The following is a 52,941-nucleotide window of genomic DNA, read 5'->3' as shown; positions in this document are numbered from 1 at the left end:
TGCTGGGAATATCAGAGTTCCCAGGGCCACAGAAGGGTAGAGGGAGTTGAGGAGAAAATCTCTTTTTAAACTTCTGGATAAAAATAGCATCTCAAGGAAAACAACCTTTGTTGGGACACAAGGGCGAGACCCTGACTTTGAGAGCCTGCCCTGGTCAGCCCAGATATATGATTCCCTTGGTACCCTGTTAACCTCAGCGTAGCTAAAATTGGAGACAGCATAACTGTGGTGCAGCCTGCCCTCTCTGCAGGTCCAGGTCCTCACCACAGCACTGGAATGAAGAATCAACCAGCAGCTCCTTCCCTTCTCACCAGCTTCCCTAAGACCCCAGGAATTTGAGGACATTTCTTCCCATGGGTGATAAACCCTTCCCTATCTCAAAGTTAGCAACATGAAAATGAGTGAGGAGCAACTGCTGATTAGTTGTCTTATCATTTTGCAGAGTTTAAGCTGTGAATGAAAAGCCACTGGAGAAAACTGGATTGTGTCTGGGGAATTCATGTACCTGATACCCAGACTATGCACCAGGCTTCAGCAGAGCAATTGCTGCACACTGCCTCCCTGTGAGAAATCAAAGGGCTGCCTGAGCATGCAGTATTTATGAGATTGTAACATCCTCTCCTGTCTTGGTAGAGTGAAATACATTTCAGAAATAGAGCTTAGGCTAAATCAACTTCTAATAAAAAATAAATTCACAATTGGTGAATCTTTCCACTAACTCAGCAATTACTCAATCCTTGTAGGGTAGGATGTTTGGTTTATTAAGGGCCAAGCCCTGCTTAATTAAATGTCTCCATTGACCCCCAAGGTATGCACAGGAATAGAGAGAAAAGGGTACACTTTCAGATGAAGCAAATTTTAGGGAAAGAATCAATTGCTGGAATGACAGAGTAAATACATGTAATGAAACTTGATATCCCAGCAAGTGGAAGAAAAAAAAAAGAGGAAGAGAAGAGGAGAGAGAGGAGAGGAGAGGAGAAGAGAAGAGAAGAGAAGAGAAGAGAAGAGAAGAGAAGAGAAGAGAAGAGAAGAGAAGAGAAGAGAAGAGAAGAGAAGAGAAGAGAAGAGAAGAGAAGAGAAAAGAAGAGAAGAGAAGAGAAGAGAAGAGAAGAGAAGAGAAGAGAAGAGAAGAGAAGAGAAGAGAAGAGAAGAGAAGAGAAGAGAAGAGAAGAGAAGAGAAGAGAAGAGAAGAGAAGAGAAGAGAAGAGAAGAGAAGAGAAGAGAAGAGAAGAGAAGAGAAGAGAAGAGAAGAGAAGAGAAGAGAAGAGAAGAGAAGAGAAGGATGATGGGAGAGAGCACAGCAGGCTGAGAGCACAGTAGCTGTGATAGTAGGGTAAGGGAACAAGGAACAAGGACTTTCTTTGCAGTTAAGCTTTTGTTCCCAAAAAGAATTTTTAATGGATCCTATCCTGTTGGCATGCAAAAGTAAATAGACTGTATGAGACCCTTCTGCTCTTGTTGACAGCACCATGTTCCTAAATTTTAAAGCAGTGGTTTTGTTTGAGGAGTAGATTTGATAGGCTGTGTGTGCTAAACCATTTGGGATTCTGCTTACCAGGACCACAAAGGGAACTTTTGCTGACAAGAAAGAGGAAAAAATATCAGAGAAGGAGGACAGAATAATAAAATATATTAAGAGTATGTGGTTATGGAAGAATCTGCTGCAAAACCAGAAAAATGCTGGAAGTTACAGTAGTCAGGGAGCAGCTGGAGAGAGCAACAGACAGCACAAGCAGTAGAACATCTGGGAAATGATGGGAAATGAAGCATGAAGAGGAAGAATTGAAATCAAGTAAAAATCAAAGAAGCCAATGCCACTAAAGCTGTCAGTTTAGAGTAATTAATTTGAATTTTCCCTTCTCTTTGGCTGTTTTTTAAATTATTATTATTATTAATCCTCAGACAAAGTCCAGTCATTCACCTTTACTTATTTCTGTAATCTGCCTTTGCTTTTCTGTTGGTTTTCCTGAATAAGACATGTAGGGGGGATGAGGAAGGAGTGGGGGCTGGGATGAACTGTTCTCACTTGCCTGTAAAATATCTCTTTTAATGTCTTGCAGCCAAAAAAGAAGCTTGGTGTCAGGCAAACCAGACTGAGGAAGAAAATACTAGCGGAAAATATTGTATTGATCAGGTTAATCTTAACAATGTCAGGAGGAATTATAAGTAGCTCAAGATTGTTCTGCAGAATTCTACAGCCTCATGGACCACCTCACAAATTGGTGAGAAATGGAGAAAGGTTGAAGGGTAAGCACAGGGAATACATGAGTGTCACAGAAATTGTTTGCAGGCTTCCACTGATTTGTTGCCTCGCAGTAATCTCACCTTCCCCAATCAGTAGGAATAAAATTATTATTTTAAGCTACAATTATTTTAGCTACAAACTAATATCCCTAGATGTAAACTACAGTCAAATAATGAAACAATTTTACCATAAAATAAACATAATTAGTGCTAAAAATAGTCCTAATTTTTTTGTGGGTAATAAAAATTTGCAAATCGTACTGTAATGAAAAGTCACAAATCTGTGACTTGCAAACAGTAGCTGTATGAGTGGAGTGATTAGCATCTTGCCTGTGCTCCTTATTTGACAGGGCAAAAAATATACACTTAAAAATGCAGTAATTGAATATCAGTTTCATCCTTTTAAACTGATGTATAGAAGATTACCTATCCTACACTGAGAACTGGTTGTTTTTCATTACAGAAGCAATGCATATTTTGTTGGGTGGTTCATTTGGTTTTTTGTTTGGGTTTTTTTTTACTAAAAACCCCACAAGATTATTAATACCAGATTCTGAGACATTTTTAGTATTAAGAGGAAGGCATCTCCCAAAGGCAGGAAATTCAAAATGAGAGTAGAAATTCTGCCCTGGAGCTTTTTTCCATAGGAGTGAGGTTGATGGAGTTATTTTAGCAGCCTTTTGGTTTGAGGATAGCTCTGCCTTGGGAATGAAGAGGTGTTTCAGGGGTCTGGAAGGGCACAGGCTCAGCTGTGGTGCCTCAGCTCAGTTTTGTGGCCAGCACTAGAGGGCACAGCCTCAGCTCTGCTGCACAAGAGCTGCACGTGGGCATTGCGGCCCTACCAAAAAACCCTCAGCTGGGTTGGTTTGGGTTGTTTTCATTCATTACACCCTTTATCTAGAGGTTTCCTTTAGACATTTGTCCCTTTTTATCTTTGCAATGTCTAAATAAAAGTTTCCTGTACTGGTATATAATTAGTCCAATTTTCCCTCTGGATTTGTACACTTCTCTAGAATGAACTTCAGTGGTGCAAGGAGAAAGGGAAATGCTGCCCTTGTCAATGTGAGCACAGACAGCTTAAAGGATGTTTTTACAGAATGGCATTTCCTTGCATATGGCCATAGTAATGTTCATAAAATGTTGGTCACCTTGGCAGAAAAAGGGTTTTGGGGGCAGAAAACATAATCCAAAGGAACCTGAAGGAGAAGGTCCAAACCTTGGAATTTTAATATGCATAAAAATCAGAGTAAGATGACACTATGAATTTTCTCTAGCAGGAATTATGGTCTCGTTTTTGAGGAGTACCAGACCATTTTTTTTCTCATTTTTATTCCTAAGGTTGACTGCATTACCCACTCTTACAAACCCAGCATTATTGCACCAGGGCTAAATGCTACAGCCAAAAGCCAGCCCTACTCTGCCATGCTTAGAGTGGTGCTTTATTTTGGTGGCTGAACTGGAAGCATTGACTGGAGAAGGGCTGTTATTGTGCTGCCTGCTTTTCTTGCCTGCTTTGCAATTGACAAAGCATCATTTATCACGCTTTGCATTCCAATTTTTCTTTGCACGTTTTCCAGCTCATCATAACATAATTATGTTTCTGTTTCCTTCAGCCAGGGGCTGATACTTTCTTTTTCTAAGACAACAGCTGCACTGCACAACCTTGATGAATCCCCATAAGGGTAAAAAGAGTCTGTGGTGCTTGTTTCTGCCTTGGCAACCCAAATGTTCAAGCTCTTTTTTGTGACAAATGCTGCTCTAAAATGCACCCAACCCCGATGCTTTCATAGCATTTCTCAAAAATAGGTTTTATATTGTAAATTAGACTTGAAATATTAAACATTCTGCCTGGTTTGTAATTTTAAAGGCTTCCTTTGTAACATTTCTGTTTATGGTGTTTATAGGTTATAGACTCTGGATGGAATTTAGAAGGCTGTAGTCACTGATGTGAAATTTGTATTTTGAATGAAATTGACTTTATGTGTGACAATAAGCACAATCTGAAGGTCTGTTTTATGTCCCTAAAAAACATCTTAAGGCAGCTTTCACAGTACAGGTGAATCATTTCCATGATTACAGCCTCAGTTGCTCCAGCCACATTGTGGCATAAAGGTAATTACAGAAACCCCATCTCTGAAGGGCATTAACTGCTAGTGATGGGAAAAGACACACAGTATTTTTATTATCAGTTGCTGAGATATTTGATTTAACTCTAATGTAGTACTCTGAACCTGAGATCTTAAAGTACTTCAGAAAGGAAGAATGATTTCTGTATTTTACATGGGAGAAACCAGTGCAGAGAAAAGTAGGGCTCAGTACTGGAGGCAAGCTGAGGGCAGAATCCATTCTTAATGCTCCTGATTTTGCTTACCCAATTATACCATTACTAACTCCCACCTCATCTCAAAGTCTATCCATCAGAGCACTGTGTACAGTGGAAGCAGCAACGTTTTCAGCCACTGAAGATTGCCCAGGTTTGTAAATATATGGGATATTGTGGCCTGGACAAAATCACAGCCTGGACAATTGCATTATTCAGGGCAACATTTTCCCTAAAGTTTTGCTTTCTATCCTATTGTTCTGGTGTTATTACTCCTGACACCATCATTTGAAGATTGTTTGTATTTATACATAAAAATTACAATGAATCTGTACATGGAGACAAGAGTTTAACTGATATGATCAGCTATATCTATGTGCTCCATGATCTAAGGATTCTTTGGGACACTTGAGAGTATTTTAGTTTTGTGATGTTTGAGCTCTGTCCAGCACACTGGACACTGATGCAATTTCCTGGAAAGCAATTAGATGTTAGGTGTTGATGGCTACTCTCCCTGCCCAGCCAGGGCCAATTTCTCTCAATGGTTCTGCTGTTGATAAAAAAACCAGTGGCTGCTTGATGGAAAGACAATGAACACATGGCTCATGAGAGGAGCCTGCCCTATGCTCCTTCCTCCTTACAATCCTGAGGCAAATTCAGGCATATTTCACTCAGATTTATTTTAGCTTTTTTTTTCATCTATCATCAGTTTCTTTATTCAGTCCACTCATGTTCAATATAAGATGTGCATTCTCTTTCTGATTCATGTACAGTAATTACTTCCTCACATCTGCCTAACAGATTTTGTAAGAAAAGTAACCCTTCAAATATTAAGAAGAAAAATTAATGTATGAAATCTTTGAAATCTCCATTACTGGGGTTTGTGATCCACAGCTGACTGGATTCATTTCCCAGCCAGGAAGCTGCTTCAGCAAAACAGCTGCATTAGTTATTTAACTGGAGGCCTGATCCTGCTCCTGCTCACACTGATGCAAAGTGGAAATAGTACCAGAGAAAATAAAAAATATCCCTAGTGTGAAATAACATGCAGAAAAAAGTAAAGCATTGTGCTATGGAACAACAAAAGAACTGCAGCAGATACTCTGCCACCCTGGTATAGGTGTTAGGCAGGATCTTAATGTCTTTCAGAAACCTCACCCCAAATGCACTGCTAGCTCCTGGGAGGGTTCTTTTACTGTGGTGGCACCAGGTGACCAACAGAACTGAGGGCCAGTTCTGCTCAGTGTTGTGCCCCAATACCATGAAATCACAGGTGACCTCTTCTGTACTAAGTATTCATCACTGATTGCATCTGGTTCATAATTGTTCCCTCCCAGATATTTAATCTTTACAGTGTCTGCTACAATTACTTTATACCTTCTAGCCCAGAAAAATGCCCTCACTGGTTTTTCTCCTAGGCTGAATTAATGCATGTGGTAATTGACCCAGGAGTACACAGAAAGGAGAAGTCAAAGGAGAAGCATTGCAGTGAAAAATGGGACAAAGCATCCCAAAGTATCTGCTGTGTAAGATGGCAATGGTTCTTGGACAATCTCAGGACATGAAGGGGTGGTTACCAGAGCTTTGTATGCTTTAGAGATGTGTCTTCAATCCCCAAGGCTATCAACACCTGCCATCTGATCTTATTGTAAAATGTACTGTCAATAACATCAAAAGTTACAGCATCTGAGGCTTCACTCCCCAAACCTCATCCTGTTTCCTCCAACACAAGTTATCCCTTGTATCTTGGCTACAGTCTGACTCTCCTGTAGCACAGGTATCTGTGGTTTTGTTTGTGCTGTGGAGGCAGTGGCATCTGCAGCTGCTGGGGACTCCTAACACCAATTCATATTCCTGCTGCAAACCCATTGGAGGGGACTCCTGAACTCTTGCAGATGGGAACCTTCCAGCCCACAGTACTATGCTCTGACACCAGCACACGTTTATTTTCTCTTGTTGACTTTTTCAGGTACATTACTGAACCTTCTCTGGAGTTACAGTAAGTTTTTAAATGGAAACTGAGGTTTGGAGATGCCACACCTTCAGACACAAGAGGAAGGAGAGCTCCTGGATGGAAATATCTACATGAAGCCTCGTAAGTGCTAGACCTTGGGAGGTTTGAGGAAGAGGACAGCACATGGGAGGCTGCAACATTCAGCTCCTAAGCTGGAGAGTCTCCCTTTCCCTCCTGTGCTATGAAATTTGTACAAGAAGCACTGACCAACACTTGTAGCCTCACCCCATCCCAAGACCTCTGCCAAGTACCCCAGCACTTGCAGGGCTGGGATTACAGCAGCAGCTATGCTGTGGCTCAAAACAAGGATAAATTCCTAGCCTCTAGTTTTGTGGGGCTCAGTCTGAAATGCGACAGGGTTGAGAGCAATGCAGTGATGCCTGCTGGAGCCCAAAGCTCCCTCTGCAGCCAGCCACGTTCCCCAGGCTGCACCCGGCAGTGCAGAGCTCTGCTCTGGCTCATCTGCCTCCTCCTCTGTGCCCAGTTTCAAATCTCTTCAGCAATATGTTCTGTAACAATTAAGGATTTCTGGGGCAACTCCATTAAGATCAGAAAGATATCCTTCTGCTTTGAAATATGTGAGCATGAATGATCCATTCAGCACTGCACCCCTTGGCCAGTCATATCTCTCTGATGAGCAAATAGATTTTTAATTATCAATCTATCCAAGGGGATTTTTTTCACTAGACAATATCCAACTGTATTGTAAGAGCCATTTGGATTGATGCAGAGAATTTGGCAGCAAGATAGGGAACATTTGGGCTTTCAACACTTAGGAACATATGGAAAGAGGTTTGGAAGATTGCCACATGGGATGTAGCTTGGAAGATGCTACATTTCTTCATCCTTTTTTTTTTTTTCCTGAACAGAAATAGAAGAAATTTTAATTTTTTTTAAAGGATCCTAATTCCTGTTTATTTTCTATGCTGCTCTAGGATAAACCACTATGGTCAGCTGCAAGGTTTGAGCAAAATCAGCTGCATGTTTATGGGCAAATGTAGGTGGGCAATTAAAAGGATGGTGATATTGGAGTTCTTTTCAAGTTTTTACCTCCTAATTCATGAGAACCTGCAGAGGAGAACTCACAAAGCTGCAGCCTATGAATCAGATCACGGGGTGAAGGAGGGATCTGGTGCCAGCCTGCCAGGATGTGCACCATTTACTGAGGGCTCTGAGGGTAAGGCCCTGCTGTTGGTTCTTCCTTCACACTCCTGCTGGGACCATCTGTCTCGCAGTCACCCTGACACCCAGAGACAGACAGTCCAGGCTGTCTGTGTGTCTCTGGTACAGAGTTTCACCATGTGGCATCCCAGTCACCTTTGGGACAGCATGGGAATGGGAGAGAGGAACCTTCTCCAGCTCAGCACTCAGGACTGGACGTGTATGAACCAACATCATCTTCATACCACTTCAGGGACAAATGTCTCCAGCCGATGGGAGTATTCTGGGTCTCTTATTGCCTCTGCTTGTCAGAAGAACAATGCTTTTTATCTAATTTTTTTTTCTTGTGGTTCCATTGTGTCCCAGGTTGGGGAGCTGAAGCAAATGCAGAATTTATTGGAATACACAAACTTGTATTTGCACAATTGGCAAGTGGGCCCTGCAGCTTAGTAAACGCTAATTAATTTCTCAGACTGCTAGGAAATCATCATTATCCTGGTTCAGCAATGAGAGACAAAGACCAAAGAGAGTGGCAGGGGCTTATACTGAGTGACAGAGTCAGAGCAGAGAGAATTGCAGTCTTCTTTGGTGTTCTGAACAGTAAACCACTCAAGTTTGGCAAGACTGCATCTGAAGAGCAGAATGGAGGCACCAGGGGATTCTCCCTCACTCCCTGTCTCCAAGAGCTGAGCTCAGGGCAGGCTGCAGCTCCCATCCCACCCGACTGCTCAGATCTCCTTTCCTTGAGAAGTGAGAGCAATGGAGAGCTCTGACTGCAGCAGGGAGCTGGAAAGCAGCCTGACTGTGCATTCACTTCTGGGAACTGGGAATCACTCTCAGACCCCCCTGGTTTGGTTATAGCCTGAGCGTTTATTGTCCACAAATTCATTGCAGCTTTTATCTTGCATTTTCCTGTGAGAGTTTGTTTCAACACTTGCAGCCAAATAATGACTAGACAGGGCAAGTTCCTGTTATTTCTTTGCTAATGGGATGCCAGGAGTCATTAAGATATCTCTAGCTGAGGCAAAGATTAAGATGATATCCAGGATCAGGAAGAGAGCATGGAGGGGTTGGTGACAAGAGCAGAGGAAGGAGAATCTCCCCCAAAGGTATTCCATGACCTGTAGCAACAGCTTTTGAGGACTGACCGTATAAATCAGGAGAGCAAAAAAGATAGGCAAATCCCTAAATCTTGAGGATGGGATTTGTTTTAGAATGAAATCTTTGCCTTTCTGAAAACCTGGAAAAGATTTTGTGAGCTTCATGTATATTTTTAGCCAGATATACAGCAACTGCACATTTCTGAGCCAGCTAAAATTTGATTCAGAATGCTTTAATATTTTGCTCCTTCTCACAGAGCACACCTTGATGGACATTAGTCTTTTCCATAGCCATAATAACCCCAAGTTCTGCTGTTCTGAGGATGCACTTTTGGTGTCAATTTGGAAATCTTTTGATTCTAACACAGTTACATAATTTTATTAGAGAGATTAAGGAGCATTAAAACTATAGGGACCAACCTTTCCTAGAACCCCATCCAGTTCCATGCTTCTTTGCATCTCCATTCCCATCTCTAGTGAGGTAAAAGGAGAAAAAGGACTCTCCTGTCAGCTTGCTCCTGCTGTCTGATTACCTGGCAGCTATCACAGCTCTTCTTTTGCTCTGTTACAGTTTCATTTCCAGAGGAAAAAGCCCTGATGGATATTGAGCCTCAGGATTGTGGCACCACTGCAAATTAAATGAGGTTTCTGTTTATACCAAAGGGACGGCAGTGCCTCCTTAATCAGGCTGTCTGTTCTTTGGAAATCAGCAGATATTTTGCCCAAAAGCACCCAGCAGCGCAGTGTAACTCAGTAATAACTGTTTATTTGGGCTCAGGAGGGAAACCCCAGAAGAAAAACTGTAGTTAGAATCTGTAAAAAAAAAAAATCTAAAATCTGTAGTTAGAAGCACTGGTGAGTAGTTGACTTTGGGGAGTTTCTTTTTCCTTTTGCTTTAAGATTGCCTGAACTTGATGGAGGCTCTTTCATTTAAAAGACAGAGAGACCTACAAATTAAGCAACATCTAGCTCCTAATGTGTGAAACTGCAATTTGCATACATCATGGCAGCTGCTGAGTTGGTCCTTATTACCTCTGCTGGAGTGTTAATTTAACCACAACTTTATCATTAATTTAAATGGAAAAGCAGCGGGTTGCTGGCATGCCACATTATCTGTCAGGCAACCTGGGAATCAGTTGACAGAGCCAGAAAGAGATTTCAGTTCAGAGGGGCTGCAGGGTGCTGCCTCCCACACTTGTGGTCACAGACAAGCTCCAGATTGCCCTTGGCCTGCTCTAAAGGTCAACACCAACCCCAAGGAAAAAAAACCCAAATCAATATCATATCTGGACTGTCATAATAGAATATATAATACAATCAAACTTGAAATCTCCGTATTTCTGGGGGTTTTTGTCCCTTTGTACCCAAACTGGTACTGTTTATACAGATATGATAACCAAAACATCATTGCTGGTTCTGACAACAAATGGTTTGTGGAGCAACCCTTGCAATGTGGTGCAGACCTACCCTGAGGGCTGAAGGCACTCGGGCTCTCTGCCCAGGCAGGAGATGCCAAAGCTGCCCAAGCAGGATGTGCCAAAGGTGCCCAAGCAGGAGATGCCAAAGCTGCCCAGGCTGGAGATGCCAAAGCTGCCCAGGCAGGAGATGCCATAGCTGCCCAGGCAGGACGTGCCAAGGCTGCCCAGGCAGGACGTGCTGGGAGCAGGGAGCAGCTGTGCTGTGAACGGTGCCGGTGCCATCGGCCGGTGCCTGGAGGCTCCTCCACACTCAGCTGATGCCACATGGAGGAACAAAAACACCAGAACCACTCATGTGGGAAGTAAAGCAAACGTGAGGTACCATTTGCCAAACCAGAGGCTGCTTCAACCTCCAGGAAAAGAGGCTGAGGAGCCCCAAGAAACTGCTGAGATGGGAGATGAGAGGAGCAGTGTCCATGCTGGGGAGCCACCCATGGGCATGAGTCACCAAGCATGAGGGTCTCCTCTCCCAAGCCATGATGATATGTTACCATTTAGGGACAAAACTCTGTATTTTTCAGTGGAGAATGAGGTTCTGCTCTGAACCATGGCAAGAGTGACAGAGGAGATGAGTTCAGCTCAGAACCTCAGTTCTGATGTGTCAGTGGCAGAAAAGAAAAACCATGTCCTGATGCCTGCCAGAGTTTAAGTGAGCTGATGTAGGTCTCCTCTGACGCTCAGCTAGAACTGACTGTGACTCATGGTTCTGCTCATGGCAAACCACAGCAAAGCTTCTCCCATGGACACTTTGTGTGGACTCACCCACCACAACAGGTGTCCTGCTTTCAGGTGAAATGTAAACCTTGTGTAGCTGTTCTCAAATTCTGGACTGTCATAAAGACACACTTGGAAACTGGTCAGACTTTCTCCTAAAAAAGGGCTATTTTTTCAATAAGTGAATCACTAAGAGCTGAGATTTAGAAAGGAATGTCTTTGCTCGTGCAGCACCAGCATGTAGTGTATGACTGGCGTTATGCAGACACTGTTCTAAAACATTAAATTCAACACATATTTCCTAAACACAGATAAATTTGCATTAAATGTGCTTTTTCTGTCTCTGATGCCTAGTCCTTCTCATTGTTTTAAAATACACTGTGCTAAAAGATCACACATTTATTGAATTATCACAGATATTCTTCCCTTGGTATTAACAAAGTTCAGGAAAAACTTGCCTTCGCCCACATCTCAGCCATTCATTTTTATAATAGAAATCACCATGACAGCAGATAATGATACCAGAATGAAAAGATTATTACTTAATTATATGAAGAAGGTGAAAACAGGCTTGGCTTACAGTAGAAAAAGCTTTTAATTCCAGCAAAATTATGGGGGGCACACACTCAATTTATGACATCATGAAGTGCTGCTGAGAGCTGCCCAGGGGTTGCCCCACTGCATGATGGCGTGTCCCAGTTAATTCAGTGAAGTGCAAGAGAAATACATTAATTTCATGAGCAATAAAATTTCCTTAAAAGTGTTAGTGTTTTTGTGAAACAGGGCCATTATAGAAATTATCAGAAGAAATGCATCCATAAAGAAACATGATTATTATTTAGGTAGTGGACTGGTTTCACATAAATAAAATTAACTACATAAATGCTCCATTGTTAACCAGCACCATGCTATAAATTGTTCCAAGTTAGAGGAGAGTAGGGCACAGGATATGGTCCATTTTAATCACAGCTGTGGCATTTCATCAGCACACTGTTCTATCTTGGCTTCTGTGAGAGCTGTGGTATCAGACTGGGTATTTTTATTTCTAAGATAAATCTGAACTTTTAATAAGAACAATCTGGGAGTTTAGACAATATATATCTTTGTAATTTGGTCCATCGAATTCTTTGACAAGAATAAACTTTAATCACTGGGATTTTTCTTCCCTAGTTTTGTTCACAAATGCTATGAAATATGCTTTTAAAATAATGTACTTTAATTTTCCCTCTAAAGCCAACAAACTGCTCTTAGCAGCTGAACGTTTCTGCAAACTTCCTCTATGGCTTTTAGAAAAAGTATGTAATAAAATCATCAGAATAAAAATCTAGATAAAGAAACTACATTTCATTTTCAATTTTCTCAGAAGTTATTACAATCAATCAACCAATTAGCATGGTGAAGAAATAAATTAATACTATTTTAAAAAGAACATTCTGAAAACCCCTTAATGTCTTTCTCAACTAAAAGTATTGGCTCAACATTAATCAATTTTATAACCCTAAATTCTGCTTAATCTTTTTTCCATCTTTGCTTAAACATATGGAAATAAAAATAGGGTATTATGGCTCTCCCTGCTCCTTTTTAATTTCCAGAGTATGAGATGTACATCAGTGCAGCCCCATCATTCTGGACGAATTTAGTTGACCTGTTTCTGATCTACACCAGCACAAACAAGAAGATAGCCATAAAATATACAGATAACAACTCACTTTGGTCAGCAATCCTTCTTTGGTGTACAACTTCAGCCCTTGGAATCTCGCAGAAGGGCAGGAGGACCAGTTTGGGAAAATTTCTGTCAGCTATGGAGACAGTGGCCTTGGTTTTGGGGATGACTTGGATAGGGTCAGCAAGCAACAGCATCTGTGGGGTTGGGTACCCACACCTCAGAGATAGGTGAGTGCTCCTGTGCTGGAACTGCTCCAGCCACCCAGGAACAGCTGCCATCCAGAGATATGCCTGGTTCTGTGCAAGGTCTGTGGGGGACACAATTCCTGCAGAGGTCACCAACACCAGCTGCAGCTGCCCCATCCCAAGGGAGAGTCTGCTGCTCCCCAGCATGGTGCCTGGCAGGCAGCGCAGGGACTGGGGTGAGGAGAATGGTGCCTGTGTCCTAATGTGCCCCTGTGCCTGACATTAGAGCAGCTCCTTATCCCAGCCAGGAGCCCAGTGCAAGGCTATTCATAGCCCTGGCACCCCTCTGTCACCAGGAGCTCTGTGTGCTGGGTCAGAGCTCTGCTTCCCTCTCCATGCTCTCTCACAGGCCCTTGCCGCTCCCAGCGTGGAAAAGGTACATTTAAATCCCATCCCCACTGGAGCAGGGAAGGGAAGGGTGTTTGCTGTTGGGAGAGATGGGCAATGTGGAATCACCAGGGCCAAGCTTGCTTTGGGTTGCTGGGTGCATGGGAAACTTGTGGGCAGGGATACCTGAATGTTTGTCTTGGGGAATCCTCAAAGGTGCTACAGAGGGGCACAAACACAGGGCCAGCTGCAAGGCAGCAACAAGGACCCACTGCTGGTGCCAAAACGGAGCCCTCTCAGTTCCTTACAGCGCCTGCTGTCTAGCTCATAAAGGAATTGTGAGATTCATTACAAAGTTAGGACAGGAACCATCGATCAGCATCAAACTTGGGGCCTGTTTGCGGCTATGTGGAGTTTGTCAGCAGTGTGGGAACAGGATCAGCCAGCGGATGTAGGAATTTCAGTGCCTGAGGTCTGTGCATGGTGGGGAGATTTGAATACTTCACAAGCCTGCAAACATCTGGACTTGCTTCCATATAGGAAGCTCAGAGAAACTCTTAGCTCTTCAGTCAGGGTATCTATACATGCCTGGTACTGATCCCTGCCAAAGGGATGAACGTTTTCAGTATGAGGGTTCAGTGGGGATTGCAGATTTAGGAGATACTGAATGTGTGTCAGTGAGGTAGTGGTGTGTTGCTGCCATGGGTTGCTCCAAATTTTCCCTTCTGTGAATATGGACATACCCACATATTTGCTTGGTAGTGATTGAAATTGGAACTGGATTCAAGCAGTGGTAAGTTTGGATTCAAACAGTAACTAATGGAATCCTCACATTGAGTTATAAGGGTTTACAATTTGCACTTTATTATAATCTCACTGCCAAATGACAGGGTTATCAAAGTTTTTACATACTTGCATTTGCTCACCAGAGGGATGAATGCTCCTGAGTTATGTAAGTATTAGCAATTAGAGTTCACAGTCTTTTGTAAAAATGGAAAGAGGGCCTAGTTTGCACAGTTATTAAATTATGTTTATTTTAATTGTGACACAGTCCTGTTTATATTATATAACTGTTCTGGAAAGTGAACCTTTCCTATACTAGCCAGTATATTTAGAGAAATGCAAAAAGAGAAACTCCTAAGGCCCTTGTCAGGCTGCCTAAAGAGATACTGAAATGCATTTTAGAAATACATTTTCCTTCTGCTGGCATCTGTCATTGTAAAAAACTTGTGCATCCTCCTTCTGTGAATGAGCACTTTGCCATTTCAGTTTTTATATGCAAGAGAAATGATCTGCATATGTGAACTGTAAAAGAAATGGGCTTGGTTATGTCTATCTTTAGGTTCTATTCTTCTCATACAATTAATGCACATAATTGACTCAGACTGGGGTTTGTCCATAGGCATTTGTTTGTTAACAGAGCCACATCAAATTTCTACTTAAATTGTGGGATTCTTTTCACTGACTTCACTGAGCTTTGAACCAGATTAAGTCAGGTGAAGGCACATTGGAAAAGATGGCCCATAGGGTCTTTCATTTCCAGCTGCTTTGATTTTTTTCATGAATCTGTAACAGTTTAAAGAAAAAAAAAAGCCTGGTATTTGCTGAGATAGGATCAATATTAATCCAATCCCACATCTAGGCCTCTGAGTTGGCAGTACACAGAGCTCAAACTGTCAAATCTTCCCAGAATCATAAACTACCCAAAGGCTTTGAAAACTGATCAAAGCATCTTCAGGTCTCCAATGGTCAATCATGCTCCCAAACACAGTTTTTGAAGCTTTGCAGGCTGCTTAAAAAATCTCCCTGGTAGGTACCAAGTTTCTTCTAGTTCATAGCACCTTGTTGAGGTCCATTTTATTTTTGTTTTAAATTAAGAGCAATGCAATGAGAAGGAAAATGAAGCTTCTGCAGAAAGGCCTGGCTGTGTCTGTTGCAATCTGAGTGAAGATGACTGCAGGCTGTGCTGGAGTGGGATGCTTGGAGCAGCAGGGATGCAAGGATGCACACAGGGGAGCGCAACACAGCCTACATCTGCAGAAGCAGCCTGTAGGTCAGCAGCCTGTGTCCTTCACTCCTTTTGCACCACTTGCAGGCTGTAACAAGCTAAGAAATCTCCCATGAGCCTGCCTAGCAGCACATCCCAGCAAGAACCAGCCTGTGCTTGGATCTAGTGAGACTTCAAAGTGCCCTGACTCAGCCTTCTCAGTAACAGAAACAAGGTGCTACAGGGATGGAGGGAGAAAAATAGTTAAAATCTCTCTCAGAAGGACTGTTAGACTTCATCTCATATGGGCCAATGACATCATTGGCTTCGTAGCGTTAGTAGTTTCAAAACCTAAAAATTCCTCCTTCCCTGACTGGAATAAATCAGTTCCAATCGCCTGATCTGTACCTGCTATGGGGCTGTGTAGGATGTGGGGTTACAGCTGTTAGAGTTGTAAGGCTCATGCTCACCAGAACGCCCCGTGGGAAAGGCAGAGCTGCAGGCTGGGCGGGCAGGAGTCAACGGAGGAGTGAGAGCCAGCTGAGTGACAGTTGGAAGGGAGATTGTGATTGGCTGAAGGAACGCGCGGACAGTGTTGGAGCAGGAAGCTGATTGGCTGAAGGACACGCGGAGAGCGCATGAGCAGAAATCTGATTGGCTGAAGGAACACACGGACAGCATAGGAGCAGGAAGCTGATTGGATGGTAGGACAGCAGCACGGCAGCTGAGCCAGCCAATGGGTGCATTCTTTCTGTTAATTTCTGTTGGGTCTTGGTTTTGTTTCAGTTACGTCAGGTTAAAATTAAAGGTATAAAAAGGGGCTGATTTTGACAATAAAGTGATCTACTTCAGATGCAGAAGGGGATCCGTGTCACTTTGTTCCCCACTGCTACAAATGGTGCTCGAACAGGGACCTATAAAGGCAGTGCAGGGTGTGTGGTCTGTTCTGGTAGCAGCTCTCACTAGGTCATGGAACTGGCTGGGAAGGATCCAGGAAAATTATCTGGCAAAGGATCCAGGGAGAGGATCTGGGAAAAGGATTCGGGAAAAGTTTGGGAAGGAACTTGGGAATTTAAAGTGCATGCACCTCAGTTGGAGGTTGAGTAGACCCGTGAGAGAAAGTATGGGAGGTGGAATATCCCAGGAACAAAGCAGCAGCTTGGGCAGGTCAGGCGGCTCCTACATCAGCAATCGAGTAACATGGCTGATGTGAAAGTAAGCACCCTGCTGGACTGAGTGTCAAATCAAGTTAAAGGTTTTCTCTGTAGTGGGCCCCTTTGATTAGAAGCCTGGCAAGCAGTAGGCCAGAGACTTCTTGATATCACCAGGGATGGCAATGCCAAAGTTTATGGGCACCTCGCTACATGGGGGACAATCATGGCAGCCATTAAAGGAAGTCACTCAATTGTCAGCCACTACGTGGCTTCGTCAGTTAATTCTGCCAAACCCTCAGGGCCACCAGAACCCATATACAGCCCCGAGACTGACCCAAACCCCACAGAATTGCCTTACCCCGAGATCAACCCAGGCCCTGAGGGAATGCCTTACCCAGATAAAAACCCTCACACAGTGAGACCCTCAGTGTGGAATTCCCACATCACGAGCGGGTGGCAGACTCACTGCTTGCCCAAAATAGCAACACAGTCGTCCAACGTTGGCACAAATGCTGGAAAGCCACCATGAAGGAGGGTGACTTGGCGGTCATTACAGCCTGCCCAGTAATTTATGCACCAAACCAAAGGGAGCTGAGCAAGGACAGTTCTTTCAATGACTTTAATAGAAGGTGACCCCATCATCTGGCAAATCTTTTAGAACTCCCTAAGCTATTTAAGGCTGAAGTTTCACCTTTAAAAGTGATGCAGACACTTCAGTCCTACATTTGCACAGTAAGCTGAAGCAGAGGCTGGGCTTTTAACTTAATTAGATGCCTTTGAAAGCCTGAAAATCCTAATTCTCTAAGTAACTGGCAACTGACTGAATATGGAAAACTTCCAGAAAGGTACTCTGGCTGCTAGTAGCTACAGTGATATATAAAACACATCTATGCACTGAATGTATAATTGTTACAGAGAACCATCTTTTAGTGACACTTACCTGTATGCCTATATGAACATAAATTTCCTGAAAGAATTGGTTGTTCTCCAATTCTAATTGGAGATTCTTAATGTGCTGCCATAAGTCTGTATATTTTATCTGGACAGAATGGATATAATTAATTCAAGAAATCATATCTGAATCAAAGCAAGAAAGTATTCCCTGAAACTGTGAGTGACCTTTTCAGCACAGATCTCCAGCCACAGACTAGAGATGCTTCCCAGTCTGACCACCAATAACTATTATTTGAATTGGCTTTTTCAACCAGCTGGGCAACTAACTGGTCTTGATTTAGTCTGTGGATTTCATCACAATTTGTCACATATGACCATATCAGTAGTCTTAAGACAAAGTATCTAATTTATCCCCTATTATCCCTGAAAAAAATGAAGAAAATTAGGTTGGATTGACACAATTTGTTCTTGATAAATAGGTGCCATAACTGCTTTTATCACCTTGTTACCCTCTAAATCCTTATAATTCAATCACACAATAATTTCTTCTGGCATCTTTCCAGGTGTCAGAATTAAGAGAATGATTCCTATTATCCTATGGATACAGGAACATCTATAATTCATTGGAAGCTTCCTTTATATGTCTTATTATACCTGTTTCTTGTATCAAGATTAGCATTATTTGCCCTTTTTTGAGCACTGTGGGATCTTTTGCACGGTTTAAAATCTTGATTTTAAATGCCAGCACAACCTTCATAATTGAACTCTGAGATTATAACATTATTATCATCTGGGTGCTGATTTCTGCCTCACTGTGGCTGTCAGCCAAATGTCATAATGCATACAATTAACAGATTTGCTTCTCAGCTTACTGATAACAAAGGAAGCACAAATAATTCATGGGCAGAGGCACTGGTTCTTTGATGTGATTGAACTCTGATCCTTTCAGCACCTGAAGGGAGGCTGGCTGAAGGCAAGGCAGCCTCATTAAGGCAAAGAAAAAGAAAAAAAAAAGCAGAGGGGGAAGAGGAGGATGCAGGAGGTGCCCCCCACGCTGGGCGCTGTGACCTCTGCTGGGCCAGGTCCTGCAGCTCCCACCCTCCCACCATGACAAGGAAACAGGAGATTCCTCAGGAAAAGACAAACAAATCTATGTCCCAGACAAAAAAAGTACAGACAAAATAATGTCTCTTATTACAGGGTAGCTTTTTTTCCCCCCAGAGGTTGGGGGAAATTCCTGATGAGCTACTTCCATCTGGTATACAGTCCCTTTGCACTGGGGCAGTTCAAAAAGCCTGCAGTGTAACTGAGAATTGAGGACAGCATTTACTTATAGTTTGATAGCCTCATAAAAGCTGGAGAGCTGAGCTCACAGCAGTGTGCTTATTTATGTTTTAAACTGCTCATGCAGCACGCTACTGCCTTGCAAAGTGTATGCTGGAGCTCCTGCATACCATTATATATGGCTCTTTGTAAGGTTCATGGCACAAAGGGAAAAAAAAAGGTGAAATTAGACTAACTAAATGGTTGATATAAAAATTAAAATAGCAGAGAGAACTGGAGAAAAATTAATAGCCCAGCTCTCAAAGTGACATCCAATGGAGGTTTGCACCTGAATCCATTTTTCACAGTAGAAGAAAAAAGTATCCCAAAATTCTGAGTGAGGTATTAACTCTGATTTCAGCTCCTTGTGACATTATAAAGGATTTGAACCTTGCACTGGAAGTTTTATAGTGACAACTCAGCCCCTGACAAAATCTCAGAGCAGTGTCTTACCGCAAATTCTATTTGCATCGCATTTATCCTCTCTTTTACTATCAATGTACCATCTTTTTCCCTCTGTAACCCAGAGGGAAATCAAAGCAGCCCTGTTCCATTATTATCCTTTAATAGTCTTTCCAGTGATATAAAGGAGAATATTAATATCCTTCCAACGGCCTCACCTAAACACTGCTAAAAGCCAGGAGGGAAGTGACAAGTTTGCACCTAAAGCACAGGGATGAATTTCTGAAGTTAATGAAAGGATTGCACCCCTGGGTTTTAATCCTGTTTTCTTTTTAACCTTTTAGCTTCAGTTTCCTCAGCTGTATTATGGAGAAAGTAGACTCACATGCAAGTCAACAGCATGATTTTGTTGAGTACAGTTCAGTCAGGAGCTGGCTGTGCTGTCAAAGCACAGAGATAAAGGAGGTGTGTTCTGGCAAGAAAAAGTGAATATTGTCCTCTTGCAAGAGTGAGGTAACCACACTGTTCCTGCAGCTCTGCCTGGGGAAGCAGCATGGCTCTGCAGAGCTCAGTGAGGTGGGTGGAGACAGCTTGGAGGGCTGCAGGGACCCTCCTGGAAGGGTCAGACTCTTTGCACAGGGTGAGGTGATGGTGGGTATGGAGCAGATCTGTGGTGGTGTTCACAGGGATCCCAGGAAGAGGGAAGAGACAAGGATCTGACTCCATGTATCAGAAGGCTGGTTTATTAATTTTGTGATATGTATTATATTAAAAGAAAATGATATATTAAAACTATACTAAAAGAATAGAAGAAAGGATTTCATCAGAAGGCTTGAAATGAAAGAAGGAAGAATGATAACAAAAGGTTCTGACTCGCAGAGAGTCCAAGCCAGCTGGACTGTGATTGGCCATTAATTAGAAACAACCACATGAGACCAATCAGAGATGCACCTGTTGCATTCCACAGCAGCAGATAATCAATGTTTACATTTTGTTCCTGAGGCCTCTCAGCTTCTCAGGAGAAAAAATCCTAAGGAAAGGATTTTTCATAAAAGATGTCTGTGACACAGGTCCAGGAGAAGGGGCCCAGCCCATCTCCTGCTCCCAGGCTAGAGCAGTCCTGCTGCTGCTCCTGGGGAGGGCATCCAGAGCAGAACCAGCAGCTTGGGGGGGCAGAGGAGCCCACCTGCCCTGGCTGCAGATGGACACTGCCCCTCATGGTGGTGTGGGACTTGTCCATCAGATTATGAACACCTCAAGTAGCACATTAATGGCATGAGCTACGTTTTTCCTCAATAATGCTGTTGCTGAGGCCCTGCTGATGAAAGAGCAGAGGAGGTGGCTGCCAGAGTGTTGTGCCAGATGTGCTGATCGCTGGTATGAACAATTTAAAATTCACAAATCTAATGAACAGTGTAATCACTGATGAATGGTTGCTCCTTAAGAAAGCTAAATTAACAGTGAAAGAAAACTTAAAGGTGACCAGCAAAGGAAATGAAATCATAACTCAGTTCTACAGACAGCTTCTTCCTGATCTGTACCAAAGTCTAGCGGAAATGATGGTGAATAATTATCTCACTTCTTCTTTACATTAAAAATACACATTTTGACCATTATGGAAAAGCTGGGGGATGCATGAAGTTTTGACATCATAAAAGAGAAAGAAGTTGATGATTTTGGAGGAAAAGTCATGATTAGTCAGAATGTGAAAGAGGTTTGGGGCTTGTTGGTGCTTACTAATACTTTAATGCAGCTGGAGATGAACAACCTGGTTCAGGACACTACAGCTCATCTTCTTTAAGAGGTCTGTGCTTATGGTCTTTGAGGTGGGAAGCACAGTTTCTGAGATATAGGGAGGTTACTTTATCAAAATGCAGTGAAGCTCAAATATTACAAAATTATGAAATAGCACAAGGGGAAAACAATAAACATTCTAATTATCATGTAGGATTTAAAAAAAGAACATTTCTTATCTCATGAAATGCCTTTTACTGGCTGTAAAGACTGCTCCAGAGGCAGTCAATAAAGGATTAAGACCCATGTTTTCTCAAATGTAGTATTTAATTTCAAAGGAGACAGAAAAAAATCTAGATTTTGAAATACCATCCCTGTCTTTTTTGTACTAAACTTGTTCTTTTGATTGAATATTAGAGGTATCATAAGTAGAGCTCAGAGTCTGGCCCACATCCAGATGTTAATGTTTAGTCTTCCAAATTCATTTTTTTAATCTGGTAATAACCCAGTTTCATTTCTTAGATTTGTTGCTTCTGGTTCCATATTTGGAATATGGAAATAATCAAATCAAGGAAATGCCAATCTTCAAGCATGCATGGCTTTTAAATTAGCACTCAAAGTGAGGAATCTACCTAACTGTAGAATGAGGACTAGTTCCAAAAACAACTGAACAGCTAAAAGAGTAGGTTTGAGTTTGATGATATAGCTGTAGGTTTCCTTTCCACCTGGGAAGTAACTGTAATATTTTTAAAGATCTATCTATCTAAATCTGTAGAAAAATCTGGACTGTTTGTAAAAATAGAGGAATTTCAAAGAATTTCATATACCCATTTTTACATGTTTCTTTAATGAAACTAAGACTTCTCGTTGTGTTGCCAGGATTTGAGAAAACTAATTCAATCTGTGATACAAGCCCTTGATCCTGCAAGTATTTAAGCTGCTGAGGAATGTTACTCATTTGAACAGTCTCATTAAGCACTTTGTACCATGTTTACAATGTGTTTCAAACATGGTTATACCACAGCTTTAGGACTTGTTCGTGTACTGGTGACTCATGACATGAGTCCTTAATGCATTTCTAAAACAGAACTGTCTCATTACCATATTACAGCCGAAAACTGTGATAAGGACTGGTATCCCTCAAGTGATGGTAAATGTCAGTCTCCCACTGAAATTCTACACCTGTACCTCACATTCTGCAGAAAGACAGAGATTCACTAAAGGATCTTGCTTCAGAAAAAAAAAAAAAAAAAAAAACCAAACCCCAAAACAACAACAACAAAAAACACCAAAACCCACCCCCAAAAAAAAAAAAACCAAAAAACCAACCAAAAGCCAAACAGAAATGAGACCACAAATTTCCCTTTTCTCCCTCCGTAAGTAAAACTGGAGGGAGCATGTTAATAATTACAATTTAATTTAAAATGTCCCTTGAGCTTACAGTGAGTGGAACCAAAACTGTGACTCCACAGCACATAAACATCCTGCTGAGAAGAAGGAGGACAGCTTGAAGGCTGGCCTCTATTTACTGAATTTATTTACTCTGTTTACTTTACTTATTCCAAAGGAATCCAGTAGCAACTCTGTAGAAACCAGTGACCTATGCTTTGGTGTGAGAGAGAAAAGAATCTGGCCAGTTGGACCAAGTTTCTTCCTGCCACTTCACTACCAGTCTTTGGGGGTAAAAGCTGCCTCTATCCACAACACTGTGTAGACTCTCTCTGCCCAATTTTTATAGGCTCTGTATCAGGATCAGGGAAGAGAGGGAGAAGGCAGTTGAAAAAGGCTGCTTTGAAGGGAAGTCTGTAATTGTCTTTAAATAATCACAGAATTTGGGGGTAGGTATTGAATACTGAAGGTCACTTGAAGTGTTGATTTTTCTTATATTTTGGAAGCCTTGAACCTGAGACCTCACCATAATTTTGCATGATTTTTATACATTACTGATTCATATCACACCATAGAGATTACTAACTTTAGGTAATTACAGCAATATTCCTTTGCCCAATAGTTTGTTCTGATTGGACAATATTATGCTTCTATCTCTAGAAACAGTCCCAATGAAGACTTTTAGTTCTGAGGATATTTAAAGAGAGGAAGTTTGGGGATCCACCATGGATCGCAAGGCTGAGGAGAAGAGAAAGCAGCGCCACAGCTTGGCTTTGTTGGAGCAAGTGAAGAGCATGAAGGAATCCACACAGATAATCGACGTGGTGCTGGTTGCAGAAGGCGAGAAGTTCCCCTGCCATAAGGTGGTGCTGGCTGCCTTCAGTGCCTATTTCAGAGCCATGTTCACGTGTGGCCTGGCAGAGTGCACGCAGAGGGAGGTGGTGCTGCACGATGTCTCAGCCGAGAGCGTGTCGGTGATCCTGCACTACGTGTACAGCGCCGAGCTGCGCCTCACCAGCCTCAACGTGCAGACTGTCGCCCTCGCTGCCTACTTCCTGCAGATGGAAGAGGTCTGCAACATGTGTCAGAAGTTCATGATGGACCACATGGATGCTTCCAACTGCGTGGGCATCTATTACTTTGCAAACCACATCGGGGCAGATGATTTATGCGACCAAGCTAGGAAATACATGTATCAGCATTTTGCTGAGGTGAGCTTGCAGGAAGAAATACTAGAGATTGAATTCCAGCAGCTGCTGACTCTCATCAAATCAGATGATCTGAATATTTCCAGGGAGGAGAGCATTCTGGACCTTGTCATTAGGTGGGTCAAGCACAGCAGAGAGTCACGTTCACAACACCTTGTTGAGCTCCTCAAGCAAGTGAGACTGGTACTCGTCAGCCCCTCTTTTCTTGTGGAAGCCCGGAAGAGGAACACAATGATTCTGTGCAATTCAGAATGCAGCGATATGTTCGAGGAAGCACTGAAAACCATCCAGCTGTCCAGGCACCCTTCCCTCAGCCTGCGATACGGCATGGAGACCACGGATCTCCTGCTCTGCATGGGCAGCAACTCCCTCGGCATCAGGTCCAGGCATGGCAGCTATGCAGATGCCAGCTTTTGTTATGCTCCTGCGACAGGAAAGACCTACTTCATTTCCTCCCCAAAGTATGGAGAGGGCTTGGGATGTGTTTGCACTGGTGTTGTCACTGAGAAAAATGATATCATTGTGGCAGGCGAGGCAAGCGCCGTCAAAATGTCTAGACAAAGGACCAGGAACATTGAAATTTATAGGTGTGTACCCTCTGTCAGAAATCCCCTAATTATTGAAAAATTTTAAATAGTGTCCCTGGGGACAAAAAAGAAAAAAGACCATTACACAAAGCATTTTTTACTTGGTTTGCTTTTTTCTTAGCGATTTTGACTACTTGGATCAATCTGTCACAACTTATTTTCACAGCCCTGAGATATACATACAACCAAATTCTTCTGAAATAATGAGGAGTTACTCTTGTGGTATCTCTGAGCAAATGAGCTCAATTTGATCAATGCATGTAGATTTTATAGTCTCTTTACCCAAATCTTAGTATTTTCCTTGGATACTTCTTTTCTAGGTCATTAGCAGAGGGAAATGAGCCAAGTGATGATCCAATGAGCCCAGTAAAACAAAGAAAACATACTCCTCTGTTGATGTTGATGATAATGCTTCATAGATTAAATATGATGATTGATAGCTCAAAAAACTCATTCTGTTTTTACTCATATCCTTTCAGATGCACACATTTTAAAGAAAACCAGACATTTCCTGGATTGAAGATCAAATTTTAAAATGGTGACAGCATTTTCAAATGCAAATGCCTAAATTTGAGGAAATTAATTCATAGTGAGGCAGGTGAAGTGGCTTTCTTTTCAGCAGTGTTGAGTTCTCACTGCTCCCACTAATTTCAGCAAAAACTGTGATTGAGCAGCACATGCAGAAATAAGTGTCTTCTTATCTTAATTAGGGTAAAATATCTTTGAAAGGACCCCTAGGATTCCTCATACTAAACATGCTTGATCTTGCAAATATCTGGCTCAATTTTATAACTTCTCTGTGGAGGAGAGAGTTCCTCTTGTCACTGTGCTGAGTAAACACTGACAATTAAAGGGGGCTAACATTTCCAAACAAGCTGATGGGACCTGGGTGAAGCAGGGCATTTACAACTGTGGGTTTTCCTACAGATACCACCAGCGAGGGAACCACTTTTGGCACAGCCTGTGCAGCACTCAGCTCCGTGAGCTCTACGCACTGGGCACTGCCCACAACGACCTCTATGTGATAGGAGGGCAAATGAAAGTGAAAAATCAGTATCTGGTCACAAACTGTGTGGAGAAGTATTCCATGGAGCAAGGCACCTGGAGAAGCACAGCACCCCTGCCAGTGCCACTGGCCTGCCACGTGGTGGTGACAGTGAAGGACAAGCTGTACGTGCTGGGTGGATGGACACCACAGGTTGAGAATTGTGCCCATTTACTTGTTTGCTCTGTGCACTAACAGGAACTGTTGTGTAGTTTTACAGTGCTTCTTGCATGGGAAAATACATCAGTGATAACAGAAGAATAAGTTGCTCACATTCCTCTGATTAAACATATTCTGTAGGAAAATCAAACAGGGTGAAGAAGAATAACATCCATCTATGCCATCCTCACTGTAAATACCAGCTTCAGGAAGGGCAGTTTTTATTCACAGAGGTGTTGACAGTGGGCAAGAGTTTAAAATAGATCTCCTTTGTCATTATAGGTTCCATCCTTTCTATTCCCTATTTACCATCCTCTTAATTTTTCTAGGTATAATAAAGAATGGCATTTAATCATACAGGGACCCTTAACTGTGCCCTGTCTTCAAAAACCGTGTACACAGGTACACTTCAGGGACAGATTTCTATATGACATTTAAAGTTCACCTTGCTTTCTCAGGAAGCTTTCTTGGTTGACTAAAGTTAATTCATTTGATTTTCGTTAAATTACATTTTAAATGAAAAGTCAAAGCATTCTCTGGGAAACAGAGTCCTTTAACCAATCCATTTATTTATTTCTGTTGCATCGCTTGGCCATGTAAAGTTTTTACAGAGATTTTCAGCAGGGCCACAGATACATGTTTAGTAGTACAGGGATTATACAGAGCTATGCTACAAGGAAGATGGATGTCAAGGGCAGTGCTCACTCTCTCCAGTTGCTCCCAGTGCAAAATATCTTTTTTTCAGAGTCTAGCCCTTTCTTATTTATTGCTTGGTGAATTTCAAATTTGAGTGCTCAGGAAAAAGCCCCATATTCACTTGACAATGAAGTGGAGCATCTGTAATGCTCGTTGCAATATGTTCAGACTGTCATCACAACTCAGTGGTTTCTGTCCTCTTGAAATAAATTCCTGCTTAAAGTATTTAAAAGTGAGATGCAGTCAGCTAACAAGACTTCCACCTCTTTGAATATTTTGAGTGCGGGAGTCCCCAAGGAGGCAAGAGAAAGATCAGAAAGTATTTCTGATAGAGAAACAACTGTGCAAGGGTATCTCATATGTGAAGAACTAAAATACGAAAACACTTAATGTAGAAACAATCTGTCTGTAAAAAAAACTTGAACTGAAAGGTATGTCATATAACAAAGATAGATGTTGAAGTCAGACAACCAGCTTTGTTAAGCTTTTTTCCAGAACAGATTGTGAGAGGGAAAAGTGGCTTAGAAGCACAAGTCAGGAATATTGAGCCAAGAATAATTATTTTTAAACCCACCTAAAGTGGATACCTGCCTACCAGTACTATCAGTAACAATGCATGGGTGTCTGAGTTTATATAGAAATAGGTTTGAGATGAGCAGGTTAACAGCAATCGATCAAAACCCACAGCTTTGTAAAATTCTGGTGTACCTGCACAGATGAGAATAAATTAGCTAGAGTACTCAAAAAAGTGCTTTGAGATCAGCACTGAGTGCTGAATTCTTCTGGTACCATCCATCTTCCCCCTGTCAGATGCAGTGATTGCCTATGTGGGGTTACCACAGCTGCACTGGGAAAGCAAATGAGCTGGCCAAGCCAGGGGCTGTCCCTGCGCTGCAGCAGCACTGAATGTTCTGTCAATCCTGAACAAACACTAACAACAGCATTGACAGAGTGCCCTAAATGCATGCGTCCATTACAGGACAGAGAAAAATACCCTTCCCACTCAGGCTTTGTGATTGAAATAAGACAATTCAAAGTCAAGCCAGAACATAAAATAACAGCTTAGGAGGGCAGGGACTCGCTCATAGCAGCGCTGCTCTGCTCAGCATCGGGCTGGCCCCTGATGCCAGCGCAGTTAAAACCCAAAGTGACTCCAGCCTTGCTGAGTGTGGGCTGTTAAAATGGAAGAAAGTGTTTGGTGAGGCTGAGAGGAAGATTTCAGACCCCTGAGACACAGAGAAGTGCTGCTGGAAGTTATGTTTCTGTACACAGAGAGAACAGGGCGCACTCCAAGGAGAACATTACCACAAAAATGAGGTTGGATGTGAATTTACAGCATGTCAAGTGGTGTCTTCTCCTAAGTACATGTTTAGTCTGTGCTGAAAATACTCAGCTTCCAAATACCCCTCTTTCAGTGAATAAATTAGCGTTTCACACTTACCACAGAGAAAGAACATGCCCCGGGCACTTTCAGGGAATAACCAAGGGGCTTTATATTTACTCTCTAGTTTGCCTCCTACTATCTTGTCCATGACATTAGTGTTGGAACGGTTTTTCAGGAAAGAAAAATAACAAGAAAACAAGGACACATGTAACGCCATCACAAGTAAGCAAAGTATTTCTCTCCTTCTCACTCTCTCCATGTGAAAACTTTCATCCCAAAATATTTCAGAATCCTCCCTCCACATCCCACTGCTAACATTCAAGGGTGTCATACCCAGAAAACAGCAACTGAATTCCCTGCATTGTATAAGACAGGCAGAGAAGGGGGAAGAAGATTAGAGAGAACAAGAGGAGTAGGAGTGAGTATAGAAAGTGTTATGGCAGCAAAGATATAGCGAGGGGGTTAGGGGCTTATTATGAAAACTGTTGAAGTTACAGCTGTTGAACAACAACATTACAGTGGTTAGGCTGACTAAATAAATATGCAAATGTTTTTTAGGATAAGATATATAAATAGATATAACTAAAAACACACACACATCTATATGTATGTATACCACACATATATATGCATGTATACACATATACATATACATACACATGTACATATACATGTGATTGAGAAAGGCCAGCAAAGTACCTGACTGAGACTCAGGCATAGTCTGAGTAATAGTGGAAAGAGATTTCAACATTTATCAGGGAAATAAAGACAGACTGGTTTTCCCTCATTATTATTAGGACTGCAGAGCAGCCTTGTGGAAGGGGGTATGATCTTCCGGAGCTGGGAATCTTAACCCTAACCCTAAATGTATTGTTAGGACCCAAATTCTTGGCTCTATTGCTGCAGGATAGAGATATCCACTTATTCCTTTGCTTCTACAGCAGACTCCCAGCCACCAGCCATGGGTGCTGGTAAACCCTGGGGAGTACAATCCCCCCCAGCTGTAATTGATGTGTTTGTGCTATTTATCTGCCGAGCTGTCTGCTGTGATTAACTGCCTGCAGGCATGTGTGGAGGGCTCCAAATGTTGTGTTATTACATGGCTGTCATATTTCATGCAGATGGATCTGCCTGACGAGGAGCCGGATCGATTGAGTAACAGAACGTTTCGCTACGACCCAGGCCAAGACAAATGGGTGGAGAGAGCCCCAATGAAGTTCTCCAAGTACCGCTTCAGCACTGCCGTAGTCAATGGGGAGATTTATGTCTTGGGTAAGAGGAAAGAGATTTTTAACAGATAGGACCATTACTTTTTCTCCTTTCCAGCAATTTGCCTTTGTGAAGTGAAATATCTCACCCTTTGTTACGTACTGTAGGGCAAAGTACCTGGTACTAAATGGGGACTAATGTCTAGAATAACTCCTGCTTGTCTAGAATAACTCCCTAAGCTGCAGAAAAGTGTATCTAGTGAGATATTAGGAAGATCTAAGCTTAATAATGGGGCTTTGTGCATTGTGTTTTCAGGCTTACAAGCAGATATTCGAAATAAGCAAGCATTGTTTTAACTGAAAGTACGTGTGCTTACAGTGGTTGGATGGAACTACTGTCAATGTGCTTTTGCTTTGTGTGATTGGTCAAAAAACTTATAAAGTAAGTTGTAACACTAAGTTCTTTGTCTGCTGCCTGGGATGTGAGCTGATGGCATCTTCCCATTGTCATAACCATGTAATGAGACTGATGCTGGAAAATAAAACAGCTCAAGGCACGTTCCTCAGCAGTCCCATCTCGTTTGTGATTTGTACATAGACCATGGCCAGCGATAAATGGGGAGTATTTTTATAAAGTTATTTGTTTCCCACATTATTTCTTCCTTCTGTAATTTATGTGGATTAAATTATGTGAATGTGTAGTGTTCTGGATTTGTACAACAAAGATACTTTTCTTTGGGGTATCAGTGACATAAATAACAATGACTTTTGAAAGGTGAGTAGTAAAAGCCTTGAAGCACCATTTCACAGGTGAGCAGTGAAATGCTAAGGAATATATGCAGTATTGTGAAGGAAAGGCATAAGGATAAAGAAAATTTTGATTTCCCAAAACCAACATCATGATTGTCTCCTGACAAAACTCAGTGAATACTTCTCTTCCACCTATCTCAACACAGCGCATTTTAAAAAATATACAAATATTTCTTTTTGTCAATTTTTGATCGAATCCTTTCAGGTTTTTTGTTTCAAAACAGTACTTTGACCAAAAGTTTTAGAATTTGTGCAAATGAGTTCAATAATCACCTATCTACCCCAAAATCTTTTGCCCCAAAACCTTATTGTAGATAGATATATGACTAGAAAGTTCTTGGGGAAGCAAGGAAAAGAGTTCATCCAGTCTATCTACAGGTGGGCTGTGAGTGATTCATGCCCTTCCATGCTCCCATGGTCTCATGGGCAGCTTTAGGTATGAAGAAAGCAGCAATTCTATCAGCACCTCAGGATATTTCAATCCCCTCTGCTTCAAACTACTCTTGCTTACAAGCTGATCAAAGTGAACACAAGAATACAGTGTTATCAGCTTAATATACCTCCTATATCAGGGTGTTCTGCCTTTGTCTGGGTTGTTACATACCAGGGATAAAGCAGTTTGTTCTTGGCTCATAATACAGAAAGGGAGGTGTGCGGGAAAGGTGTCTTTGAAGCAGAAGAGGAAAGTGGCTTTAATGCTGCATTTGTCTTCTTTTAGAGAAACTTCTTTCTCTTAAGTGGTTTGAGAGAGGCCCATAGGAACAACCAGGAGGAAGGGTGAAAGAAGCTCATATGGAAAAGTGAGTTTTGAAAACAGAAAGTTGGGTCATTATTGTCAAAGGCTAGTGATAGAGAATGTCAGTGTGCTGTTAAATAATGAGAGTGTTGGCTGCCCTGGTTCAAAGGTGCTTTGGAAACATGGAGACTTTGTGCTTTGTAAAAGGTTAAATACATATAATTATTTATACTGACACTGATGCTCTAATGGGGCAGCAGTTGGAATAGCTGGGCAGAGAACAGCAGCATTCATGTGTCTCACTAAGAACTGCTCCCAGATCAAGACCTCGAAGGCTGTGATGACACAGGGAGTCAGGGAGCAAAGAAAAGCAGCTGCCTTGGGATGCATGTGATAAAACAAATTGACAGTCTTCTTCCCAGCAAGCCTGACACTGGCACAGGGAAAAGGAGTGGCTAATGGGGAAAACTGCATCCATTTTCTTCCCTCAAAATCTCACAAAGCAAGAAGCATATGTGAGTGATTACAGTAATGAAATGTACAGATTGGACACAAAACACAGCTTTAAATCCAAAAAATGCCTGTTTAAATGGCACTGAGGAAAATTCACGGTCTCATGGACCTTCAGAAGTATTCTGCTAATTAAAAAAATAAAAAGCCTTGGTTTTGTACGTGTAGCAGCCAGTGCTGCAGTATTCAGGGAGGTGAACATTAGCTTGAATTCTTTCTTACCTGCTGGCCAATACCAATAATTCTGTGTGTGTGGGAGAGAAAACCTTTCCTACAATCTGATCTGCACATGGCTGGTAACAGGGTTTTGCTCTGTCTCCATCACTTTGCTGGTTCACACACCTTTCCATGGCAGTCTTTATGTGACCCCATTCCTAAGGGAACCAATGCACTTAAACGCTTAGGCTACAGTCTGCTGCATTGGACCCTTCACTCTTGCCACTAAGTCTAACTAAACATTCATAATGCCACAGTTTGTTCTCAGTTTTAACAGTGTAAACCTGGGCTAATTTCACTGTAACGGACAAACTTGCTTGTGATTTATACCAAGGGTAACTAAGCTCACACACTGCTCCCAACAGCATATTTTTGAGAAAGATTGGGCTATTTTTGCCATTACATTTCTGAGCCTGCCTCCCTTCTGATGCTCTGCCCACTCAAGGTGTAACTGCAGCAAGTGCAGACACAGATCAGTTACCATCAGGTAGCAGGAATATCAGTTGCAGAGAAGACATTTTGACCTAGATCTGGGCTACTTTCACAACCTCCTCATTGCCAGTTTTCACAAAACTTGTAAGAACTTTAACATCCATAAATCTGCAAAATTTAGTTGAAACTGGCCAACAGGCACAAAAGCTATGTAAGGTAGAGGAAATAATGTAAATGCAGAAAGAGACCACACATATAATTGAATAAGTCTTGTTTTCTTGGCAAGTTAAATAATATTACAACTAATTTTTTAATTGAAAGACAAGTCTGAGCCAAAAATTATTGGTCAACACATTCTGCCTTTGAATATGCTGGTTTAAATCCACCTGCAAGAGTATGGATGGAAAAGGAGATTTATCTGTTAAAATTAAGAAGACAATGTGGTTACTAAATGTTAACCATCACAGTCTGAAAACTCTGTGGAGAGATTAAAGCATTTTCCAAGACCTCTCAAAGTGATGAAGCAATTTCCAAATGAACTCTGGCTGGAAACAGTGATACAAACATGATACTGGCATCCTATTCTGCAGACACCGCACGCGCCCTCGTCTCCAGCTGTAAACTCATGCTCACCAACTGTAATTAAACCTCACACAGAATAGCTTCATTCCTTGGTTTATCTGTGGTGACAGGTTCATGTTACCTTGTGAGTTCTCAGGCTGCTGGGCTGTGAGGTGGGTCCAGCTCCCCTTTGGACACAAATGTGATGGTAACTCCAGCTGGGGGAACAGGCAGCTCATGGCATTGAGAGGAAGGCAGTGAAAGTGCTCCTAATCTGGCTGATGTGGCACTTGATCATGGAGATGATGTTCAGGAGATAATGGAGATAGAAAGAATAGAGGTTGATAGTGAGAGAGCAAATAGCAACTGTCATGAGGGTGGTAAAACCACTATACTGTGGTTTTACCCCAAAGCTGTGGATCCCTTGGACACCACCCTGCTTCATAAGGAGTGTCAGGCACTCTGGGAGACTAGAAAGATGCTGTCAAGGATGATTTGTGCAAAAAGACACATTCTGAAGAGGATCATTGCAGGCACACAGTTTGGGGTAATTGGGAGTGGGGCTGGCCCAGCCTCATCCCCAATGGGCACAGCTGTGAGCAGCAGGTGAGCAGCACTGCCAGCAACGAGCCATGGAGTGCCCAGGGGCACTGACCAACCACCAAAGGGAACAGAGGGCACACAGGTGCAGTGCATCAACAGGAGGGGATAAAAGGTTAAGAAAGAGCAGACCCTTGCAGCCTTCTGAAGTGCCATGATGTTACTCTGTATGGGCAGATACCTGATCTTTCTGATGTGGTATGGTGTTACTGTGTACGGGTTGAAACCTTCTCAAATTGTGTGGTGATGCTCTGTGTATGGTGGCTGTCTCAGCTGTGATAGGTCATAGGTTGTTCTCATGTAGTGGCCTCAGAGATAGCTCAGGCATAATGTCTAAGGTTTTGTGCTGTAGAGAGAGGCTTTTGTTGAGTCTCTGCTCCCTAATGGGAGTTTCTCATGGTGAAGTGTGTGTGCACAGAACTTGCACATCTGAGGCTCCTGTGCAGCCCCAGTCAGGGGATACTCTGTGAAGGGGCCATTCAGCAGCATGGAATGGCACTGCTTGGATTCCCACAGGGATCCCCCACTTCTCCTACCATTCTTGTTCCTTTTGGGGTGCATTATCTCCATGGGCATCATGCAGTCAGCTAAGGAGATCCTCTGAGGCTGCTGGAGGCAGAGGAAGGAAAAGAGGCAAGGTGGAAACAGGTAAATGCAAGATATCTTCTGTATGCCTGGAGGACCACACCCTGCCTCCCAGGAATAAAAACATGAAATAAAGATATAGTGATGTAGAGAGAGAAGATTTCTTTCAAGCAAGTCTTGAAAACAAAGTCTTTAAATGAAGGAAGGTTGTCAGCTCTTTCCAGCAGGATCTCTTGCACAGGTGTCAGCACACTGAGGGATTCTAGAGCACAGATGAAAAACCAATGCAGAGAAAGTTGATCCTCTCTAATGTCTGTGATGTATTAATGCAATTTCTATCATAAATATGAAACAGAAAGAATTGATGGAACATTAGCTTTGAATAAGGTGAAGTAGCAGACTCTTTGATAGACAAGTTTAATTTTTGCTGTCATCCATGTAGGTGTAAATTTGTAGTAAGTAGTCTGCTGATGGCAGTTGTGTTAAGATCACTTTATTCTCACCCAGATCAGAATCTGATGCTTAGCCTTTGAAGTGTTAATTTCTGAAAAGTCCTATTGGCACAGCACAGAGTGTGTAGTCACTGTCCAAAAACCCTTCCCAGACTAATTGCCAGCCTCCAGCATGTAAAACCCCAATGACTTAAATGGAATTATTGTAGAGTCAAGCTAAAGGAAGGAAAATGAGAAGTAAATCAGAGTTTTTGGTGTGAGTAATAGCATTGTTCAAGAACCTGTACCGTGTGTCTTAATCAGCAGTCCTGCACCATAATTGTCTGTTTGTTGTGCAATGTTCCTAGAGACTCTTATGCTATTTATACACCATACATAATCCTCATAAGTAAATTAACAGCATTTCCTAAGGCTCAAAATCCTTTCTCCTATTCATCTCTTTTCACTGGTCTCAGCTCTTTCTCTCCATATTTTCCCAGGAGCATAACTATATTTGTTGGAAAGCCCAAGAAAGAGCAGTATTGTGTTCTTAATGACAGAGGCAATTGAGACACTTTTGGAAGAAAACCAGATGGGAGGGCTCTATTTAAGGTCATGCATTTTAATCTCTCACTTAAAAAAATATCCTTTCCAGCTACTTCTCTGAAAACTTATCACAGCCAACATACAAATCAGGAAAATTTATCCAAATGAATCCATTTGAATGCTATATTCATTACTTCTGTTAAAACACACTCAGTAGAACTAGTGTCTCTGAAATACAGGTCACTGGTAAAAAAAAAAAGCTGTATCACTATGACAGCATCAACCATGTGTTGCTTTTATGCTGTATAATTCCTGCTTTATAAATAATAACGTATTGAAGGACTTAGATGAGAAATCCTATTAGGGAAGATTTAGGAACCAAAGAATTTTTGTTTATCCTCCTCAGACTGGCATCCTACCTCTTACAACTTGGGTTTTTTCCCCTGGGCTCTTGCTGAAAGCTTCTTTTGGAAGTTTTAAACAGTTAAATGAGGTTCAATTAAATACTGAACGTCTTGATCAAAAAATACTTATTTGAATGTGTACTTTGGGGTCTCTCTGGAAAAGAAAGTGTGTGTAGGAGGAGCTGGAAGGAAACATTTTAGCTTTCATGCTTGAATATTAACTGTGCATTTGAAAAACACTTTCTTTTAAAATAAACATGTCTATTTATAAATATGCTTTGGACTTCTGACAAGTAGCAGCCTATGGGTCTGATTCTGAGCTTTTGTACCTGTGCAACAGCCTCCAAAGTGTCCATGTGCAGGAAGGAACAAAAATAGGCAGATAAATTGGTCAGATAGATGAGACTGAAACTGCTTTCTACACACTTAAGTATTTTCAAAGGAAGTCAGAAAAGGCATTTATGAGAAAAGGAGCTGAAACTGAAACATTGACCATGCTTAGGAAGACAATAATCTGATTTTTCAGCCCTGCTTCTAATCAATCTTATGCCCTCGTGTCTTCTACAAGCTGCATTACCTCATCCACTGTGCTCTGGTTAGCAAAGGATGACAGTGCTTCTTGGTTTCACCTTTGAAAGTGCCTGCCAGGGCTGCTTTATGGCTCCCTCATTTCTCTGCCATCCAGCCCTGCTTAGCAGAGGATGAGAGAGAAATAGAACTGCTGGGACTCAGCTTGAGTGCTGGTAATGAAGGGAAATGTTACATAAGAGATTAGCACTATTAAATTCATTGTGCATTCCAGAGATCAATTTAATAATGGATTACTTTACAGGAGACAAATCTTGGATTTCATATGCTTATTGAAGAGTTCCTTTTTTTTTTTTACCCATTTCCCAGGTTCCTTTGATAAAAATTCAAAGGGGCACTACTAAGAGTACATATTGCTTGCTATTGTGATCTGAGGACTCAGTTATAGGATAAAAAATAACACTGTCAGTACCCTGAGGGCACTAACAACTCTTGATCACCCTGAGCAGCATCACCTGGGGTTTCCACCCACCCCTTCTGCCCTTGGTCCAGGAGCATCAGTTAAACACAGGCCTAATGTCCTAAACCCCTGTGCCCTCTTCTGCACCCTGCCTGAGCTCCCTAAATGTCAGCCCCATTTTATGTAGAGCCTCCTGTAGGAGCAGAGCACCAGCTCAGCTTTTCAGCTGCTCTATCCAGAGAACCTGAGATAAAGACAATCTCTGTGGTGTTAACTATAGTTCCCTGCGTCTCCACTTGCATTTGTGATGTTTTCATAAAAATGAATGAAGAAGCCAGTGGCTTCTGGGTGATATGAATTGATGAGTGATGGAGCACAAAGTGGCCAGAGTTGTCTGACACAGCAAGGGGGTTTTTTCTGCCAATTTGAAATATCACTTGGTGTATATATATTATAGATTATGAATAGCCTGGTTAATGTGTGATTCCTCCACTTGATTGTAGATGTGAATTGTTTTGAATTTGAGACTTTTTTTGTTGTTGGTTTTTGTATTCAGTTCTTTGGAAAGAATCCTGAGACATCCATTTCCATAGAGGAAAAAATATACTTTCTCACAGGAGTAATTCTCAGCTACTGCATCTGGGAACACAGAAAACCAATGCTCAGAGAGTCTGATATCCTCAGTTCCTTTGTTAGCAACCTGTCAGTGTTAACATTGCTTTAAGAGAGGAGGTTGAAGTTCATGATTTCTTGTTTTCCATAATGCTCTTCTTCCGAGCTTGAAAATTAAATTTTACTCCCCTCTAATTTTTCCTTCTTCCTTTCTATTTGCTGAGAACTTAGTTTTGCTATTGTAAATTGAATATGAAATTGCATTTAGCTGAAATAGCTGTGCAGGGTTTAAATAAAATGGAAATGTTTTGTACCTTCAGGACTGTCTCTGATAAAGGCAGGATTAAAAGAGGTTAAATATAAGTTGCTTAAACTACCCCATGAAGGTTTTACAAATGCTTGAAAACATGTAGTAGCTCTGAAATTTTTGAAAAGATGGATCAATAGGTCCTGGAAAATTACTTTTCTGATAACCATACAGGAAAAATATTTGGTGGGGGATCCCCTGGACTGGCAGCTGAATGCCTTCATTAAAAGGTAATGGTTGTGAGGTTTTTTTGCAAAAAGTCACTGACTGCTTTGTCAGTTTTGTACCTGATTATTTGTGTTCTTTCTGGAGTTACCTTGCCCCACAGTTACTCTATTTAGAAAATGACAATTAAAAACACAGTAAGAAATAAACAGCTATTATGCTTCTAGAGAAGTTCAGGGACATTTTGTTCACCTCCCCCTCCCTGCTGGAAATAATAAGGCAATCAGCTGAGTTATTGGTTTCTGACATGCTGCATGCATTCCCTAACTGGTACCATTTATTCCTCTGATTGAACAAGAACCTCTTTCATTTCTCACATGAAGACTTTTCTTTTGGGTGAGTGCATATTCTTCAGTGGGGTACAGTAACAACTGGGCTAATTTAAAAATATCTAGCTTGACAACCAGCAGCCATCTGTCTTTGGCACCACAAAGATGTATTTTGAAAGGGTCAATTTAGTCTGTAGGGAGTTCTAATATTATTGGTTCCCAGTTAAAACTGCCTTGAGAATTTCTGCATTACACTGCAGTCTGTGGACTGTACATAAACTGGTGGCAAATTGTTTTCATGCTGTATTCTATGAATCTGCCAGTGGAAGCTGTACAATCAGAAACAATATGAGATAAGCAATCAATTAAATAGCCTTATCAGTTTAAAAAATTTGATTAGCTCTTAAATTTTTTCTTGATAAATTTAGGAGAATATTGTTCTGTCCTAAGAGTGTCAGCTCTCTAATGAGGCATTAGGGAGTAGAGGAAAAGGCTGCACAGGAGAGGATAATGCTTCTGGTGTAAAGAATAATACAGTAAAGGTCTGAATTCTGAAATACCCCAAGGAATAGCTCAGTGTGCCTCCACCATGAGAAAGGCTCAGCAGGGTGATGCTTCCCTTTTTGACAAGGAAATGATTAGCAAAATCCCATGACCACAGTTAATCTCTACCTCAGCTCTCAGGTGAATCAGGCCTCAGAGGAGGAGCCCATCAGAGCAAATGCTGTTTAATTGAGGGTGTTAACACTGAACACATTTCAGTGCCAGCCCTGCATTAGCACACACTAAGGGATATCCAGTACCAACTGCAAGGACCTTGCTGGTGGGTACTGAGGCAAGTAAATGTTCCCTGTGCTGGGAAAAGAGATGAAAACCAAACTCACTGAAGGTTTTCAATTTCAAATATTGAACGAAATAAAATACTGTTAATTTCAGCCAGAGGAAAACTTCCTGCTGATAATAATGGACACTGAATTTTATCCTAGTTTTGCTGCTCTGATGCAGGTTTAACTGATTTTTATATTTGCCTGACTCTAAAATGCAAATCGGGAACACAGTGCTAGCAAATTTGGAGCATTGCAGTCCCCATTTATAGGGAGCTTCCTCTTCCAAGCGCTTTTGGAGAATGAACAAGAGATTTAAAAAATAACACAGTCCATTTTAAGAGGTAGATGCACAATTATATACAAGTAAAACTTGGAGCACTAGGGGCTCATTTTTCTGACAGACCAGCTTAACAGCACTAGGGACAATGTATTTTAAAAGCAGCTGAACCAGCACAGGTTGCACTAGCAGTCCTTTCCCTTTGCATATGCAAGGGCATAATTACATGCTTACAATGCATTTTGGATTTGCACAATTGGGCAGCCCTACACGTGTATCTGGAATGGCAGCCTCCATGTGGAAATGGCTTGCCTATTGCAGCTATTTCATGTTTAAAAGTAGCCACAAACACACACATGCACAAAAGAACTCCATCAGTGCTCATTACAGGGTATTGTGTCCATTGGCACAGATGGAAAACCTGCATGGGGAGGATGTCAGCATATTAATTCCTGAGAACCAAAGGCTGCAAATTCAAAATGTGGATTTGATCACTGGAAGGGATTTGGAAAGGCAGAGTTTGCAAAGTATTATCACTGTTTCCAATGTGTGTAGGGATCTCAGGTACACCTGCAGGCTGTCCCAGCAAAAGGAAACTGGGATCTGTTTCAATCCTGCATACTGACTTCAAGCACCCTAATTAACCACTCAACAGTAGGGCTTGTTGCTAATAACTCAGCTGGCTTTCCTGTGTGTTGAATGGGTTTGTTACTGGAATTTTATTTGCTTTAAGAAGTGTAATTTAGCATAAGAGATAGGTATAATATTTATTGAAGAAAAATAACCAAGAAATGCAAATAATTGCTAGTAATGTGTGAGGGTCAAATGCAACAACAGTATTTGAAAAATAGGTTTTGATCCATTGCAATTTGTCCAGCAAATAGAACAAATAATTATGAAAATTTCTACCATATGGGAAGAAAATAGAACAAAATACCTTTGTGTTTTGAAGGCATTCTGCTTGTTCTTCCTTTGATATGAGACTTCAGAAGAGACCTCGCTTTGGTGTCTGTGGATAACGTGCTGTAGCTTCTGCTTTGTGTTCTCTCACAAACTTCTGAAGCTGCAAAGAGGAAAGAGTGGGAAATGAGAAGATGCAAACAGAAAATGCAGGCAGCAGTGTATTTTACATCAGAATGTGGGACTGCTACATTTCACCTCTGTATCTTTTGCAGGAGGAATTGGGTGCCTTGGTTATGACAGAGGACAGACACGGAAATGTCTTGATGCAGTGGAGATTTATAACCCTGATGGAGACTTTTGGAGGGATGGACCCCCTATGCCTTCTCCCCTCCTTTCCTTACGAACCAACTCCACCAGTGCAGGCTGCGTGGAAGGGAAGCTGTACCTCTGTGGAGGATTTCATGGAGCAGGTACTAAAATGAGTCCAGCATGCTCTGTGTAGTTAAAATCAGTTCCACTGGACACAGACTGACCTGATGAGTGATCAGCCCTATCAGGTGGCACTGGCATGCCCTGGAGTCACAGACCTGATTCTGCACTTTGGCCTGCCAGCTCCTAATGTCAACATGAATTGGGTTCTGTTTAACTTTTGCTTTTTTCCTTCACAAAACACAAAAATTTAAGGATGTTTCTGATCTGTTTCTAAACCTGTCCAAATCTAAAACCTCAGCAGAATTATTCTGGGTTCACTTTTAGAGTTAGAGAAATGAGGAGCTTAGTGTTTTATGGACATTAGAGAACTTGGGCACGTTTTTTGAAGATTAAGGCCCTGTCCATCAGCCCTTAGCTATGTTATCTCACTCTGCCTGCTTACTTACATGCTTTTTGTAATCAATGTTGAAAAACCTTGTGTACTTAATGAGGGCCCTGGGTAGGGAACTGAGATACAAAATGGCTGAAGATCCAGATCTGGTGATTTTAAATAATCTTAGCCCCAGGGACACCTTTCTTCTTTTAAGTCTTCTTCCTTCCAACTTTGCTTAGCCTTATCTAGATCTCCAGCGCCTATAACCTATTTTTTTTCATTATAAATGCAAAGGATTGCAAAACAAGCACACTTAAATGATTCTGCTATGAACAGCTGCCACCCCAAATTCCTTTCTAGGAGAAAGCAATAGCACAGATAGCAATAGCAGTTATCCAGTGCTAATAAATATCATGTCAGCCTCACTGTTGACCAGGAATAGTGGTATCACTGGGAGATATGTCCTTCTCATTACAGTTTTACTTGTGTAACAAGCTCTAAACTTAAAGCTGCTGTTATTTTAGAATGAGGATTTTCATCAGCTAGTTCACAACTTGCCTTCTGCTTTCATTCGCTACTGTTTGAGGAAGCTGCTTCCTGAAAAGAATTGTTTGGCATGTTCCATGTCATCTCTGATGGAAGTTCTGTGACGTCAGAGAAATTTTGCTTATCACAAATCTCTGTGTTTCCATAGCAAACCTTGTGCCATTCTAGTTGTGTTTTTTCTCAGCAACATTATGAAAGAGCCTAAAGTCAGTGGGTAAAAATTTCAAAAGGCTAATCATGGGAAGTGGTTGAGTCACCATCCCTGGAGGGAGATAAAAGATGTGTAGATGAGGAGCTTGGGTACGTGGTTTAGTGGTGGGCTTGGCAGTGCTGGGTTAATGGTTGGACTGGATGATCTTAAAGCTCTTTTTCACCCTAAACAATTTGATGACTCTGTGATCATTAACAGTGAAAAATGAAGCAATTTTTTCCAGATGACTAACAGATTAATATGAGATTTTCTGACTAGTGTAACTTCAGAGCCATAAAAAACACTTTCTGTACAATGCCACCACGTTCTGTCACTGAGTCATGTATAAAGGGTGGTTGTTCTGGGAGAGGCTGAAAGTCCTCCTGTGGATTTCAAGAAGGCTGTCTTTTGTATATTTGTATAATGCCAGCTCAATGGGGTCCTGATTCCTCCTCTACCATTGCAATATCTGTCATTATGTATAGAACTCCTTTGTACTAATAGTGTTATTTAGATTGGAAAACAAGAAGTCAAAGTTAGAAAATGCCAGTTTTGCAGTTACCTGTGCAACCTGAATTCTGACCCCCTACATGAGCATTCTGTACACCAGTAAAGAAGTGGTGTGCAGTTGTGCTGTTAGGCAGTCATTAACAAGGCAGCCAAAATAAGAGTCTCACTGTCAAATCAAGTGTAACCACATAGTTTAGGAGCTGAGAGGAACCTGTGCCTTAAACACAGGCTTCTTAATGTGGCTTGCAAGTTAGTACAGGAAAAGGGCTTTCTAAATGGTCACAACAAAACAGCTTCTGGCTACATCATCAAGACAAGGATGGGCAGAGGCCATGAGCTGAGGGTGGAGATGTCACCTGGCTGGCCTCTCTCCCTGGCCACGTGTTCTCTGCATGCTGGAAAGGGTTCTTGCCTGATGAAGAGAGGGTTATTACTCTTTGGAGTGAGAGAGGGTTATTACTGCCACGTGGGAGCTTGGAGAGGGTGACTTGACCCTGCACTTTCACAATTACAGCTGCTCAGCAGCTTCAAGGTACAGAACAGCATGTGCTTCTGCTGCTTTAGTAGAAGATACTATTATTTTAGAATGTGTTTGTTTGGTTTTGGTCTTTGGGCTTCTTGGCATGTCACTTTGGTTTTTGTGAGGGATGTGACTGAAAGAGGATATTCCAGTTTTACAAAACATTGTAATTTATTTTCATCCAGTTGGAGTTCTTGGAACAAGCTAGAAGCACAGCTGTAGTCTTTGGGTTTTCTGCCTGCTGAATGCCAAAGGACTGCTGTGATCATTCAAGAATAAGCACAGCAAAGAAAAAAAAAGAAAGGAAAATAAGCTAAAATTACTGCTGCAATTGAAGTCTTAGCCTATAGGGCTGAAACTAACCCTCTGTATAATATAGATCTGTCCTAATCTCTTCAGCCTTCACTTGCCTTTGCATTTTCTTAAACCCACTCTTGATCCAGCAGGAAGCTGACCTGGTAAAGACATTGTTTCATGTTGATTTTTGACGGGTATGTGTCATGCTCTATATGCCTTCCTGCATGTGTATAGACCGAAGTGGATCATTAGGGCCCAGAGATGCTGTAGCCAAAGCTGAAAAGCAGCTGCTTAAAAGGCCCTACATTTGAAAGAAAGGATAAGTACTGCTCACCTACCATCTTTTCTGAGTCCCATGTGACAACTGAAGTTTTGTGATGGCAGGATTCCCATTCCATATGTATTGACTGTCACAAATCCTTGTCTGCCTGAAGGGAAGACAAATGGTGCAGCTCTAACATCATCCCCAGGAGAAAAGGAAGAAAAACTGCAGCTACTCTAGAGGAAAGTCAGCTTGGCCAGATGACAGTAGCAATAGGAGTCCTTCCAGAAGATGAGTGAACTCCAAAGTGTATTCAAGCTCCCTCTGAACTGCAAGGAATATTTTTCAGTGTTGAGATATGTTGGAAAGGCTTGTAAGGCTTCCCCTGCTGAGGCTTGCTCAAGTTAGAAGCTTGTTCAAAGCTGGCCATGGGAGAGGAAAGGGGATTAATTCAGCTGAAGCTCAGACACTTCTCTGCAGTGCCTACACTAAGACCTTGGTAACCCTGGGCTCCCTGCAGCAGATGGAGAACCACAGACACTTCAGAGGGAGATTCAGATCCTTGGTGCTTTATATCTGCTCTGAAGGAGCAGAAAGAAATTCAGAATTCAGAGGAGCTGTCCTTCTCTTAAAGCTTCATGTTTAAATCTGGATGTGAGGGATTCTAACTTGGCTTACCTAGGGCAAACACATCAAGAGTTTGGTGTCTGGTTTGATGGTGCAAACATCTGAGAGACCTCTGTATTATCACTAGCTGACTAATGTTGTATGTTTTTACAGTCGTAAGCACCCAAAAAACACACTTCCTGTTTTGAATCTGTCTCCTCCTTAGTGAGACTTGCAAAACTTCATCTGTTGTCCAGTTGTTTATACAAATTATTTCATTTTCTACTAAAGCTTCTATGGTAAACAGGAGCCATTAACCTGCTTGTCTCAGCTCCAGCTCATGAAGCCTTGTGTCACAAATGTCATTTTCTAGCACTGTTGTAGCATTCATCAAGATAATCACACGTTTTAATTTTTTTCCATTAGTTTATAGTTCCGCACAGAGCAAAAGCATTACCCCAAGTATGAATACTCAGCAGGGCTCAGTGTGCAACAGCCAGCCAGATTTCTGCTAAAATACTGCCACATTGCAGCCTGACTGTACAGTGTTCTTGTTGATGTGTTTTCTTTTCATTGAACAAAAACCTGTCAAGCTGCACAGGTTGACAGCTACTGACATCAGCCTGTGCCCAGCAGAAGCAGCCTCATTAGTGTGGCTCCCTGATGGAGGGGGAGCAGCTCTTCAGGTATGCAGGATTACACCCTTATAAAATGCCTGCCAGATCAGGTTCCCTTTCTTTTTGACTGCTTCTGAGCATTATAAATGTTTTTCTGGCGGAAGTAATCAAAGAAAAGGTGTGTGCCTGCTTACTGGGGCCATGTCATCTGCTGTCATTGTCACTTGTAGCCTGTATCTGGTGGCTGGGGATTGTAGCTTTAGTTTCAGGCTATAGATGTTGGTCCAGCTGTCTGGAAACTGAAATCCAGAGCTGAGTTGTTGGGTTTTTGTGTTTTGTTTTGTTTTTTTTAACTCAAAGCATCCGGCTGTATCAGTGATAGTGTGGCCAGCAGGACCAGGGCAGTGATTGTCCCCCTGTACTGGGCACTGCTGAGGCCACAGCTCAGATCCTGGTTTCAGTTTTGGGCCCTTCACTACACAAAGACATTGAGGGGCTGGAGTGTCCAGAGAAGGGCAAGGGAGCTGGGGAAGGGGCTGGAGCACAAACCTCCTTGGGACTGGCTGGGGGTGTTTAGCCTGGAGAAAAGGAGGCTCAGGGGGAGCTTATGGATCTGAAAGGAAATTGTAGCCAGGTGAGGGTCGTCTCTTCTCCCAGGTGTAACAAGTGACAGGACAAGAGGAAGCAGCCTCAAGTTGCACCTGGGAAGGCTTAGATTGGGTATTAAGGAAAATTTCTTCACTAAAAGCACTGTCAAGCACCGGAATGGGCTGCCAGGGTCAGTGGTGGAATCACCATCCCCGGAGGTGTTTAAAAGCCGTGTAGGCACTGAGGGATGTGAGTTAGGGGTAGCTCGGCAGCGCTGAGTTAACGGTTGGACTTGGTGATCTTAGAGGGATTTTCCAACCTAAATGATTCTATGATGTTAATTAAAATGCCACCTCTACTGTGATACTGTTATCCATGTGACATCAGCTGATGTGCAAAGTACAAGCACCTCAATGCAGATTATGAAATGTTTAATAGATCTGCTCTTAGCAGCACATATCCCCTAAAAGGTCTCATAATTTCATCAGGTAATGGGGCTTTTTGTGGAACTGTCTATCTATGAACTGGCAGTTTTGCCATCTCCCTCCTGTGTAGCTTAGAGCAGAGGAGGTGAATGTACTTCCCTAACATGTATATTGAAAATTTCTGTAATGTGTGTAGTTTCATGTGGTACCAGAGCTGCTTAATCCAGTTTTGGTATTTACTTACTCATATCAAGTAGAAATAATTTTTCTCTTGAATAGTGTTACAGCCAGAGAAAGGAAGAAGGGAAGAAATATCTATGAAATGGACATACAAGAACCTAAATTATTTTGTGCTTGTAACTGTTACCCCGGATGGGTGACCATGATACAGAGTCCTACTACTTGTGTTAATTTTGATTCTTAAAAAAATAAACCCAAAAAACAACTTACAGTTAATTAATTTTCTAGTCTATTCTTCCTCATTTACATAATCTGCAATCCATGCATTGGAATAGAAGCAGCTCTGCTTGCAGCAGTGCAGAACTGTGTAGTAATTACTATATTCCAGCTGAGCTAATGAGTTTTTATCTCCACACTGCCCACTCCTAATGGCAGACTAACTTAATACTTATTTATTTTGACTAATCTCCCATGGAAGCTGTTCCCCTTAGTCTCCTCCATTATGTGATTTAGATGGAGAATCATTCCAGTGCTTGTTTTTTATTATAGTGGTTATGGAACATTACTGGAATTAAATATAGACATATTAAGGAGTCTGGCACAGTAAATACTGCACTTGTGAAGCTTGGGGGTTGAGAGATTGGAACAAAACCTGGTTCTCCAGCACCTTCCCATGTTCCCAGCTAAATAAAGCAGAGGTTCAAACCCTGGGCTGCTTATCTGCAGCACTGTTTGTTTCCCTCTGTTAAAATTTAGTGTGCACAGATGAATAATTAAAGTTCTCCTGCCCACAGTTGTTGCCATTAGAATAAATATTCCCACCAATGGAAGGGATTCAGAGCCCTTGTGTTTTGCTCTGCTCAGGGCTGCAGGCACTGCCATGGCTCTGCAGCTCACAAGCCATATCCAGCCCAAAAAATGCAGCTTGACCTTTCACCAAATTCTCTCCCAGCACCAGCATGAGCTGCTGGCACTGGGAGAGACCTCTGCAAATGCTGCCTGCCCAGGGAGGGCTGCTTATCTACCCTGCTCATTAGCTGGAAATGTGCTGCCATAAATGAGGCCAAATCAGGTCAGGGGAATTGCTGGGCAGCAGCACCTGCTCATTTCACATCTAAATTTGACCTTCTCACTCTCTGGAAGTGGTATTAGCTATTCAGTCCTGCTTCTTACTGAGGTTCATTTATTGTTTATAAAGGGTTAATGAATGATTAATAGATATTTTAATGCATTTTAATTAATTGCTGAACAGGTCAATAGGTTGTTCAGAAACATGGCTTGTAGCCATGTATGACATCAACTGTGTTCAAAACTGTCGTGCACAGTCTAAACATGTTTTATATCTTCTATAAATTATATATGAACCCATTGTAAGGCATTTAGAAACAGTATTTCAGAACAGGCTGAGCCAAACAGTTCTTGCTCTGATTTGCTGGTTTTACCCGTATGAATTCATATTACATTCACTCTCTGCCTCTGTAACCTGTGATCTGCTATCACCTGCTTGTGAGACTGTGCATGAAAGAGGCCTTGGCCATGAAGAGCAAGCAAAATCTGGAAAGATTTTAAAAGCTTAAGCAGTTGGGTCAGTCCTAAGGATAACAGCTGAAGCAACTGAATTAGGAGCTCCCTTCTGTAGACCAGCCCATTCTTTATATATATATTTAATTTTCGTATCCATTGATTTGTGAGTGAATGGGTGGCTCGTTAATCTATGGTCCTGAAGAATTGCACAGCAGATCAGGATGAGAGAGGACCTGTCTATGAGAATGAATATCTTACCTTACTCCATGCAGGTGCTGGGAAAACAGCAAGCTGCCACAGTGGTAAATTGAAGCCCCCACCTTCCTCCCAGCTTTGGGTGTGTCTGGTGGGATACACTGCCTGGGTACTTCACCTGGCCAGCCTTAAACAGCCCAGCCAAGCTCCCTCTCCTGTGGATTCTCTGCCTGCTCCTGCCCACAGGCACAGATGATGGATGGCCCTGACCTAGTGAGGGTGCTGCCTGTGTCTCACTGGTAGAGTCAGGGAGCAGCTCTCGCACACAAATGGGATTGAAGGCTACAGACTCGATGAACTTATTATTTTTCCTACTGCAAATGAGGAGCCAGGACATCTGGTAGTAATGATCTAAATGCACTTCTATCCCATTGTGACACAAATATGAATTCCCAGGTCACCTAACTCCACCTCATGTAATTATGAAAGCAGCTATTAGTGGTGAGGAAGATAAGTAGCAGAGGCTAGTCCCATGTGTTTGAAATCATTCTCTGGTGCAGCTAATGGCATGAAAAAACAGGTACAAACCAGCAGTGGAGACTGAACTGATCCAAGGCAGCTCTGGGTGGCTGTTTGGTGTCAAGAACTGGGCAAACAAGGGAAAGAAACACCTGAGTAAATATTTCAAGGACTGTTGAATTGGCAAGCACCTTGTGATATTCAGGTGCTTTTTTCCATGACAAGAACAGAGCAGACAGCATTTCAACTGCTACAGGTTTGGTGTCTTTTTTTAAAATTTATTTATATAAATTGATCTATGGCAAAAGAATACTGAGCATATTAGGAACCTTCAAACTGGAAAGGAAAAAAGGTTGTTGTATCAGCCTGAGAACCAACACTAGGAGGAGCTCAGACAAGTGGCCTGTGAGGATGTCCTAGGGCACAGATCTCCAGGACAGATGTGACACCGAGGCTTTTCCCAGCACACAAGGTGGTCCTGCTCTGAATGAAGTTGCTGAGGTGCTGCTGGTCATCTAACAGTGTGTCAGTGTGGCTCTGTCACTGCTGGAAGGCAGGGGAACTTGTCCCAGAATACTTTTTTTGTTGTTGTTATCTTTGCTCTGCACTGTTGCAGAGGCATCATGACTTGTGGCTTGGCACCTGCTCTCACTGTCTCCACCACTCTGCTTCCTCATTCCTGTGCTGCACCAACCTCCCAGCTGATGTCCATGGGCTTCTGCAAGAAACAATGAAATATCAACCACATTCCAGCAAACTTGCCATAGATGTCACTCCAGTGAATGGAGATTCAGAATGGGTTGTTTTTTTTTTTTTTTTTAAGTTCAATCCTCTGGACAATGAGCAGGCTACAGCGGAATGAATTTATTTGTCTTGGCTTACAAATGTAATAGCTGTGTGCTTAGTAGTCCTGGATGAAGCATGGATTTTCTACCTGCTAAGCATATTGCTTAATTCTTCTACATCTGCCTCCCTTTAGCCCTCTCAACTCAAAACCTGACAATTGTACCTCCAATTTTCAGTTACAAATGAGAAAGAAAGGTCCAAAAAAGGTGGTAATAAATACTATTGTAATATGGAAAGTTGTTCTTTCATTCCCAGCCTCCAAATCAGAATTGCAATGTGATTAAAAAAAATCCATCAAAACACCCACAAAGAAACAAACCCCAACAAAGCAAAAAAACCCAAAAAACAAAACAAAAAACCAACAACAACAAAACAGATGAAAAAGCAGATGAAATATTTATGTTGCCTGCAGTCATACTGTGTGTCTTTCCAAGAATCGTTCATCCTGATTTATGTTCAATCCTGATTCAAATGGCATGAGAAAACTTATGGCATAAAATGAAGTGTGGCCATATTTGGGGAGTGAGTCACAAACCTTTCCAAGAAAAAACAAGATTGTGTATGTGAAAGGCAGGCAATCACTTACTGAAAATTAATATTTTTGTTCTTTCTGCACATTCAAGGAAAAAAATAATGTGAAAGAGTGTTTTGTTTGCAGACCAGAATATAAAAGTTAATCTTAAAACTAATTTTGCTTTGACTACTGTATTTGCATATATAAAATAGAGTTTTAAGAGTCATAAATTGAACATTTTCAGGTGTAATTTAAGTCTTGCACTGGGAAGAGATGGATTTGTAGGCTCACTGTTAACCTTTAGTCTGGACTTGTACATCAAGAGGGCAAAACTGTACCCAAAGAGTTCTGACTCTTTAACACACCACAATTTCTGGTGGGGATTAAGTTACACTGGGATTAATGATCCCTCTGCTGGTTTAGCCTCTTTCGTTCCTGAGTATGAAAAAATCACTGTTTTACTGCTGGAAAAGGATCTGCATCAGGGTTAGGTTTGTACAATTGGAATAATTCTAATCTAAAGTGGTTTAAATCCCATGCAGAAAAACACAGTGTAAGAAAGTTTCTTAAAACTTCTCATGGTTAAACAAGAAGATGCAGAAAAACAATGCCTCGTTTTGTAGAAATAAAATGAGTGAAACCCTTTCATTATGTGAGGTGCTCATCTGGTGAGGCAGAATAATGCTGAGGACAGAGAGTTGTGTGCATGGCTTTTTAAGAAGGTAATCTCTGCAATACAGCCAATTTCATTTAGTAGGTGTCACATGATTCTCCTGTGAGCAAAATAATCTGCTATGATATTGCCTTTTTAAAATTGCAATTAGATAAGGCAAATCAATGAAGAAGAATCAGGAATTATTTGTACCTTTGAGCTGTTTATTGGGATTAAAGCCCAAATCCAGCATTATAGCCTGGAATCAAAGGTGACATTCTCTTTGGAAAGCACCACCTTTTCTGTTGTTTTTACCAAGAAAAAATAAGATTAAAAAGAAGGCTTAGGAACTGAAGGTTTTCAACTCATTTTTCTTTTAAATAGAAAAGGTGTAATGTTTTTTTCTGAAGTATGACTATTTTGAGCAGTGCTTTGCCTCACATGAACTTTCTCATCTAAAGGGTGCTGCTTAATTTCTTTTAAACAAGATAAGACTAGAGAAATTATTGCTTCCCTTGACTCTTTTTTCTCTCCCAAGGGTTAAGAGTTAACTAACACTGCTTGTGCTGCAAAGCAGAATTTCTAGCGTGGAACAAACCCAATCAGAATATCCCACAGAAAAGGGAAACAAGGGACATAAAGGTTGAGAGTCACCCAGGTCAGGAAAAAACACAGCGAGGCTTTTAAGGAAGGGTTGCTGAATCTGCCTTTGATGTTTTAATTATGAATTCTTTTTCTGAAGTGTTGCAATCACTCACAGAATGTCTTGGTTCCAGCATTTGATTATTTTTCCAGTGTTTGTCTCATTTTTGTCCTCATCCATGCCAAAGAAAATCCAGGCATAAAAATTTATTGCGTAAAAGAGATGATCTAATAAAAAAACACAGAGACAGGAGCCTCCTGTGTCACAGCTTTGGTCTGTTTGTGTTCCTGTATTTGCCTCAGGAAAAACCTCTTCACTCTTGCAGGGTCACACAGGAGTTTGCTGGTAGTGGCACATGTTATTTGTTTGTTCTTTTTCAATTGTGTCTTCTCTCTTCACATGTAAATGGCTTTTTTAGCAGCTTGCTGTCTTCTGTCTTGAATGGCTGCAGCCTTCCAATGTATTATTATCCTCCTATAAAGTCCAGTTTCAATAAGCAATCCATCATAACCTGTTTCACAAAAAGGAATGGAACAAAGACTGTTCAGATGAGACTGTATCCTGCAATCTTACTCAAAGCTCCTGGAGAGTAAGCTTGTGGAGATCTATGAGAGCCCCAGAGGTCTGGCTCTGGACCAACAAAAGTTACACCACAATAAATTGTGATATAACAGGGGGGAAATAAGAACAGGTTGTGGAAGCTGGGGCAGAAAAGCTATGCTGCCCTCCTGTATCCAGATGAAAGAGGGTGATGGTGAATGGGTGGTGAGTGGATTCCTTAGATAAGCATGACAAAAATGTGCAGAAATGTCCACAAAACTTGTGCAACATCCATGTTCAGGACCTGCTGAAAACAGAACTGTCCTGTACCCACTCAGCAAGGGAGCCATTCCTGGGAGGAGGAGTCTTGTTTCCATCTGACCTCCCTGCATCCCAAAGCTCCTCCTTGCAGGGGAGCCTGGGGAGTATTTTAAATCCCACCACACTGCATCATTATAACATCAACACCAATTTTGCATGGAACCTAAACCATGACAGCACTGTCTTGGGGAACTCAACCCCCAGAGCTGCTGTCCCTGGAGAAATATGTGGTCTGTTTCCAACATGAGAAACAATCTGTGTCTCTGGGTGCTCTTCTGCTTTCGTTCTTTTGCCTTCTTCAATCCTTTAGTGTCAGTTACATGTAAGGGCAGTGCCCAAACCATGAGGTGCAATTGGTAGGTGTGAGATAGGGCTGTTGCTGGGGGTTTGTTTGTATTTAAAAATTCCCATAAGGGATAACTGAATGGGAATCTCACTCTGGAGCCTGTAAATTTTATCCTGTCACCAGTCTCTTAAGACTCAATAAAACAGCATTGAGTATTCAATGTTTCTTGCTATGATGGTTCTTATCCTGGTACCTGTGAAGTGTCTGTCCTTGGAAGTCTGAGACCTGGCTTTTAAAATATCTCCCCTGAGGCTCATCTGACAGCAAAGCACATGCATGTCCTCAGCTCAAAATAAGGAAAACTTACGCTAAAGTTACTTGCTGTGAGAAAGCAACTTTAAGATGAAAAGAAAAAGTGAGCAGAAATGAAAGATGGTTTTATTTTTAGGAAAGATTGGTTTTGAGTAACAATTGTTGCAGAGCTCAGGACTCTTGTTAGCAAAGGAAGGGTTTGTAGTCTTGTATATTTTAATATAGCACTGCTGGTTCTCTGCATCATGGTGATTCTTTTATGTTTTGTTTGTCTTTGTAAAAAGCTTCTAGTCTGGAGATTGGCTGTGATTTAGTGGCATTCTTCTAACCTGCCTGTCCATGACAAATTCCTCAGCATTTCAGAACATCTAAAGTTCATCTAGAGCCTTGGAGGCTTTTTCTGTCTTTATTTCTCCCTAAATCACAGGATGTCCAGACTCTGCACCCAAGAAAAGCCATAGTATTGGAGTGCTCCCTGCAGCCTGAGAATTGCATCTTGGCTGGGGCAAAGAAAAGAACAGACTGCATGCAGGCGTGCTTGTGAACAAGAGGCAATACTCTGTCTCTAAAAGATGAGCATCGGACCATTGACTACAGGATAAAATGCCACCTGCATACTTGTACAAAGATGGAGCACTTGATGCTTTTGTCTCTGCACCTGGCACCCAGAGTTTGAGGACTGAATGCACTGTGGAGATTTCCATCTGCACTATTTAATTTGCTGTATGTTGTCAGTACCACAGAAATTACCTTTTTATTTTCCCTTTCAGTAGGCTCATAATAACAACTGCCCAAACCTCTTGGATCCTGTTTGACTTGCCCCCTGCTGCTGTTGCCTTTGTTTTTCAGCTCGTCATGAAGTGATCACCAAGGAGATCCTGGAGCTGGACACGTGGGAGAACCAGTGGAACGTGGTGGCCACCAACGTCCTCATGCACGACAGTTACGACGTGTGCCTCGTGGCTCGGCTGAACCCACGGGATCTGATCCCTCCTCCTCCAGATTTAGTGGACCAATAGAAGTTCAGGGGCTCTCAGTGCTTCCAGATTCTGCAGAGACTGAAGAATCTGGGGAGAAAAATGCTGCACTGGCTCTGGATCACAGCTGGGTCCCACCCAGAGGGAAGGGCAACATGTGCTTAAGGACATAATTGCCTTTGAGCTGTGCTTCTCTGATGATGCTTAATCTGATAGTTCTGGTGCTCTGCACTTCTGTGCTTGAAAGCCAAGGTTGTCCAGCCTTTGTGTGTGGCTCTGCATCTTCAGTCTGGCTGTGCAAGCTCCAGTGCTGGGTGAAGCCTGGGCTGCTGGGGCTCCTTGCCTGACAGGCACAGTGGCAGCCCAGGGCTCAGCTCACAGCAGACACATGGCAGAAAGCTCTAGCCAGGGAAATCCCTCCTTTGCTGTTCATCCCACTTGGATCTACTATCTCCCCAGGAAGCTAAGAAATAGAGTAAGTCAGCTGATGAAAAACAAGTGCCAGGCTGTAATTGACTGATGCAAAGGTAAAACATAGAAAAGCCTTTGTTTGAAACAAAATCCCATTAGCCAAGGTCCATTAGCCAAGAACACCAGCTCCTGCAAACACTATCTAAAGCACAGACACTACAGTCAAGACATCCTGTCTTTGCTAGTAGACCTGAACCTGTGCTGGTAGAAAACTAATCCTTTGGCAGCAAATCACAAATGAGTCTTTCAGTAGGGTTAGTAGGCAGTCTCTATCAAAGACAAGAAAAATCTTAAATTTTCACATAAATCCTATTTATTGCAAAGCCTGGTATGACCAGGATCTTAGAGCTCAGTTAGGAAACTTCCCTTGAGAGATTAATAAGGGGATGCCAACTAAAAAGTAATAAAGGAGACCAGTATTATCTGCATATCAGCCTTGCAGCTACAGGGAAAGGAGAGATGTGCTAAACAATAAATGTTTCTGTAACAGCTTTAATGGAGGCTAATAAGGCTAATTCTCTACCAACAGAATTGGCTATAATCACAGGGAAGAGGAACAATTCAAACAGTGCTTCTGAAGGCAGTGTTAGCCTTTGTAGGGCCTGAAGACAGTAGGTTAGAGTGAAAATTGCTATCCCATTTGAATTACCAGTAACTGTTCATCAGTTCTCTGGTGCCTGCCTTGCAGTGTATCTGTCACTGCCTGGGCAGTGCAGACAAGAGAAGTGGAAACCTCATGGTGCTCTGGGGCCACAGCTGTAAATGGCAGCATGTTGCAATGCAGACTGCATGCCACAGGCAAACATAAGACTAAACTATGATATTGTGTGAGAATAATCATTGCCAGCAAGAAGTGGCTTTTGATAACTACAAAAGCAGCAACAAAAATGGAACAAAGAAAAAAAAAAAAAAAAGGC

General features: G+C 41.9%; 1 protein-coding gene across 1 annotated transcript; it reads left to right on the top strand.

Annotated features, from left to right (window-relative positions):
* The first annotated feature begins 22,796 nt into the window (after positions 1–22,796).
* On the top strand, positions 22,797–51,595 carry KBTBD12 (kelch repeat and BTB domain containing 12). Its single transcript, XM_030956926.1, has 5 exons — positions 22,797–23,947; positions 24,875–25,145; positions 28,353–28,503; positions 38,951–39,148; positions 51,426–51,595. The coding sequence occupies exons 1-5, from the start codon at positions 22,878–22,880 to the stop codon at positions 51,593–51,595; spliced, it is 1,860 nt and encodes a 619-aa protein (XP_030812786.1). The 5' UTR covers positions 22,797–22,877.
* The last annotated feature ends 1,346 nt before the right edge of the window (positions 51,596–52,941 follow it).

Source organism: Camarhynchus parvulus, chromosome 12 (genome assembly GCF_901933205.1).
Source record: "Camarhynchus parvulus chromosome 12, STF_HiC, whole genome shotgun sequence".
NCBI classification, from domain to species: domain Eukaryota; kingdom Metazoa; phylum Chordata; class Aves; order Passeriformes; family Thraupidae; genus Camarhynchus; species Camarhynchus parvulus.
This window is presented reverse-complemented; position numbering and strand designations above follow the sequence as displayed.

What these genes read in the sequence shown, in the direction of transcription:
- KBTBD12 (XM_030956926.1), top strand. Translation starts at nt 22,878, where the DNA reads ATGGATCGCAAGGCTGAGGAGAAGAGAAAGCAGCGCCACAGCTTGGCT. An exon ending in AGGAACATTGAAATTTATAG is followed by an intron (nt 23,948 to 24,874) that starts GTGTGTACCCTC and finishes GTTTTCCTACAG; the next exon opens with ATACCACCAGCGAGGGAACC. An exon ending in TGGGTGGATGGACACCACAG is followed by an intron (nt 25,146 to 28,352) that starts GTTGAGAATTGT and finishes TATTTCATGCAG; the next exon opens with ATGGATCTGCCTGACGAGGA.